The sequence below is a fragment of the Lynx canadensis genome, chromosome X, assembly GCF_007474595.2.
Source record: "Lynx canadensis isolate LIC74 chromosome X, mLynCan4.pri.v2, whole genome shotgun sequence".
Taxonomy (NCBI): Eukaryota; Metazoa; Chordata; class Mammalia; order Carnivora; family Felidae; genus Lynx; species Lynx canadensis.
Window position 1 is genome coordinate 79,358,966 of NC_044321.2, and position 51,549 is coordinate 79,410,514.

General features: G+C 41.8%; 2 protein-coding genes across 19 annotated transcripts; both read left to right on the forward strand.

Annotated features, from left to right (window-relative positions):
- The first annotated feature begins 5,689 nt into the window (after window positions 1–5,689).
- ARMCX4 (armadillo repeat containing X-linked 4) lies at window positions 5,690–32,397 on the forward strand. Of its 7 annotated transcripts, XR_003966617.1 has the most exons (7): window positions 5,690–5,764; window positions 6,290–6,363; window positions 6,817–6,892; window positions 7,111–7,200; window positions 7,540–7,623; window positions 18,978–19,158; window positions 31,606–32,397. XR_003966617.1 is itself a non-coding variant. In XM_030305664.1 (2 exons), exon 2 carries the CDS (start codon window positions 8,494–8,496, stop codon window positions 16,588–16,590), a length of 8,097 nt encoding a protein of 2,698 aa, XP_030161524.1. In that variant the 5' UTR covers window positions 7,935–7,994; window positions 8,350–8,493; the 3' UTR covers window positions 16,591–16,935. The 7 variants fall into 7 exon arrangements, 1 of the variants encoding a protein (XP_030161524.1); XR_004343232.1 differs by lacking the exon at window positions 7,540–7,623; XR_003966616.1 differs by lacking the exons at window positions 18,978–19,158; window positions 31,606–32,397 and adding an exon at window positions 8,350–8,412.
- An 11,031-nt stretch (window positions 32,398–43,428) lies between these two features.
- On the forward strand, window positions 43,429–47,855 carry ARMCX1 (armadillo repeat containing X-linked 1). Of its 12 annotated transcripts, none has more exons than XM_030305668.1 (5): window positions 43,433–43,649; window positions 43,956–44,026; window positions 44,131–44,383; window positions 45,598–45,699; window positions 45,951–47,855. In XM_030305668.1, the coding sequence occupies exon 5, from the start codon at window positions 46,079–46,081 to the stop codon at window positions 47,453–47,455; it is 1,377 nt and encodes a 458-aa protein (XP_030161528.1). In that variant the 5' UTR covers window positions 43,433–43,649; window positions 43,956–44,026; window positions 44,131–44,383; window positions 45,598–45,699; window positions 45,951–46,078; the 3' UTR covers window positions 47,456–47,855. The 12 variants fall into 12 exon arrangements, with proteins under 12 accessions (XP_030161536.1, XP_030161534.1, XP_030161535.1 ...); XM_032592192.1 differs by having other exon boundaries at window positions 44,131–44,326; window positions 45,598–45,708; XM_030305666.1 differs by having other exon boundaries at window positions 44,131–44,326.
- The last annotated feature ends 3,694 nt before the right edge of the window (window positions 47,856–51,549 follow it).

The following is a 51,549-nucleotide window of genomic DNA, read 5'->3' on the forward strand; positions in this document are numbered from 1 at the left end:
TCTCTCTGACCTCAGCCGTAGCAATCTCTTACTCGACACATCCCCAAAGGCAAGGGAATTAAAAGCAAAAGTGAATTACTGGGACCTTATGAAGATAAAAAGCTTCTGCACAGCAAAGGAAACAACCAACAAAACTAAAAGGCAACCAACGGAATGGGAAAAGATATTTGCAAATGACATATCGGACAAAGGGCTAGTATCTAAAATCTATAAAGAGCTCACCAAACTCCACACCCGAAAAACAAATAACCCAGTGAAGAAATGGGCAGAAAACATGAATAGACACTTCTCTAAAGAAGACATCCAGATGGCCAACAGGCACATGAAAAGATGTTCAGGCTTCTCAAAAAGAAAAGGGAGATGACCCAAATAGATAAAATCGTGAATGAAAATGGAATGATTACAACCAATCCCTCAGAGATACAAACAATTATCAGGGAATACTATGAAAAATTATATGCCAACAAATTGGACAACCTGGAAGAAATGGACAAATTCCTGAACACCCACACTCTTCCAAAACTCAATCAGGAGGAAATAGAAAGCTTGAACAGACCCATAACCAGCGAAGAAATTGAATCAGTTATCAAAAATCTCCCAACAAATAAGAGTCCAGGACTCTTCCCAGATGGCTTCCCAGGGGAGTTCTACCAGACGTTTAAAGCAGAGATAATACCTATCCTTCTCAAGCTATTCCAAGAAATAGAAAGGGAAGGAAAACTTCCAGACTCATTCTATGAAGCCAGTATTACTTTGATTCCTAAACCAGACAGAGACCCAGTAAAAAAAGAGAACTACAGGCCAATATCCCTGATGAATATGGATGCAAAAATTCTCAATAAGATACTAGCAAATCGAATTCAACAGCATATAAAAAGAATTATTCACCATGATCAAGTGGGATTCATTCCTGGGATGCAGGGCTGGTTCAACATTCGAAAATCAATCAACGTGATACATCACATTAACAAAAAAAAAAGAGAAGAACCATATGATCCTGTCAATCGATGCAGAAAAGGCCTTTGACAAAATCCAGCACCCTTTCTTAATAAAAACCCTTGAGAAAGTTGGGATAGAAGGAACATACACAAAGATCATAAAAGCCATTTATGAAAAGCCCACAGCTAACATCATCCTCAACGGGGAAAAACTGAGAGCTTTTTCCCTGAGATCAGGAACACGACAGGGATGCCCACTCTCACCGCTGTTGTTTAACATAGTGCTGGAAGTTCTAGCATCAGCAATCAGACAACAAAAGGAAATCAAAGGTATCAAAATTGGCAAAGATGAAGTCAAGCTTTCGCTTTTTGCAGATGACATGATATTATACATGGAAAATCCGATAGACTCCACCAAAAGTCTGCTAGAACTGATACATGAATTCAGCAAAGTTGCAGGATACAAAATCAATGTACAGAAATCAGTTGCATTCTTATACACTAACAATGAAGCAACAGAAAGACAAAGAAAGAAACTGATCCCATTCACAATTGCACCAAGAAGCATAAAATACCTAGGAATAAATCTAACCAAAGATGTAAAGGATCTGTATGCTGAAAACTATAGAAAGCTTATGAAGGTAATTGAAGAAGATTTAAAGAAATGGAAAGACATTCCCTGCTCATGGATTGGAAAAATAAATATTGTCAAAATGTCAATACTACCCAAAGCTATCTACACATTCAATGCAATCCCAATCAAAATTGCACCAGCATTCTTCTCGAAATTAGAACAAGCAATCCTAAAATTCATATGGAACCACAAAAGGCCCCGAATAGCCAAAGGAATTTTGAAGAAGAAGACCAAAGCAGGAGGCATCACAATCCCAGACTTTAGCCTCTACTACAAAGCTGTCATCATCAAGACAGCATGGTATTGGCACAAAAACAGACACATAGACCAATGGAATAGAATAGAAACCCCAGAACTAGACCCACAAACGTACGGCCAACTCATCTTTGACAAAGCAGGAAAGAACATCCAATGGAAAAAAGACAGCCTCTTTAACAAATGGTGCTGGGAGAACTGGACAGCAACATGCAGAAGGTTGAAACTAGACCACTTTCTCACACCATTTACAAAAATAAACTCAAAATGGATAAAGGACCTAAATGTGAGACAGGAAACCATCAAAACCTTAGAGGAGAAAGCAGGAAAAGACCTCTCTGACCTCAGCCATAGCAATCTCTTACTCGACACATCCCCAAAGGCAAGGGAATTAAAAGCAAAAGTGAATTACTGGGACCTTATGAAGATAAAAAGCTTCTGCACAGCAAAGGAAACAACCAACAAAACTAAAAGGCAACCAACGGAATGGGAAAAGATATTTGCAAATGACATATCGGACAAAGGGCTAGTATCTAAAATCTATAAAGAGCTCACCAAACTCCACACCCGAAAAACAAATAACCCAGTGAAGAAATGGGCAGAAAACATGAATAGACACTTCTCTAAAGAAGACATCCAGATGGCCAACAGGCACATGAAAAGATGCTCAGCGTCGCTCCTTATCAGGGAAATACAAATCAAAACCACACTCAGGTATCACCTCACGCCAGTCAGAGTGGCCAAAATGAACAAATCAGGAGACTATAGATGCTGGAGAGGATGTGGAGAAACGGGAACCCTCTTGCACTGTTGGTGGGAATGCAAATTGGTGCAGCCGCTCTGGAAAGCAGTGTGGAGGTTCCTCAGAAAATTAAAAATAGACCTACCCTATGACCCAGCAATAGCACTGCTAGGAATTTACCCAAGGGATACAGGAGTACTGATGCATAGGGGCACTTGTACCCCAATGTTCATAGCAGCACTCTCAACAATAGCCAAATTATGGAAAGAGCCTAAATGTCCATCAACTGATGAATGGATAAAGAAATTGTGGTATATATACACAATGGAGTACTATGTGGCAATGAGAAAAAATGAAATATGGCCTTTTGTAGCAACGTGGATGGAACTGGAGAGTGTAATGCTAAGTGAAATAAGCCATACAGAGAAAGACAGATACCACATGGTTTCACTCTTATGTGGATCCTGAGAAATTTAACAGAAACCCATGGGGGAGGGGAAGGAAAAAAAAAAAAAAGAGGTTAGAGTGGGAGAGAGCCAAAGCATAAGAGACTGTTAAAAACTGAGAAGAAACTGAGGGTTGATGGGGGGTGGGAGGGAGGGGAGGGTGGGTGATGGGTATTGAGGAGGGCACCTTTTGGGATGAGCACTGGGTGTTGTATGGAAACCAATTTGTCAATAAATTTCATAAAAAAAAAAAACCATTTTTAGTTTGTTTTTTAGGTGTCTTTTTTAAAAAAAAAAAAAATCAAGAAATCAGGAGTCAGATGCTTAACTGACTAAGCCACCCAGGCGTCCCCATATCGTATAAATTTAACATGATGTATTTAATTTTTTCCTTATTGATGGACATTGGATGTTTCTTCAGCTTTTTTAACCTTTATAGGTACTGCAATAGATACCCAATAGATATTCTTTACTAGATATACATATATATATATGTGTATATATATATATATACACACAGACACACACATATATATAAATACAATGTATATACAAAACATATATACAATGTATATATAATACATAATACAATGTTTATACATTACATATATAAAATGTATTTATAATACATATATACAATACATATACATTGCTTTGTGAAACTGTGTAGGTATATGGGCTGGTTAAATTCCTAGTAAAAGCATTGCTGGGTCAAAGAATTTATGGGATGTTGTATTTATCATTTAATAGATTTTGTCAAATTGCTCTCTGAAAAAAGTTTGCATCACAATATATGGCCCAACAGTGTGGGAGTGCCCATTTCCCCACAAACCAATCGACATTATCAAATTTCTATATTTTGACAAACTTCTAGCTGAAACACGTAAGACACAGTTGTTTGGATTTGCATTTCTTTCAAATTGAGCATCTTTTCATATATTTATCAGTTATTTGTATTTCTTTTCTGAGAACAAATCTGTTCATGTCTTTGGTTCATTTTTCTATTGAGTTCTCATTTTACTAGTGATTTGTAAGTTTTTAGATTATCACAAATTAGCCATTTGTCATCCTATGCTTGTGGGGTTTGTATTTCACTTTAATAAAATATTAAATGTTTATGTAATCAACTTATGAATCTTTCAAATTGATGGAGAATATAAGTTAGTCATGAGCAATTGAGTTCTGAGAAGTCATATCAAAGTTCTAGAGCACTCTGGGCTCCTTGGCTTGCTTCCTAGAGGGGCCTCCCCCACACAGAGGCCCCTTGTAGGGAGAGCTTCCTGCTAGAGTGTCATATTTCAGCATTCAAAGAAAGAGGCTGCCTAAGGGTCCATATTTAGAGTATGACTCCCTAGCTGGGACAGCTTAATGGGGACTAATTTCTGCATACTTTGTCCCTGAGTTCTGGTATTATTCTGAGGGGCTTGTATGGGTGGTACAGTGAAATTGTTACAGAAGGCAGCGAGTGAAAAGGCCTCTTTCTTCTGGTGACTGCTTGAGATCCTGTAAACTGTGCTTTTTGTGAGGGAAAAATGACAAAGATTTCATTTACAGACCCTCAACACTTTCTACACTGGAAGGTGCTGAACACAAGCTGCTGCTAGGGTGACATATAGTACATGAACAACAGATCCTGGAGATATCTCACCAATGTCGTGATTAAATGAACATTCCACCTGCTAAGCCTCATTTCCATCAGTGGGATAATAGTTGGTCCTGTCCAGGGTGTGAGGAGACTGATTTGATCACATGCTTGTGTAAAATCCAAATAAAGCCCTGAAAATGGAAAACAGGTTAATCTCGGAAGTCACCAGTTTTCAGGCACTGGGAGTTGGGTCTTCATTCAATCATCCAGGAGTCATCTATGAGGAAGTTCCCAGACACCTGACACAAGATCATAGTTCATTTCAGTCAGAACCTCAAAAGGTTGTAAATCACTTGTGGGAAATTGACACTTTTAGAAAACTGAACGTTTTCCCACAGATTATAGATGACATTGAAACCGTGGTTTTGTTTGACATTTGTATATAAAATGTCAGTAATTACTAATATGTTTTGAAAACTGATATAGTTCATAGCAACTAATGTGGCACAGAATAATGTGTTTTGTTATTTTTGCGAGCTAAAATTTAAATGTCAAATGAAAATGGCTTGACTGCATTTCCCGATTACAAAAACGAGTGCAATGTTAAAATTAAAAAAAAAGAACATAAAAAATGTTAAGCGTCCTTTCTAAATGCATTCTCTGCCTCCTTTCCTGACATCCCTTCCCTAGCCCATTTTGGTGCAGCACTGTACCCCATGGGGACTGTTGGTCTTATAGTCTAAGGCAGAAACAGAGGATTCCTCTAAGAATCCAGAGAAAAGACTAGAGCAAAGGCCTGGGGGAGGGTGAGATGCAGACCCTCCCCAGTAACCCTAGAAGGGCAAACCACAACCTCAAGGCAGAGAGGCTACTCAGATTGGAGAGGACAGAGCTGAGTGGGCGGTGCACGCTGAGGCCCATCGCAATGACGGGTGGAAGGAGAGTTGGTGCACCGTGAGGTGGGGGGTAGGGTCCTGCAAAACTCTCGGCTGTCCAGAGGGGGTGGGGTGGGAGGGGAGAGAGCTTGGTGACGCGAGGCCCTCACATGACCTGGAGCTGCAGAGCGACGCAGCTTTCCGTGCAGTCGTCACTCCCTTCTAGGTATCAGCTCCCCGCTGCCTTGCGCCTGGCGGGCTGGCACTGGGTCCGAGGAAAGCGGAGCAGGTAAGGGCTCTGGGGCCCGCGCGCTGAGGCCAGGGGGGCAGCCGCCCACCAACCCCGGTAGCTGGTTCAGGGATACCGGACAAAGCGGGTTCAAGTTCAAGGAGCCTTCGCTGTGATTCTCCCGAGTCCCCTCCCCCTGCCTACGTCTGTGCTGGGCTATGACAAGGCGGATAGTTGGCGGGGGATGGGGGGGGGGTAGGGGGGTGGGGTGGCGGGGAGGAGTGTCTCGAAAGGGAAATGCAGAGATTGAGATGTCCCATCCTCTCTGATTCTAATCGCTGACCGCACACTTCCGTCCAGATTCCTGCTCCTTTCATTGGAAGGGACATGTCGCCGTGGCATTTACACAGAAAATGGTGGGCCTTGGTGACTGGACGGTGGGGTTGGTGGGGATGGCGTTTTGGAATGCGGGAAGGGACATTTGATAACAGGGATCCTGAATCCAGAAAGGTGAGTATTAGGATCTGTGTCCTGGGTGCTGGTCCAAGCACTCAGCGCGTTTCCTCTTTTCTGTCTGATGAACAGTAGATCGGTGTGGCACTGTTTTGTGGCGAGGCAAGGGAAGAAAGAGAGAAGAAAACTGCACGGGATCTGTGGAGGTTAGTGTGAGCACAGGCACTGCCTATGGACAGTTGAAGTTCTGTGTGCATTCTCTATGGCAGGAACTTAGGCACCGCTGTCTGATTGGGATATAGGGTGGGGCTAACTAGGGGACTTTCCCTAAACTGCGTTTACTTACCAAGCTTCAGATTTTTAACTTAAATTGTATGTTGAAGACCAGTAAAGACAGCAAACTTTTCTACGGATGCTTTAATTTGCACTCCAGATAATATTGAGAAAATGCAAATTATATCAAAGAACATTATTATATTTTGAGATAGCCTTTGCCAAGAGGCATAGCAATTTTACAAAAGAAAAAGCCTTGCCTCACTCCTTGTCTGTTCTGCTGGAGACTTCTAGAGATGTATTTAAGGAGAAGTAGGTGGCAGTCTGCTATGTATGATTCTGGAGTAAGGGATCTGAGGGTCTCCATCTCTTTCTCCATTTTCCAGTTTTCCAGATTCCCCTGTCTGAACACCTTGGTGAAAGAAATGATGGACTTTTGGGAGAAACCCTAGAATCTTACAGGTGGTTTTAAAATAATTTCCCTCTGTCTCTTCCCTTTTATTTTTTCTGCCTCCCTTTTACACCCTGCCCATTTCAGTGCTGGGGAAGCTCCAGGCTCTGCTTTTCAGAGAATGGGTTTCTAGATCTAGCACAGAAGGTACAGGGACCCCTGTTTTAGATATTGGGATGTAACAAGCACTCAACAGTTAACCTTCCCCTTCTTCTCTGTTTGTTCCTAGGTCTTCCCATAGGCCCACAGTAGGGCTGTTTACCATTGGAAGCAAGGGAAAGGGGGAGACTGGCTTGGAACCATGAAGGTTGGTGTGAAGGTGAGCAGTGCCTTGCGATAACAAGAGGGTGAGCACAGAAGGTGGCTGAGACTTGAGAGGGTCTTAGTGGAGGGTATTTCTGTCTCTCCCACACTCTGTCAGATTTCCACAGTGTTGCCAATCCCTTGGTGATTTCTGTCCTGGAAACAGGAGTAATATTGGGATAGGGGTGGGCTGGAGTGTGACTGAGAAGACAAGAAGAGGGATCACAAGATGGAACACATTAGCAAACTGGACATGGGCTCTGGCAAGGCAAGTACTGGGGTCAGTGATTAGGGCACTTGTGTGTTCTATGAGGACTTAGTGTCTATTACCTCCTGTTTGTTTACTTGTCCATAGATCTGCCTGCAGGTCTGCTGTAGGGCTTGAGATTACTGGAAGCAAAGAAACAAGGAGGAAATTTCCTCTGATCGGTATAGACTGGTAAGAGGATGGGGAATACCTGTAGATCTCAAGGGTGGGTTGGTGGAGATCAGTGTGCATCTAGTAGGGTCAGTGTGCAGTCTGGAGGATCCTTAGCCCCTCCCTTTCCCAGCCACCTTTCCTACCATCTCTGTCACTTACCCCACACTCTTACCTTTATTTTGGTACAAAAAGTGGGGTAAACTGAGCAAGATAGAAACATAGTTTGATAATGTGCCTGTCACATTAAGAACAAAATCTCCAGTCCCATCTGTCCCTCCGTCTGTCTGTCTGTCTCTAGGTCCACAGATCTCATAAGTTTATAGATCTACTTTAGGGTATATCACCAATCAAAAGAAGGAAAGAGGAGGGAACTGCCTTGATCATTACAGGTTGGTATGAGGGTGGGGACCTCTGGGAGTGGTGACAAGAGTAGGTCCAGTAAAAATCAAGGTCTGAGGGCTTCTCAGTCTCCCCCATTCATAGTCAGCACCACACTCCAATATCTTTTTCATTATTCATTTGGTGTAAGGAAATGTGTATGGATGTACCTTAGGGGAAAGTTGTTGGGCACTGGGGAAAATGGGGAGGGGAGAAAATAAAAGGGATGGAGAGAGAGTTTGCTCATCATCCTCTTCTCCCACCAAGCACACCATTTCTACACTTTTCTGTCCTTCTGTATATCTATCTGTATGATGCACGAAATTAGAAGAGAAATTTTAGTCCATTTCCTTCCTCCACTTCTAGGTCCACCTCCAGTGGCAGCTGTAGTGGCCTCTAAGTGGCTGAAGACCAGCGCCCTCACAGGCCTACACCCAGACCTACTACCCTCTTTCCCCATCCTGATTGAGCTCCCTGTACCTTGTTCGTGCCTTCAGTAGGAGTGATTACATGGGTCGCATTCAGGAAGTGGGTTGGGTGACTGCAGGATTGGTGATCTGGGCTGGTACCTGCTACTGCATTCACAAATTAACCAAAGGAAGAGCCCAGGGAGTGAGGAAACTTTCCAGAAATGGGTCCAGAGTCAAGATGGAGACTGTGGTTGGGGTACAGAACCAGACCTTGGCCATGAGTGAAGCCATGGCTGGAACAGAGACTGAGACTAGACCCATGGCCAAGACTGGAGCAGAAACCGGAGCAGGAGGTAGGATTAGGGTTGAAGTAGAGACTACCACCATTGCTAAGGCAAACTCTCAGGCCAAGACAATGGCTGAGGTAGAGGCAGAGAACCAGTCTGAGGCCAAAACAGTGTCCACAACAGTGGGCATGATAGAGGCAGTGACTCTGAATGTGGCCCAGCTCAAAACTGGGGAAGTAGCCATGAAAGAGGCAGTGACCCAAACTGACTCTGAGGCTGGGAGAGTAGTCAAGAAGGAAGCTGTGACCCAGACCAAGGCTAAAGCTTGGGCACTGGTTGCCAGGGCAGAAACCAAGAAGCAAATAATGACCCAGACAAAAGTGGAAGCTTGTTTACTGGCTGAAAAAGACATGAACAAAGTAATGGTGACACAGAATGAGGCCTTGGGAGTGACCAGGGAAGCAGCCAAGATGGGTGCCATAAATAAGACTGGAATTATGGCTGAAACCAAGGCAAGAGCCCTGGATGAGACTGTGAATGTGGCCAAGACTCAGTCTGAGGCCAGGCCTGGTCACATAGTTGATGCTAAGGGAAATCTTAATACCATGTCCAGGAAAGAAGCTGGAGTGGACATGAAGTCCTGTGCACCATCTCAGGCTGTGGCCAAGATCCAGGTTGACAACATGCCTGGTGCTGGGGTTGAGGCCAAGGGGAATCACAAAACAGTGTCTCAGGCAGAGTCTAGGGCAGACATGAGGGCTTCTGCTCAGCCTCAGATTGTAGCCAAGACCCAGGCTGAGGCTATGCTTGGGGTAAAGTTTGATGCCGGGGGTAATACCAATGCTGTTTGTAAGGCAGGGGCAGGGGAAGATATGAGAGTTTCAACACAACCTCAGACTGTGGCCAAGAAACAGGCTGAAGCAATGTTTGGGGCCAGGGATGATGACGGAGGAAATACCAATGTCACATCTAAGACAATGACTGGAGGTGACATGAGGGCTGCTGCTCAACCTCAGGCTATAGCCAGTGCTCAGGTTGAGCCTATGCCTGATGCCAGAGTTAAAGGTAGAGGCAATTCCAATGCTGTGTCTAAAACAGGGGTCAGGGCAAACTTGAGGACCAATTCCCAGGCTGAGGCCTTGCTTGATGCCAGGGTTAAGATCAGAGACAATCCCAATACCATGTCTAAGATGGGGGCTGGGACAGACATTGAGCTCTATACACAGCCTCATCCTATGGCCAATGTCCAGGTTGATGCCTTGCCTGATGGCAGGATTAAGGCTAAAAGCAATGTCAACACCATGTCTAAGGAAGGGGGTGGGACAGACACAAAGGCACAGTCTCAGGCTTCTAACAAGAGCCAGGTTGAGGTTTTACCTGGTACTAGAGGTAAGGCTAGGGGAAAAGCCAAAAGCAAGTGTAAAGCAGAGGTGGGGATAGAAATGAAAACCTGTGCGCAGCCTCAGGTTGGCGTCAAGATCCAAGCTGATGCTTTGCCTGATGGCAGGGATGATCCTAATGCCATTTCTAGGTCAAGGACTAAGGCAGACCTGAGGGCCTGTGGTCAGCCTCAGACTATGACAAATTCCCCAGGTGAGGCCTTGCCTGGTGCCAAGAATAAGGTCTGGGGCAATTCCAATGCTATATCTATGTCAGGGGCTGGGCCAAATACAATGGGCTCTGCCCAGCTCCATGGTATGGCCAATTTCCAGGATGATGCCTCACCTAGTACTAAGAATAAAGTCAGGGGCAATCCCAGTGTTATGTTTAAAGCAGTGACCGGGCCAGATTCAATATGTTCTGCCAAGCCTGAAACAGATAAAACAGACTCTGCCCAGCCCCAGGCTGTGGCCAATTCCCATGGTGAAGCCTTGTCTGGTACTAAGAATAAGGTCAGGGGCAATCCCAATGCTGTGTCTAAGACAGCAGCTGGGCCAGGTGCAATAGGCTCTGCCCAGCCTGAGGTATCTAATATCCAAGATGAAACCTTGCCCAGCACTAAGAATAAGGTCAAGGGCAAGTCCAATGCTGTGTCTAAGACAGGGGCTGGGCCAGATACAGTGGGTTCTGCCCAGCTCCAGGCCGTGGCCAATTCCCAGGGTGAAGCCTTTCCTGGTATCAAGAATAAGGCTAGGTGCAAGTCCAGTGGTGTGTCTAAGACAGGGGCTGGGCCAGATGCAGTGGACTGTGCCCAATCTCAGGTTGTAACCAATTCCCAAGGTGAAGTCTTGTTTGGTACCAAGAACAAAGCCAAGGGCAATTCCAATGCTGTGTCTAAATCAGGCACTGGGCCAGATACAGTGGGCTCTGCCCAGCTCCAGGCTGTGTCCAATGCCCAGGTTGAAGCCTTGTCTGGTACTAAGAACAAGGTCAGGGTCAATCCCGGTGCTGTGTCTAAGGCAGAGGCTAGGGCAGATGCAATGGGCTGTGCCCAACCTCTAGCAGATACAACAAGCTCTGCCCAGCGCCTCACTGTGGCCAATTCCCAGTGTGAAAACCTAGTGTACCTGCCTGGTACTAAGAACAAGGTCAGGATCAATCCCAATGCTGTGTCTAAAGCAGGGACTGGGCCAGATATAGTGGGTCCTTCCCAATCTCAGATTGTGGCCAATTTCCGGGGTGAAGTCTTGCCTGGTACTAAGAACAAGGTTAGGGGAAATTCCAATGCTGGGTCTAAGACAGGGGCTGGGTCAGATACAGTGGGCTCTGCCCAGCTCCAGGCTGTGGCCAATTCCCAGGGTGAAGGCTTGTCTGGTCCTAAGAATAAGGTCAGGGGAAATCCCAGTGCTGTGTCTAAAGCAGAGAATGGGTCACATATAGTGGGTTCTGCCAAGCCTCAAATTGTGGCCAATTCTCAGGGTGAAGTCTTGCCTGGTACTAAGAACAGGGTCAGAGGAAATTCCAATGCTGGGTCTAAGACAGAGGCTGGGTCAGATACAGTGGGCTCTGCTCAGCTCCATGCTGTGGCCAGTTCCCAGTGTGAGGCCTTGCCTGGTATCAAGCATAAGGTCAAGGGCAATCCCAGTGCTTTGTCTAAAGCTGAGACTGGGCCAGATACAGCGGGCTCTGCCCAGCCCCAGGCTATGGCTGATTCTCAGTGTGAGGCTTTGCCTGGTGTGAAGAATAAAGTCAGCAGCAATCCCAATGCCATGTCTAAGGTAGAGGCCAGAGCAGATATAACAAGCTTTGCCCAGCCCCAGGCTGAGTCTGATTCCCAGGGTGAAGCCTTTTCTGGTGCCAGGAGTAAGGTCCAAGGCAATCTGAGTGCTCTGTCTAAATCAGGCACTGAGCAAGATATAGTGGCCCCTGCCTGGCCCCAAGCTGTGACTAATTCCCAGGATGAAGCCTGGTCTGGTACTAAGAATAAGGACAAGGGCAATCCCAATGCTGTATCTAAGGCAGAGGCCACTGCAGATATAACAGGTTCTGCCTGGCCCCACGTGGTAGCCAATACCCAGGGTGAAGCCTTGTCTGATATTAAGAACAAGGTCAGGGTCAATATCAACACTGTGTGTAAGGCAGAGGTCAGGGCAGATACAACAGGCTCTTCCCAGACCCAAGCCGTGACCAATTCCCAGGGTGAAGCTCCAACTTGCACTAAGAATAAGGTCTGGGGCAATCTTAGTTCTGTGTCTGAAGCAGGGATTAGGCCAGAAACAATGGGCTGTGCTCGGTCCCAGGCTGTGGCCAATTCCCAAGGTGAAGCCTTGCTTAGTGTCAAGAATAAGGTCAGAGGCAATCCCAATGTTGTGTCTAAGGTAGAGGTCAGAGCAGATACAACAAGCTTTACCCAGCCTCAGGCTGTGTCTGATTCCCAAGGTGAAACCTTGCCTGGTGCTAGGAGTAAGATCCAGGGAAATCCCAGTGCTATGTCTAAGGCAGGCACTGGGCCAGATACAATGTGTTCTTCTCAGCCTCAAACAGATATAATAGACACTGCCCAACCCCAAGCCAAGTCTAATTCTCAAGGTGAATCCTTGTCTGGTGCCAAAAATAAGGTCAGGGACAATCCCAATGTGGTATTTAAGGCAGGGGCTGGGCAAGATAAACGAGGCTCTCTTTCACCCCAAGCTGTGGCCAGTTCTCAGGGTGAGGCCTTGCTTGGTGCCAGGAGTAAGGTCAGGGGAAATACCAATGCTGAGTCTAAGGTAGAGGCTGGGGCACATATGATGGGCTCTGGCCAGCCTCAGTCTGTGGCCCATTCCCAGAATAAGATCTTGCCTGGAGCAAAGGACAAGGCTATACCCAAGTCTGAGGCAAAAGTCACAGAAGATGAGGGCTATGTAAAACCTAAGACTGAAGCCATGCTCACTTCTGAGAGTGGCAGTGGGACAGGCACTCAGGCCTACAGAAAAATTCAGCCTAGGGTCCATGACTATTACTGGAATGGGATTGGTATTGAGGATTGGATTGCTTCTGAGCGATGGATAAAATTTAGGTTTCAGGCCAGGGATGGATACTGGGAGAATAGCATGTCCTGGGCTGATGATGAGAATGAAGCCAGTGTTGAATCCTGGAGTGGGGCTAGTGATAAGTCTGATATTAAGTCCTGGGCTGGGGCTAAGGCTGACAATGAAGCTGGTTTTCCTTCCTGGGCTGCAGCTGGGGACCAGGCTTGTGGGGGGCTCTGGGGTGGGAGCCAGGCCAGTGAAGAGTCCTGGGCTGGGAACAAGGCCAGTGGGGGTTCTTTGTCAGAGGTTGGGGACATAGCCATTGGAGGGTCTTGGATTGGGGTTGAGAACCAGGCCAGTGTGGGATCTTGGGCTAGTACTGGGAACCAGGCTATTGGTGAGCCCTGGGCTGGAAGTCAGGCCAGTGGGGTGTCCTGGGCTGGGAAAGATGCCATTGGAGGGTCCTGGACTAGAGCTGAGGAACAGGACAGTGGAAGGTCCCAGGATGGGGCTAGGATTCAGGCTAATGGAGGGTCTTGGGCTGAAGCTAGAGCTGGGAATGTGGCTAGCATTGGGTACTGGGCTGAGGATATAGACCAAGCTAGTGGAGGGTACTGGATTGGGAACAGTGATCTGTCTGCTGGATCCAAGCCTAGATTTGAGGATCAAGCCAGTGGAAATATGTCCTGGTCTGTGGCTGGTGGCCAGTCCAGTGGAGGGTCTAGGCTCAGGCCTGAGGATCAGTCTGGTAGAAAGTCCTGGGCTGACACTGCAGACCAAGCCAGTGGAGGGGCCAAAATGAGGCCTGTGGACCAGTCTGGGGGTGGGTCCTGGGCTAGGGCTGGGGAACAGGCCAACAAAGGGTCTAGGCCAGGGTTTGTGGACCAGTCGAGTAATGGGTCCTGGGCTAGCACTGGCAGTCAGGTCATTGGAGAATTCTTGGTTGGGACTGTGGACCAGGCCAGTGGGAATTCCTGGGCTGGGACTGGTGATCAGTCTGGTGGTGAGTCCAAGCCTAGATTTGAGGATCTGGTAAATGAAGAAGAGTCTTTGGCTAGGGCTGTTGGCCAGGCTGGTGGAGGGCCAAGGTTGGGGCCTGAGGACCAGTCCAGCAGAAGGTCCTGGGCTGACTCTGAGGACCAAGCCAGTGGAGGGTTCTTGGTTGAAGCTGTGGACCAGGGCAATGGAGGGTCCTGGGCTGCACCTGGGGATCAGGCTGGTGGTGGGGCAAAGCCTAGATTTGAAGAGCAGACAAGTGGAAGAGGGTCTTGGGCTGACAATGGGGGCCAGGCTGGTAGAGGGTCTAGGCTAGGTCCCAGGGACCAGTCATTTGGAGATTCCTGGGCTGGCACTGGGGACCAGGCCAGTGAAGAATCCAGGCCAGGGCCTAAAGACCAGTCCAATGGATGGTTCTGTGCTTGCAGTGGGAGTCATGCTAATGCAAGAGGGTCCTGGGGTGGGGCTGGTGGCCAGGCTGTTGCTTCTAGACTAGGGCCTACGAACCCATCCAGTGGTGGGTCCTGGGCTGATACAGGGAGTCGGGTCAGTGGAGGGTCTTGGGTTGTGGCTGGAGATATGGCTAGTAGCTGTCCCAAACCTGGATTTGAGGATGCCAGTGGAGGAGGGTTCTGGTCTGGTGCTAAGGACCAGATTGTTGAAGGGTCTAATACAGGGTCTGCAGACCAATCTAGTGGTGGGCCCTGGGCTGGCACTGAGATTCAGGCCGGTGGAAGGTCCTGGGCTGGGGCTGGGGATCAGGCTGATAGCTGTTCCAAACCTGGATTTGAGGACCTGGCCAGTGGGGAAGTCTCCCAGGCTGGCACTGGGGATCAGGCTAGTGGAAAATCTTGCCCTGGGTTGAGGCATGGTAATGAGGCCAGTAGAGGATCTAGGCTGGGGCCTGAGGACCAGGCAAGTGGAGGGTCCTGGGCTAGGGCTGATGACCAGGCCAGTGGAAGACCACAGGTCAGTGCTGAGATGGAGGCCAATGAAAGATCCTGGTTTGGGACTAGAGGTGAGATTTCTACAGGGTCCTGGTTCAGGAGAGGGCAAGAGGCTGCTGGTATTGCGTCCAAACTTGGAGGTAAAAATGAGGCCAGTATTGAATCCAGATCAAGGGCTGAAGAAGAGGCCAATATTGAGTCCTGGGCCAGATCTGAAGAGGCAGCCCATGTGGATTCCTGTGTGGGAGCTGGGGCTGGGGCAGAGGCCAGGAAGGAATCTTGGCTCTGGGATGGAGATGCAGCCACTACAGGGTCTAGGCTTGGGGGTGAGGAAGAGGCTTGCATGGGGTCTTGGTCTTTGACTGAGGATGTAGATGAGGATGAGCTAAGTAGAGTGTCCAGCCCTGATATTGAGGAAATCAGTTTAAGGTCCTTGTTTTGGGCTGATACTGAGAAGAGTAATGAGTTCAGATCCAAGAGTGAGAGAGATGTCTATAAGGCCAGTGCCAAGGATAACCTTGAGGCTTCTGGTGGAATTGATGTAAGGTCTTGGTTCCGGCATGGTAATGAAAACAGAAGTGAGGACAAATCTGCACCTAAGACTAAAGCCAAAAAGTCAACTGAGTCAAGAGGCACATATCCATCCATGGTCCCTGGGGCAGGAATGGGGTCATGGGCGGGAGCCATGATCTGGACGGAAATGAAATTTCCATACCAAAATGAGTCCTGCTTCCCACCTGAAGATGAAATCAGAAAGATAAGGTGTGAGGAGAAAACTCATCCCTGGACCTGTCGCTGTAAACGCGAAGCTAATATGGATCCACGAGAGCTTGAAAAACTTATTTGCATGATTGAGATGACTGAAGATCCTTCTATCCATGAAATAGCCAATAATGCTCTATATAACAGTCCTGATTATCCATTTTCCCATGAAGTCATTCGTAATGCAGGTAGAATATCAATTATTGAAAGCTTGCTCAATAATCCCTATCCCAGTGTTAGGCAGAAGGCTTTAAATGCACTCAATAACATCTCAGTGGCTGCTGAAAATCATAGGAAGGTGAAAACATACTTAAACCAAGTATGTGAAGACACAGTGACCTATCCCTTGAATTCAAATGTGCAGCTGGCTGGACTAAGATTGATAAAGCATTTGACTGTTATTAGTGAATATCAGCATATGGTTACAAATTATATTTCAGAATTTCTTCGTTTGTTAACTGTGGGAAGTGGAGAAACCAAAGACCATATTTTGGGAATGCTTTTGAATTTCTCTAAAAATCCATCTATGACAAAAGACTTACTCATTGCCAATGCACCAACATCACTGATTAATATCTTTAACAAGAAAGAGACAAAAGAGAATATTCTTAATGCTCTTTCACTATTTGAAAATATAAATTACCATTTTAAAAGAAGAGCAAAAGTATTTACCCAGGACAAGTTCAGTAAAAATTCCCTTTATTTCATATTCCAACGACCTAAAGCATGTGCCAAGAAACTTCGAGTCTTAGCAGCAGAATACAGTGACCCTGAGGTGAAAGAAAGAGTTGAGCTATTATTAAGTAAACTCTGATTAGTTATATGTTTCCAAACAAATCTGAGTAATATTTTGGTTTTGCTGCCTGGAGGTAATGCACATTATAAATTGCATTATAACTTTGAAACTGATGTTACTTATGATGGTCTATAGCTGGATCACTTTATGAACACCAAAAGAATTCAAACTTGTACTGAAAATACATGTGTTGATTATTACCTTGTCTGGATCAAGATATTTTTAGTATGCTTCATGAGCAGAAACTGACCTGATTTTTCATAAGTAAGGTAATTTTTGGTCCTTTGTGTGGACTTATGTTTATACATTTGAGGCTTTATTTTTATGTCATCAATAAAGTTGTGTGTTATAAGCCGAAAAAAAGAGACACATCTTTGTCCTTGGGTTTATGATCTATTTGGAAAGGCAAGATACATGGAAACAAAAATATACTACAAAACCATGAGCCTCTGATCATGGCCAAACAGTGCAGAAACTTCTGCAAGCAACAGTGGTCAGAGAAAATTTTACAGAGGAGGGGGACACTTAATGAAGCTGGGCTTGAAGGATAGGATAAAAATGGGGTGGGAGAGCATTTGGAGGAGGGATGAGTGGTGGGAAGAAATGCATGGAGGTGGAAATCCTGCTCCATAGAGGAGGCTGGCCTACCTGGAGTTCCACGTGTGGGGAGGGGAGTATGGGAAATGTAATCCATCAGTTTGGGTGAGCCCTTTCTTGGAGGATCCCTGACTGCTAAACTGAGTTGTCTTAATGTTACTCCATCCACCCCTGGGTGACCCCACAACCTTTTGTGACCAAAGGAATGAGCAATTAAAGGAAAAGAATGTAGCTGATCTGTGTGCAGGATGGGTCAGAGTTGGGGTGGGGACAAGAGTGGCCACTGGAGATTGGAACACCAGTTAGGAAGTTACTGGCATGGTCCAGGTATGAGATGTTAAAAGTGTGAGACTTCACTACTGGCCATGGGAATAGCAAGGGGAGGAAGGAAGTGATACACTCTTTGAACAAAGAAATGATGGAACTTATCTTGAGGGCATACATAGAGGGACAATTTTATTTTAGGGTCCTGGTGGTATTTAATAGGAAAACATTCTCTTTGTTGACTAACTCTGGTGTCTGTGTAAGGTAAATGCATTAGTTATTATTTTGAAATAATAAAATATAATAGAAGAAAGAACAATGTTTAGTGCTTCTATTAGATTTCTTTTAGAAGTTTGATTGAGGCAGGGCCTTTATGGAAACACTGAGAGTGGTGTTGATATCAATACTGAAGAATATCCACCTTTCTCCCACCCCAGATTGTGGTGAGGGTGTGGTGGGAGGGGCACTCTCAAACTGGGCTGGTGGGAGCATACATTGGTACAAAGATCCATCTGGATACATGTTTCAGAAGTCTTTAAGATACACATGATCTTTGACCCAGTAATTCCACTTGTATAAATTTATCTATAGAAGATGATCAAATAATTGGCTTGTACAAAGCTGTGTATCTTCATACTGTTTTGAAGAGTGAAAAATTGTGAATGACCCAAGTGTCTCAAAATAGGCAATTGGCTAAACAAATTAGGGTGTGCCTACACATAGAAACATCTTGCAGCTACTGAAAATTGTGATGGGCATCCAGACTTATTTACTTGGAAAAAACTCAGCATTAATCTTAAGTGGGAAAAATAGGCTGCAAAAACACATGCTATACTTTTTATGAAGTAAAAGTATATATCTAAATTATCTCCTGTATAAACTTTGGTGTATACTGAGAGTGTTAATAGTGTTCTATGGGTGTTAGATTAATGGGCAATTTTATCTCTTTTTTGCTCATCTGTATTTTCTGATTTTTATATACACAACAAATTTTTGCATAACTTGCCAAGAGGAAATGGATGGATTTGGACTAAGCAGACCTGTCAATAGTATATCAGGGAACTAGGGCAAAATTATAAATAGAGGTTCACATATTGATGTCTAGATATTTGGAAGGTACAAATTAAATTTTTGAATAAATATTTGAATAAAGCTGTAAATGTAAGTGTAAATGTTTGAAAATTTAAATCTTGTTAATCATTTTAAAAGTAAAACTGTTCTCAATTCTATTATTCAATGGCCACTAAGTTTCTAGTGGAAAAAATGATGTCACATTTGTGGTAGATTCTGCAGTCTGTTGCCCTAAATCCTCCTTCAGGAATAAAGAGGTTATTTAGTTGCTAGGAGTGCTGCCAGCAGACAGCCCTCAGCTGTCATCCGTTTTCAGGAATTGCCTCAGCTGGGAAGTCACCTCCCCCAAGGTCATGCCCTCTTCCTGGGGGTACTTTCATCCAATGGCTGGTTGACATGGCCTTCTTGCCCCAAATGGGACAGCTAAACTTCTCCTTCTGTCCAATCCTGCTTCCTTCTTTTCCCTTCTACAGATTTTGATCTCAAGAGCAATTCCTAATAAAAGCCCTTCATGCTGAACTCTGAGTCTGCTCTCCAGGAAGCCAACCTACAACAGTTGATATAAGCAGTAGTTCAGGAAGGCAAACACTGTGATGAAATTTTGGAGATGAATCACCTGCTGCCCATCTGGCAAGGAGGACCCCATCACTGATGGTAGGTGGAGTAGATAGGCATCTGAAACATGTGGCAGAGGAATTGTCAGAGCTTTCAGTGATGGTGAACTGGGATGGCACTGGTGGAAGGAGATGCATTAGCTGGTTCTATGTAGCAGACTTTTGAGAAATATGTGGGAAATATTAGATATAAAGAATGCCAGAAAATTGTGTAACTATTTCTATGCTTGACTTCTAGAAAAAAAATAATGAAGAGCCAAATTAAATTAATCAGCAATTAAATGCTATATGTGAAAGCCAGAAAGTTTCATTCATAACCTATAAAGAGGCCCTCTTCTTTTCTAGGTAGAGGGTAGAGAGATTGTAGGACCAGGCCCAGGACTTATTGAAAGCAAGCTTCAAAGAAAGTTAGAATCCCAACCAAGACAAGTCTGCTATTCTGGTTAGGAAGGAATGGGACCCTGACACGTGGGATGGGGACTTATGGATTGATATTCCTAAAAATCTTGTATTCTCAGATTTCCTTGGACACCTTGAGCATTCAGAAGTATCCCACTCCTTCCTATTTAGGGCTAGTACTTCACTTTGTTTGAAAATGCAGTGTCCTTTCTCCTCTAAGGTAATGTGTGTTTCCTTCAGAACCTGCCCCACTTCTCATCCTGGCCACTGGGCCTATGTATAGGATTAAGTCACAGCATAACCTCCCTGGGGATGTGCTGGGCTTAAGAAGAAGGAAGGAAAGGGAATACCCCAAGAAGAAGCTATAGGACTTAGCCAGCATGTACTAGCAAGTGCTGAGGGGGAATCATGGGACTAAATTCTGAGGGCCTTGATCAGGGGAGATGGAATATAAAATTGAATAAGGGAAAAATTAATTGTATTGAGAGTCATTTCCCAAGATGCAGTATTTAACACCCTGGGAAAGACCCCAGGAGATCTGTGAACTCACTAGTAGAATGGCATCTCAAAGTATGGAAAAAAAGAATTAAGTGAGGTTTAAATGCCAGAGTTGTCATAGCAGATGGCAGGGAAAGGGTTAAAGTCTCAAAGAAGTGGGAATGATAGAATAAATATATCATGTATGTTCTGAAAACCCTCTGGAGGAGTATGTTCTTCAGGAGGATCCAAAGGGCACACTATTTGCTGGAGCTATAAGGAATGCACTGGTGAAAGGAGCAGCAGCATCACTAAGTTCAGGGGCGGCTTGCCTCTGGAGGCCAAGGCTCAGAATAGGAGAGGATGTTACAGGATGAAGAACACTGATAGAAATGGTGATAGTTCAGGGCGCTTGGGTGGCTCAGTTGGTTGAGTGTCCAACTCCTCGTTTTGGTTCAGGTCATGATCTCACAGTTCGTGGGATTGAGTCCCGAGTCAGGCTCTACACTGACAGCGTGGACCCTGCTTGGGATTCTCTGTATCCCTCTCTCTCTCTCTGTCCCCCACCCTGTTCATACATGCATGCTCTCTCTCTCTCAAAATAAATAAAATAAACATTAAAAAAAAAGAAAAAAGAATTGGTGATGCCTCTGAAACAATAGAGGCAGGATGACTGCATATAACCATCAGAAGTCGGGTCAATGCAAATACCATAATGTGCTGCAGAATCAGAGTGATAGGCAGGGAGGCCTGATCTGCAGAGATCTCTGGAGATGATTAATAGAACAACAGTGCCCTGGGGAAAATAAGCAGCCAACAATCTGTACCGAATGTGAGCAATCATCAAAGATGGTTCAGAAGTCTGAGGGACAGTGCCTAGATAAAAAGTCACAGTTCCTTGCTCAGCTTCTGACCCTAACTCAATTTTTGATCCAGAGTGCATTGTTTGAAGGAGAGGCTGGATGCAGAGGAAGAAGAACCCTACAACATTAGTAATTATTTCTCCAGTCCTTCCATTTATGCATGTAGCTGTATGCAGGGAAAAGAGGAATACTCAAACATTTTGAGGACTTTTGGACGGTAGTTATGAGTTGATTTACCCAGAGACCTAAAATGTCAAAATGTTCTCCTTCTTAGAATAAGGGCAGATGGGAGCCTGGTATTAAATGGACTCCTGGCCTATGTTGAATTCGGAGTGGCTCCACTGGGTCCACAAACCTACCTGATGGTTATTTTCCTGGTCTCTGAATATATAATTGGAATAGAAATTTTGGTAGTTGGTATAAACCTTACATTTGTTTCTTGGCCTGTGGAGTCAGACCTGTTTGTAGATGAAAAGTGAAGTTTCTGAGACTGCCCTCACCTTCCTTGGCCAAGATAATAAACAAAAACATATAGCATCTTGGGGAGGATGGCAGAAGTTAGTGCCACTGTTAAAGACCTAAAGAATGCTGGAATGTGGTCCCCATCACATCTACATTTAATGCACCATTTTGGGCCCCTGCAAAATGTGGGCAGAGCCTGGTAGACGATGGTAGACTATTGCAGACTCAACCATGTAGTGGTACAAGTGCAGCTACCATGTCAGATATAATATATTTGCTAGAGCAGAATAACATGAGCTTAGATACTTAGTAATTAGTTATTGATTTGGAAAATGTAGTTTTCTGTCCCGATCAGAATAAAACATCAGAAAAAGTTCACATTCATGTAGAAAAGACAACAGTATACACGTACAGTTTTTCCTCAAAGGCCTACCAACTCTCCTGTCCTCTGTCATATTATAGACTGAAGATAGCTGGACCATCTGAATATAATACTAAACCGCTATGTTGATGACATCATGCTAATGGGACCAAAATGAGTAAGAAATGGTTAGCACATTACAAGCCTTGGTAAGACACATGTACTCCACATGATGGGGGATAAACCCTACAAAGATCCATGGGCTGGCTACGTTAAGTGCAGGTTTTAGAGGTTGAATGATCTGGAGAGCATGCCAGGGGATTGCCTCTAAATTAAAAGACAAATTATTGCATTTTCACCTTCCCCACAAAGAAGGAAACTCAATGCCTGGTAGGCTTCTTTGGGTTCTGGAAATACCATATTTCACACCTGGAATTACTGTTTCTACCCATATACTGGGTGACACAAAAAGCTGCCAGCTTTGAGTGGAGCCTAGAGCAAGAGAAGGTCCTAAGCAGGTCCAAACTTTGGTCCCAAGTAGTCTTGGCACTTGGTCTATACAATAGACAGACCTTATGGCATTCGAGGTATCTGTGTTGGCAAAAGATGCTATCTGGAGTTTTTGATAAGCCCCAATGGGAAAGTCAGAGCTTGGTCCAGAATTTAGGGTCTGGAGCAAACCAATGCCATTTGCAGTGGAGAATTATATATATCTTTTGAAAATAGCTCCTCACATGCTACTGCATCCTGATAGAGATGGAAAGCCTGGCCATAGGACATCAAGTGGCCATGTAGCCAGAACTGCCCATCATGAACTGAATTCTGTTAGATACACCAAGGTATAAGGGTGGGCAGGCCCAGCAACCAGATGGAAGTTTTACACGCGGGATCAATCATAAGCAGGGCTGGACACACATGCACCTGCACAATTAGCTAGAGCAGATCTGCCATGATAGCTACCACTGTTGCATTATCATCATTAATTCACCTTACACCAGTGTCCCCTTGGGAAATCTCTTTTGACAAGCTGACTAGGAAAGAAAAACCCAAGCATTGTTTATAGGTTGGTGGGCTTGGCTTGTAGGTATCAGCAAGTATAGCAACTCCAACCTAAGAAAGCCGTGGTGACCAGGAAGGAGGGTCTGAGTCACACTACCAGGCAAACCACCAAGACCCTAAGACTGATGGGGATCTATAACTGTTAGTTGAAGTGGGAGATGATTATTTGCAGCTTTGAGACCAGCTACAGTACCGAAGGTTGTAGTTTGTCCAATGTTTCTCCTAGGAAGAGAGGTCCACCAGACTCCTGGAAGAGTTGATCCCAGAACTTATATGAAGTGGATCTGGGAGGCACAAGGTGTGGACTGTGGTGGACATTGTAATGCCTTTCCCAGAGCTCCCTTTAGCAATAAAGGCCTTATTACTTCAGTTGTTAGGAATTCTGCCATCAGAGAGCCCTTAGTTGCCTTCAGGGATTACGTTAGCTGAGAGTTATCTTGTTCAAGATTACATCCCATTGTCAGGGTGACCCACATCCAAAGACTCACTGATGCTGTGTATAAAGGCCTGGCCCTCTTGCCCCTAACTGAGATAGTTTTGGAGTTTCATTTTGTCTTCAGAATTCCCTTCAAAGTATGCTGAGTCCTTCCATTGAGAGCGCACTAAAATTTGATTTCTCCCTTTTCCAATTCCTGCTTCTTTATTCCCTTTCCTTCCATAAGTGTTGATGCCAGGAGCACTCCCCAGTAAATCTTCTATTCTCTCATCTTTGTCTCAGAAAATGACTCCTGGAACATCCAATCTGTGACAATGCTTTACATATGTTACATCTATCTATCTATCTATCTATCTATCTATCTATCTATCTATCTATTATCATCATCATCTATTATCTATCTATCTGTCTATCTATCATTTATCTAATCTAGCCATCCTAAAATCAAGAGTAATAGGTGTTGTTTAATGTGAAATGTTCTTTAACCTCTATATGCAACTGTTGCAAATATTGCACTGATTTTTTTATTACTTCTGGAGCCACAGACTGGAAATTAAAGATAAGCAAGAAAATGGACACTATTGGGAAATGATAGTTTGTTAAGCAGAAACCTGTTGTATTCATGTATCTAAGAAGGCTTTGACAAGTTAGCTTGTTTCTTCTCTTCCATAAGTGCTTCCACTGCTTGAATCTTCCCTGCCTTCTGAAATAATGTCTGCCTCTTAGGTCAGCAGTGGCATGGTCTACAAATCTTCATGACATTTGGACACAGTTGCCTTTTGTTTAGAGGATAGAGGGGAACAGGTGTGGAGAAGTACTTTCCTGGAGCCTGAACAGTACTAGCCAAAGTGCATGTGTCTAGGGTTATAAGTTGCACTGTGCCAACAATGAGCACGAGATCCTGTGTCCTTTGTGTTATTCTGTGTGTGTGTATGTGTGTGTGTGTGTGTGTGTGTGTGTGACAGAGAGAGAGAGAGAGAGAGAGAGAGAGAGAGATGCAGGACTCTTCAAAACATGGGATTTAGAGAGGGCCCCTCACGCCCAGTTCTAAGGGCAGTGTTGAGAGTAGGATAGAAGTGGATGACACTCCTAGATATTTGGGGGAGTTAAGTGGTATTATAAGCTAATTCTGGGTTCCAATGTGGCCCAAAGTCCTGATTCTTACTCTAGTGCTGTTTTAGCAGACTCAGGGCTCAGGGGTTGGCTTAAGGTTTTGGGTACAGTGGCCTTGCTGGATCATGCACATATGAGGAATAGTTTAACATCACTTTTTGAAGATGAAATGCAGTTCTTCTTGGAAAAAAGGCCCAGTTCTGATTGACCCTTAAGGCATTGTAGCGTAGGGGAGAGATTGCAATCTGGAGCAGAGGAGGAAGCAGGAAGGGTGTTAATATTTCTCTTCATTTTTATGTTTCAAACCTAAAGGAGCATATTTGAGAGGGGAATGGAATGAATCTGGTTTAAACTATATGAATTTGAGGTGCTTATGGGACTTTCAAGTGGAGATGCTCAGTGTTTATTTGATGAGTATGGATCTAGAGCTCAGAATAAAGGTCTGACCAAAGATAGGTATTTTAGATGATAACTAAAGCCAGAGAGTGAGTCAGGTGGCCCCAGTAAGGGATACAGACTGAAAAACTGAGGACAGAATGCTAAGAAAACTCAACACAAGTGGGACTTTGGCAGAGAAGAGTGCAGAATTGAAACTGAGGATATGGCTTCCCATCAGCATTACAACACATATCAAGGGGCTTCTTGGTGGCTCAGTTGGTTAAGTTTCCGACTTTGGCTCAGGTCATGATCCCCGTGTCAGACTCTGTGCTGACAGCTTATAGCCTGGATCCTGCTTTGGATTCTGTGTCTCCCTTTCTCCCTGCCCCTCCCCTGCTCTTGCTCTCTCTCTGTCTCTCAGAAATAAATAAACTTTAAAAATGTTAAGAAAATATTACAACACATATCTCTATATATTCTTTTTCTTCCCTTGTAAACAATGTGGCAAAGGACACCAAACATTTACCATCTTCACCATTTTTAAGTGTACAATTCATTGACATTAAGTACATTCCCTTTGTTGTGTAACTGTCACCACTATCCATAAGTACATTCCCATTGTTGTGTAACTGCCACCACTATCCATCTCCAGAAGTCTTTCCATCTTCCCAAACTGAAATTCTGTACCTATTAAATAATAATTCCCCATTATTCCCTCCCTCAGCCCCTGGCAACCACCATTTTACTTTCTGTCTCTATGAATTTGACTACTTTATAAGTGGGATCATGCAATGTTTGTCCTTTTGTGACTGGCTTATTTAATTTAGCATAATGTCCTTGTACTAGTCTGCTTGGGCTGCTAGAACAAAATACCACAGACTGGGTGTTTTAAACAACAGAAACTTATTTTCCAACAGTCTTGGAGACTGAGAAGTCCAACATTAGGTGCTGGTAAATTTGGTTTCTGTGACAGATCTCTTCCTGGCTTGTAGACAGTCACCTTCTTGCTATGACTTCACATGACCTTTCCTTGATGTGTGCACCTAGAGAGAGAGTGAGTGAGCTCTCTGGTATTTCTTCTTATAAGGACACTAATCCTATTGGACAAGCCACCAGACAGCGTGACTTCAAATCCTGGTCTTTTCACTTAATAGCTACATGATCTTAGGCAAATCTTTTCATTTCTCCTCCTCGTTTTCCCTATATTTCAAATGGAAATAACAAAACCTATTTTATAGAATTGCTGTGATAATTAAATGATTAAGCTCTCAGAGTAATACTTATAAATTGGCATATATTATATATTATTGTTATTCCTTGTATATATTTTTGTTTCCCTTCAATTCTGTCTGGTTTTGCTTCATGTACTATGGGGCTTTGTCATTAGGTCCACATATTTATATTTATAATTGTCATATCTTCTTGATGGACTGACATTTTCATCATTATAAACGACCCTTCTTAGTTTTTAATAACAATGTGTATCCTAAGGCCTAATTTTTCTTGTATTAATACAACCATTCCAGGTCCCTTCTGGTTACTGTTTACATGTATAACTTTTTCTATCCTTTGATATTCAACCTGTTTGTGTCTTTGAATCTGCATGTCTTTTGTATACAACGTATGGTTGGATCATATTTTTAAAATGTATTCTGCAATCTCCGTTTTCAAATTGGAGTGTTTAATACATTTATATTTAATGCAATCACTGATAAGGTATAATCTGCCATTTTGCTATTTGTTTCTATATGTCTTATGTCTTTTTTGTTCCCCTATTCCCCCATTGTTACCTTCTTTTATGTCAAATAGGCATTTTCTAGTGTGCCATTTTCATTCCCCTGCCATTTCTTTTACTATATTTTAAAATAAATTCTCCTGGGTGGCCCAGTCAGTTAGGCTTCCAACTCGATTTCGGCTCAGGTAATCATCTTGTAGTTTGTGAAATCAAGCCCTATGTCCAGCTCTGCATGTGAAGCCTGATAGGGATTCTCTTTCTCCCTTTCTCTCTGCTCTTCTCTCTCTCTCTCTCAAAATAAATAAGTAAACTTAAAAAAAAAAGATATTCTGTTAGTAGTTGTCCTGGAAATTACAATGAACAACTTAATTTATAAAAATCAAGTTGAGATCAATACCAGCTTAATTTCAAATCTTTTCTCCTAATAGTTCCATTCCTAACCACTCCTTTGCACTGTTATTGTCATACAAATCATATCTCTATACATTGTATGTACATCAACATAGATTTATTCATATTGCTTTATGAAGTTGTCTTTCAAATCAAATAGAAAAAAATAGAGTTACAAAAATACATTTATACTGTCTTTTATGTTTACCTATATAGTTACAACTATATATTTACCTATATAGTTACAACTATATATGTATTTTAATATTTTGTTGAGAGCTGGACATTTTAGGTAATATAGCAACCCTGCATACTGATGCTCTTCTCAGTGGTCATTGTTATTATTTTATCAGTTATTTGTTTATTCGTTGACTTAGTAGGACTAATTCTGTGAAGTTTACTTCCTCCACACTCATAATGTGCATCTCTGATGTCCCAGCTCATATCTTTTTCCTTTGTTTTTATCTTTGAGCTTGGCTACTTAGGTTTTGCCCGTGGGTTAGCATAAGTCACTTATTGGACAAAGGTTGTGCTTAAGTTCCCTTAACCAATTAGATATTTACCCTTTTTTAATGTTTATTTATTTTTGAGACAGATAGAGACAGAGTGCAAGCAGGGGAGAGGCAGAGAGAGAGAGAGAGGGAGACACAGAATCTGAAACAGGCTCCAGGCTCTGAGCTGTCAGCACAGAGCCTGATGCAGGGCTTGAACACATGAACCGCAAGATCATGACCTGAGCTGAAGTTGGACGCTTAACCAACTGAGTGACCCAGGCGCCCCTAGATATTTACCCTTTACCATTATATATCTGTGTAGCTGCTCTCACATTTCAGTGAATTTACATATTTTGCCCCTCTCCCATTCAGCCAGGGAGTAGTAGCTTGGAGGTTTTTTTTCTGATTGCTCCTGAAAGACTATAGACATTCACACATTTTTCCAGACTGCCAAGGATGACTGTGATTTTATTTTTAATCTTGGCTTTCTAGGATTTGTCCCTGGGTCAGAGTAGCTTATGATTTAGTCAGTGTTTGTTCAGAGGTTGTGTTTAAGTTCTTTGTGCCAGTGAGGCTTTATGCCCTGTGTTTATGGGTCTCTATATGGCTTGGGGAATCCGTTCAAGCCTGTTGCATGTCTTTCTCTAATTTTCCCAAGGGGATACAGCCTAGCATATACCACAATCTTCCTGACCACCACAATTTTATATGATCTCAAGAGGGCTCTTAATGATTGTCTCCCTGGTTCTCTCTAGGAAACTTGTGATTATTCTGACATTTTTCTTGTATAAGTGGTATTAGCTTCCTCTTAATTATTTTGCACCAAGATCTCCATTGTTTTTTGACAGTGTCTGTCAAAATGCGTGGAATTTTCTACTACCATTTCCGGATTATTTCAGCCCTTTCATGCAGACAGAGCATTCAGGCAGAGCTTCAGCATTCTTCATCCTTGTGCCCTGCCTTTCTTCTTGGGACAAACTCTTCAACCGATGCACCAGAGCAGAAGGCAGGTACTTTTTTTTTTTCCCCCGAGTGACACTCTTGCTCTGTGAAATGGTGCTGGGAAAGGGTAACATTTCCTGTTCTTTTCAGCCTTCCTTTCCTAGAATAGAAAAATTATTTGAGGATATAATTGTCAAAAACTTCCTAGATGCTTTGAAAGTCATAAATTTACAGATACAAGAAGGTCAATAAATCCCAAGCAGGATAAACTCAAAGAAAACTATGCTTAGATACATCTTATCAAACTGCTGGAAACCAAAAGTAAAGAAAAAAAAACTTGAAAGTTGCTAGAGGAAAATAACACATTACTTATAGGGGAACAATTTGAAAGACTGTGGTTTTCTTATCACAAACAGTGAAGGTCAGAAGATAGTGGAATAACATAGTTGATGTGTTTAAAGGAAAGAATTGTCAATGCATAGTTACAGTTCAGGAATAGAGTGTGGAGATGAAAATAAAGATGTTCCTCGATGAGGGAAAACCAAGAGAATTTGTTACCAGCAGACATGCTCTAAAAAAATGCTAAAGTAAGTTCGACAGCCTAAAGGGAAATGATACCAGAGGGAAATCTGGAATTCAAGAATGAAGAAACAATAGAAAAATGGTAAATATCTGGGTAAATATAAAAAATTTCTATTCTTTGAAAATAATAACGATATTGTATTAGTTTCCTACTGCTGCTGTAACAAATTATTGAAAACTCAATGGCTTAAAATAAGACACTTTTATTATCTTAACAGTTCTGGGGGTCAGAAGTCTAAAATGGGTTGACAGAGCTATGTTCCCCTGGATGCTGTAGCAGAGAATCCATTTCCTTGCTTTTTCCAGCTTCTAGAGGCTACCTGCATTCCTTGGCTCATAGCCCACATCACTCTGATGTCTGATTCTGTCATCATATCTTATGTGGCTCTTCTGCCCCCCCCCCCCTTATCAGGACCCTTGTGATTACATTGGGTCCACTCAGCCAATCTAGTATAATCTCCCTATCTCAATATCCTTAATTTAATCACATCTGCAAAGTCCCTTTTGCCATATAAGGTAACATAGTCACAGGTTCCAATATGTAGACATCTTTGAGGAGACATTCTTCTTCCTACCACAACATCATCAAGGATCCACTATTTTTTTTTTATAATTTAAGGTGTTCTAGAGCATAAGAGAAGGTGGAAATCTACTGAATTAATTATATAAGGCTTCATAAGACTTATACCAACACAAAGAGGAATAGAAGTAAAAATGTAAACCAGAGGTTAATCTAAATCATAAATATAAATGCAAAAATCCAAAGTAAAATATTAGTAAATTCAATATAGCACTGTAGTAAATAGAATTGTAATAATATTCTCTATTTTTTGTGCTATCTGTATTAGATTAGCATCAATGCTATGAAGGCAATGCAAGGGCTTAATAACATGGACTTCCACTCACCAAAGTTGATTTTGTACTAACACTAGCAACAAAAGTGCCCAAACTGGCAACAAAATAAGATGATGATAAAGCATTCAATACAATAAGACAGTATTTCTTGGGGGTACCATTCAGCTCCATGGTGGTAGGATTATTATATGGGACACCTTTCATCGTGGTGAGAACATAAATTTTTCCCTATGGAAATAAATATATATTCCAGATGCACATTCACCTTCATTGCTTACAGTGATTCTGTCAGTGCCACCATCCATGGACTTCCAGAATGCCTTAATCATCATCAGGTTATCCTATACAACATTGTCTCTGACTAAGAAACTCATTTAATGGTAGACAAAGTACAATAATGGAGTCATATCCAAAGATTCACTGGTCTGTATTACTTACTCCATCATGCAGAAGCAGCTTGCCTGATAGAAAAGAAAATGAATTTCTGAAGGCTTAGTTATAGGATCAGATGTTCCAGATTGAGACTGCTATACTACAAGAATACAACAGCTGCTTTAAAACCTGTGACCATGACAATTGTCAAATTATGGAAATAGCCCAGATGTCCATTGACTGACAAATGGATAAAGAAGATATGGAATATTACCTGGTGATCAAAAATAATGAAATCTTGCCATTTGCAGTAATGTGAATGGAACTAGAGTGTATTATGCTAAGTGAAATAAGTCAGTCAGATAAAGACAAAAATCATATGATTTCACTCATATGTGGAATTTAACAAACAAAACAGATGAACATAGAGGAAGGGAAAGAAAAATAAGATAAAAACAGAGATGGAGAAAACCATAAGAGACTCTTAAATGCGGAAAACAAACTGAAGACTGCTGGAGGGGTGTTGGGTGGGGGAATGGGTGATGGGTATTAAGGAGGGCACTTGTTGTTATATGTAAGTGATGAATCACTGGATTCTATTTCTGAAATCATTATTACACTATATGTTAACTAGCTTGGATTTAAAGAAAAAAAAAAAGAAAACCAGTGACCAATAGATGGCGTTATTTCCCTCATTTAGTGAAGATACACAAATCTTGGAATGAAGGGGTGGAGGAGGGAGTGCCCCCCTGCCTCTCTCTCTCTCTCTCTCTCTCTATATATATATATATATATATATATCTCCAAAGCCTTGGGCTCAGCAGATATGAAAGTTCTATTTTATAGGGAATGAATGTTTCCAACAGGGAATAAAGCCATGGTTCCATTAAATTGAAAGCTGAAACTGCATCCTGGCTATTTTGGTCTCCTCATGCTATTGAACTGAGAGGCAGAGAAAAGGGTTACTGCACTGCCTGGAATGATTGAATACCATTACCACGGGAAATAGAGTTGTTTCTATACAATGAGAACAGGAGGAGAAGTATGCTTGGAGTCCAGGTATAGTCATTAGGGCACCTCTTAATACTCATTTGCCCAATAGTCTTGGTCAATGTGAAAATGCAAAAATCCAATAAAGATAGGATTGAAGGTTAGGGTCACTACATCAGGGAAAGAACTGTGGAAAACTAAAGGAGCTACGAAATGGATTATTGACTTTGGCCTCATGACCAGCTACAGAAGGGAACTGTGGCAGCTAGGTGTACCTTTATTGATAATTATTTTTTTCCTTCATTTCTCTTATGTGTGAAAAATACCAGATATTGTTGTTATAATCAGGTTTCAAGTGGAGAGTATGACTTAACATTACTCCATGATAGTACATAGGCTCATGGGTCTTTTTGTCTCTGCCTCCTTGTTGGAGATGAGAGTTTCTTTATTGGAGTGAAGGGCAAGAATGGATGCTGAGTGGCTAAAGGTGGATTGGGTTGGTTATCCTTTATTTTACCTCAACTCCTGATCAATTTTCTCCTTAGTCTGCTTCTGACTCTTATGGATTATAATCCCCAGGCACCATTCTTCTTTGGATTTGGCCAATGGAATACACTTACAGAACTTTGGACGAAGAGAGAAAACAATTTTTTTTTTCTGTTCCATCACTGACTTGGGCTGTGTTTTATTGGCAGTGACTGCCAGTAAGTATACTGGCAGTGATAGGCCAAAACTTCAGCTCCTACAGAAGATCCCTCTTCCATGGCCCTAGCTCTCACCAAGAAGTCCCTCATGCTTGAAGGACAAACACCAAAAGCATTCCCATAAAAATCAGGAAAAAGACAAGGATGTCAATTTTTCCACAATTATTTAACATTGTTCTGGAAGTACTACTTAATGCAATTATCGGAGAAGGGAATACAATATTAATATTGGAAAGGAGGAAACAAGATGATCATTACTGCAAATGAAACAAATCTAAGAGAATCAATCAATGAAAAACTATTTTAAACTAGGAATTCCATAAAGAGGCTGGTTATAAAATTAACTGCAAAATCTAACGACTTTCATATATGAAAAGAATAAATAGAAAATGTAAGATAAAGAAAAGATTCAATTTACAATAGCCATGGTAAAAAGTAAAGTACTTAAGAATACACTTAACAAAGTGTATTTAATTTAAAAAGTATTTATTGATAACCTATAGTGTGCCAAGTAATGTTCTAGGAGTTTTTTTTTTTTTTAATTTGGAAATGCTGCTAAGGAAAATTAATGAAGACAACTAGCAAAACTGGGTTCTTGTGTAGAAAGATATTCTTTTCCTCCTAGCTTTATTGAGATATAATTGACATGTTATCTAAATTTAAGGTGTACAATGTGATGATTTGATACACATATATATTGCAAAATGAATATCACAATATGGTTAGTTAATACATCCATCACACCATATAATTACACCTTTTTTGTTGTAGTTGTGAGAACAGTCTTAGCAACTGCCAAGTATAAATACAATACTGTTAACTATAGTCACCATGCTGTTCATTAGATCCCCAGAACTTACTGACCTTAAAACTGGAAGTTTATGCCAATGTCTCCTCATTTCTCCCTTTCCCCAGCCTCTGGAAACCACCAATCTACTCTCAGTTTCTATGAGTTTGGCTTTTTTAGATTTCACATATGAGTGATATCATACAGCACTTGTATTTCTTTGACTTATTTCACTTAGCACAATGCTCTCCAAGTTTATCCATGTTATTGAAAATGGAAAGATTTCCTTTAAAAAATTTTAAAAATGTTTTATTTATTTTTGAGAGAGACAGAGTATGAGTGGGGGAGGGACAGAGAGAGAGGGAGACACAGAATCTGAAGCAGGCTTCAGGCTCTGAGCTGTCAGCACAAAGCCTGACGCAGGGCTCCAACTCATGAACCGTGAGATCATGACCTGAGCTGAAGTTGGATGCTTACCTGACTGAGCCACCCAGGTGCCCCAGAAGGATTTCCCTTTCTTAATGAATGAATAAAATATACCAATATAAATATATATGTGTATTTTAATCCAGGCATCCATTGATAAATACTTTGGTTGTTTTCATGTCTTGGCTATTGTGAATAATGCTGCAATGCACATGGGGGTGCAGATATCTCTGAGTGATTTCACTTTCTTCAAAGAAATACCCAGACATAGAATTGTTGGATCATATAGTATTTCTATTGTTAATTTTTTGAGTATCCTCTGTGCTGTTTTCCATAGTGGCTGTACCAATTTACATTCCCACAACAGTGCACAAGGGTTCCATTTGTCTCCACATTTTCACCAGCAGTTGTTCTCTCTTGTCTCTTTTCTTTCTTTCTTTCTTTCTTTCTTTCTTTCTTTCTTCTTTCTTTCTTTCTTTCTTTCTGTCTTTTCTTCTTTTTATTTCTTTTCTCTTCCTTCCTTCCTTTTTTACTTTCTTTCTTTTGAGAGAGAGAGAGAGTGAGCGAGAGACATAAGGGGAGAGGGCCAAGAGAGAAAGAGAGAGAGAGAGAATCCCAAACAGGTTTCGCTCTGTCAGCACGAGCCTGATGTGGGGCTCAATCTTATGAAACAGTGATGTAATGAGCTGAGACAAAATCAACAGTAGGGTGTCAGCCACCCAGCATCCTGTGTCTTTTTAATAATAGTCATTCTGCACCACTAAACCAGCCCGACAAGAGATCCTAAGGGGGACCCTGTGAGACAAAGTACCAGAGACATCACTACAAGCATAAAACATACAGACATCACAATGACTCTAAACCCGTATCTTTCTATAATAACACTGAATGTAAACGGATTAAATGCGCCAACCAAAAGACATAGGGTATCAGAATGGATAAAAAAACAAGACCCATCTATTTGCTGTCTACAAGAGACTCATTTTAGACCTGAGGACACCTTTAGATTCAGAGTGAGGGGATGGAGAACTATTTATCATGCTACTGGAAGCCAAAAGAAAGCTGGAGTAGCCATACTTATATCAGACAAACTAGACTTTAAATTAAAGGCTGTAACAAGAGATGAAGAAGGACATTATATAATAGTTACAGGGTCTATCCATCAGGAAGAGCTAACAATTATAAATGTCTATGCGCCGAATACCGGAGCCCCCAAGTATATAAAACAATTACTCATAAACAGAAGCAACCTTATTGATAAGAATGTGGTAATTGCAGGGGACTTTAACACCCCACTTACAGAAATGGATAGATCATCTAGACACACAGTCAATAAAGAAACAAGGGCCCTGAATGAGACATTGGATCAGATGGACTTGACAGATATATTTAGAACTCTGCATCCCAAAGCAACAGAATATACTTTCTTCTCGAGTGCACATGGAACATTCTCCAAGATAGATCATATACTGGGTCACAAAACAGCCCTTCATAAGTTTACAAGAATTGAAATTATACCATGCATACTTTCAGACCACAATGCTATGAAGCTTGAAATCAACCACAGGAAAAAGTCTGGAAAACCTCCAAAAGCGTGGAGGTTAAAGAACACCCTACTAACGAATGAGTGGGTCAACCAGGCAATTAGAGAAGAAATCAAAAAATATATGGAAACAAACGAAAATGAAAATACAACAATCCAAACGCTTTGGGACGCAGCGAAGGCAGTCCTGAGAGGAAAATACATTGCAATCCAGGCCTATCTCAAGAAACAAGAAAAATCCCAAATACAAAATCTAACAGCACACCTAAAGGAAATAGAAGCAGAACAGCAAAGGCAGCCTAAACCCTGCAGAAGAAGAGAAATAATAAAGATCAGAGCAGAAATAAACAATATAGAATCTAAAAAAAACTGTAGAGCAGATCAACGAAACCAAGAGTTGGTTTTTTGAAAAAATAAACAAAATTGACAAACCTCTAGCCAGGCTTCTCAAAAAGAAAAGGGAGATGACCCAAATAGATAAAATCATGAATGAAAATGGAATGATTACAACCAATCCCTCAGAGATACAAACAATTATCAGGGAATACTATGAAAAATTATATGCCAACAAATTGGACAACCTGGAAGAAATGGACACATTCCTGAACACCCACACTCTTCCAAAACTCAATCAGGAGGAAATAGAAAGCTTGAACAGACCCATAACCAGCGAAGAAATTGAATCGGTTATCAAAAATCTCCCAACAAATAAGAGTCCAGGACCAGATGGCTTCCCAGGGGAGTTCTACCAGACATTTAAAGCAGAGATAATACCTATCCTTCTCAAGCTATTCCAAGAAATAGAAAGGGAAGGAAAACTTCCAGACTCATTCTATGAAGCCAGTATTACTTTGATTCCTAAACCAGACAGAGACCCAGTAAAAAAAGAGAACTACAGGCCAATATCCCTGATGAATATGGATGCAAAAATTCTCAATAAGATACTAGCAAATCGAATTCAACAGCATATAAAAAGAATTATTCACCATGATCAAGTGGGATTCATTCCTGGGATGCAGGGCTGGTTCAACATTCGCAAATCAATCAACGTGATACATCACATTAACAAAAAAAAAGAGAAGAACCATATGATCCTGTCAATCGATGCAGAAAAGGCCTTTGACAAAATCCAGCACCCTTTCTTAATAAAAACCCTTGAGAAAGTCGGGATAGAAGGAACATACTTAAAGATCATAAAAGCCATTTATGAAAAGCCCACAGCTAACATCATCCTCAACGGGGAAAAACTGAGAGCTTTTTCCCTGAGATCAGGAACACGACAGGGATGCCCACTCTCACCGCTGTTGTTTAACATAGTGCTGGAAGTTCTAGCATCAGCAATCAGACAACAAAAGGAAATCAAAGGCATCAAAATTGGCAAAGATGAAGTCAAGCTTTCGCTTTTTGCAGATGACATGATATTATCCATGGAAAATCCGATAGACTCCACCAAAAGTCTGCTAGAACTGATACATGAATTCAGCAAAGTTGCAGGATACAAAATCAATGTACAGAAATCAGTTGCATTCTTATACACTAACAATGAAGCAACAGAAAGACAAAGAAAGAAACTGATCCCATTCACAATTGCACCAAGAAGCATAAAATACCTAGGAATAAATCTAACCAAAGATGTAAAGGATCTGTATGCTGAAAACTATAGAAAGCTTATGAAGGTAATTGAAGAAGATTTAAAGAAATGGAAAGACATTCCCTGCTCATGGATTGGAAAAATAAATATTGTCAAAATGTCAATACTACCCAAAGCTATCTACACATTCAATGCAATCCCAATCAAAATTGCACCAGCATTCTTCTCGAAATTAGAACAAGCAATCCTAAAATTCATATGGAACCACAAAAGGCCCCGAATAGCCAAAGGAATTTTGAAGAAGAAGACCAAAGCAGGAGGCATCACAATCCCAGACTTTAGCCTCTACTACAAAGCTGTCATCATCAAGACAGCATGGTATTGGCACAAAAACAGACACACAGACCAATGGAATAGAATAGAAACCCCAGAACTAGACCCACAAACGTATGGCCAACTCATCTTTGACAAAGCAGGAAAGAACATCCAATGGAAAAAAGACAGCCTCTTTAACAAATGGTGCTGGGAGAACTGGACAGCAACATGCAGAAGGTTGAAACTAGACCACTTTCTCACACCATTTACAAAAATAAACTCAAAATGGATAAAGGACCTAAATGTGAGACAGGAAACCATCAAAACCTTAGAGGAGAAAGCAGGAAAAGACCTCTCTGACCTCAGCCATAGCAATCTCTTACTCGACACATCCCCAAAGGCAAGGGAATTAAAAGCAAAAGTGAATTACTGGGACCTTATGAAGATAAAAAGCTTCTGCACAGCAAAGGAAACAACCAACAAAACTAAAAGGCAACCAACGGAATGGGAAAAGATATTTGCAAATGACATATCGGACAAAGGGCTAGTATCTAAAATCTATAAAGAGCTCACCAAACTCCACACCCGAAAAACAAATAACCCAGTGAAGAAATGGGCAGAAAACATGAATAGACACTTCTCTAAAGAAGACATCCAGATGGCCAACAGGCACATGAAAAGATGCTCAGCGTCGCTCCTTATCAGGGAAATACAAATCAAAACCACACTCAGGTATCACCTCACGCCAGTCAGAGTGGCCAAAATGAACAAATCAGGAGACTATAGATGCTGGAGAGGATGTGGAGAAACGGGAACCCTCTTGCACTGTTGGTGGGAATGCAAATTGGTGCAGCCGCTCTGGAAAGCAGTGTGGAGGTTCCTCAGAAAATTAAAAATAGACCTACCCTATGACCCAGCAATAGCACTGCTAGGAATTTATCCAAGGGATACAGGAGTACTGATGCATAGGGGCACTTGTACCCCAATGTTCATAGCAGCACTCTCAACAATAGCCAAATTATGGAAAGAGCCTAAATGTCCATCAACTGATGAATGGATAAAGAAATTGTGGTATATATACACAATGGAGTACTATGTGGCAATGAGAAAAAATGAAATATGGCCCTTTGTAGCAACATGGATGGAACTGGAGAGTGTAATGCTAAGTGAAATAAGCCATACAGAGAAAGACAGATACCACATGGTTTCACTCTTATGTGGATCCTGAGAAACTTAACAGGAACCCATGCGGGAGGGGAAGGAAAAAAAAAAAAAAGAGGTTAGAGTGGGAGAGAGCCAAAGCATAAGAGACTGTTAAAAACTGAGAAGAAACTGAGGGTTGATGGGGGGTGGGAGGGAGGGGAGGGTGGGTGATGGGTATTGAGGAGGGCACCTTTTGGGATGAGCACTGGGTGTTGTATGGAAACCAATTTGTCAATAAATTTCATTAAAAAAAAAAATAATAGTCATTCTGACCTGTGTGGGTGGTAAGATACTCTTTTAAAGATGCCAGTTATCCTTCAATTAACTTATAAATTAAATGTAACCAAATTAAAATAAGGACAGGATTTTAAGGGAATGTAACAAAATAATACATTTTATGTCTAAATAAACACATGTGAATAGGCAGGTAAATTACGAAAAAGAGTGATTAGAGAGGCTTTACCCTCCCAGATATTAAAACATATTATAAAGATACTATAATTAAAAGTTTGGTACATAAAAAGAAAAAAATAACATTCAAGAAACATAATAGAGAATCAAATATATCAAATATATGTGGATGGTTAGCTTATGATAAAGGTGACATTTTACTTATTTATTTATTTATTCATTTATTTATTCTTTCAGGTTTTATTAATTTTCTAGTTAGCATATAGTGTTAATATTAGTTTCAGGAGTAGAATTTAGTGATTCATCACTTACATATAACACCCAGTGCTCATCACAAGTGTGTTCTTCAATACCCGTTATACATTTAGTCCATCTCCCCCACCCCCCGCCCACCTCCCCTCCAGCAACCCACAGTTTGTTCTCTAGAGTTAAGAATCTGTTTGGGGGTGTCTGGGTGGCTCAGGTGGTTTAAACACCTGACTCTTGGTTTCGGCTCAGGTCATAATCTCACTATTACTAGGTTTGAGACCCACATCAAGCTCCATGGTGATGATGCAGAGGCTACTTTGGATTCTCTCTCTCTTTCTCTGCCCCTCCCTGCTCTCTCTCTCTCCCTCTCTCTCTCTCTCAAAAAAAAAATAAATAAACTTAAAATTAAAACAAGAGTGTTTTATGGTCTGCACCTTTCTCTCTCTCCTTTTTTTCCCCCCATAAAGGTGACATTTTAAATCACTGAGCTAGAGAAAGATTATTAGATATTTTGCATTGGACAGTTTACTATTTTGAAAAAATAATTCCATGTGTTCAGTAAAGTTGGAAAAAATATATTTGCGATAACATTGGGATGTTATTTGCTTTATTCACCATGTTAACATTTATACAAATGGTTCAAAAGTAATGGTGGGTAAAATTGCTGGTGCTTTACTGGTAACAAAAGCAATGGCACCAAAAAAAATGCCACGTGGACCAAAAATTTAAGTACTAAAAATACACATAAAAATTAGAAGAAAATACACGACTTCCTAAGCAGGACACACAACCCAGAAAATGTAAAGAAATAATTGATAAATTTTGCATCATAAAGATTTAAAAATTCCATATTGCAGAAGTTCAAAGAAAATTATAAACAGGGAATATATTTATAAAACTTATGATTGTCAAAGAGCTCATTTCCTTGATTTACAGAAAGTTCTTATGTACTAATAAGAAAAAGATGAATAACCTAAATGGAAAAATGGGGAAAGACAATTCATAGAAAGAGAGATACAAATGGTTAACAAACCTATGAGAAGATGCTTAATCTCACTTATAATTAATGAATTTCAAAATTTTTGGAACAGAACGTGGAATATATATATCACAATTTAAAAGGTGAAAGTTGGCAACATGGATATGATTTAAAATGAACATCCACTTTGACCCAATGATTTCACTTCTAGGAATTTATCATAAGGAAATAATGCCACAATTATCAAAATATATGTGTACGAAGGTCTCCACTTCAGCATTTTTATAATAGGCAAATATTGGTAAAAAGCCAAATGTGAATCAGTAATAGATTGGTAAAATTTTGGTAAATCCACACTGCAGAATATTATTGTATCTGATAAAATAATGTACATGATATATTAGGTGAAGAAATAATTTGCATTTTATGACACAAAATTATTTTAAAAAATATATATGTGTACATACACTCACATATAATGTATCTACCTACTTACTATTTACCTATCTTCTATCTATCTATCTATCATCTATCATCTATCATCTATCTATATTGTTGTTATTTGTATATATAAAACAACAACAAAACCTGGAGAGTCAATTGAAAAGTTAACAGTGATTTTCACATGATTTATCCTAGGATTTAGGTATATGGGTTATCACAGTGGTTATCATGAATGTGGAGAATTTGAACATTCTTATTTTCTGCTCCCCTCTTTTCCTAGTTAACACCTGCTTTCTTTCATCTCAGTTCAAAATTTCACTCCCTTTCCCCCCTCAAGGAAGTCATCTTTGATCCCCAGATTCTGCCACTTGTTTTAATATATTAATAATGTTCCTTTCTTTCATGATATTTTTATTTGATTTGTATACATGTATAATTGTTTCATTAAAGTCTTGTTTCCACTATGAGGGCAGAGTGTCTGTTTTTACTCACAATAAGCACAGGACTTGTGTTAACTCTCCTTGGTCCCCTCTCCATCTCAATATTATGACGTGGACAACTGAGTTTTTCTCAGTCTTATTCAAAGGGGTATGAAAGTGTAGCTTTTAGACATCACCCTTCAGTCACACAAAAACAGATAAAGGAGAACACATCAGAAACAAACAGAAAACTCACACTAAATGGTGAAATATTAAGGGCATTTCCATTTACCTAAGGAACAAGGCTGGGAGACCCTCAATCACTGCTATTGTCAACATAGTTCTGGAGGTTCTGGTCAATGCAGTACATCCAGGAAATGAAAGAATAAGAGATATATAGATTGGAAAAGAAAAAATTTAAAAATCATCATTTGCAGATGATTATGTATGCATACCTAGAAAAAAACAAATATAACAATTGAAAAACTATCAGAAATATTATGAAAGGTCATTAAAAATAATAATTATTGTTTCCTTAGGTATTCAATAACCTGCTAGAAAATATAATAATAAAGGAAATTTATTCTTCAAAACAACAAAACAATAAAATACCTAGGAATAAACTTAACAAGTAATGAGTATGACCTACCTAAAGAAACATAAAATTTGTTGAAGATCATAAAAGTAAACATGGATAAAAATCAATTTTTAAAGATGTTGGTTCTCAAATTAAAGTGGAGAATTCATTGCACTTTATGTCACTAAATGTCAACCATTTCGTTCTGTGTATGTTTTTCAACTTGGAACTTGACAAAGGCATACATATACTTTTTGTATTTGCATGAATAAAGGTGGAAATTGTTAAAAGTGGTTGGTGGTGGAACATGAATTTCAGGCCACTTTCACATTCTAATTTATACATTTCTGCATTGTTTGCACATTAAAAAAATAAGTGTATGTAATGAGAGTGAGACAGGAAGAGAGAGAGAGGAAGAGATTGATTTCTGTTCAAGGGATATATCTTTTTTCCTAGGTAAGTACTTAGGCTTTTTTACTTTTTTTTTAAAGTTTATTTATTTGAGAGGAGAGAGAGAGCACAAGCTGTGGAAAGGCAGAGAAAGAGAGAGAGAGAGAGAGAGAGGAGAGAGAGACAGAGAGAGAGAGAGAGGAGAGAGAGAGAGAGAGAGAGAGAGAGAGAGAGAATCCCAAGTAGGCTCTACACCAATAGTGCAGAGCCCCATGTGGGGCTTGAACTCACGAACCACTAGATCATGACCTGAGCTCACTGAGCCACTCAGGTGCCCTATTGTTTTTTAAAGTCATAGATGCCTGTGAGAATCTGCTGAAAGTTATGACTCCTCTAGCCACTAAAATGAACATATGTATATGCATAACTTTGATACAATTTCAGGTACAGCACAGAGGCAGCCAGTTAAGAATGCCTACTCTAGTTAATCAGTATGGTCAGTGAGGAGACTCCCTTGGACCTCAGCATACATTTGGCTGAGGGAGGACTAAAATGGGTGTGGGCTACAGGCAGTGACCCTGTAGAAGAGCTTGGTTCTCCCTGGGTGCCTGCAGCAAGGAGGCCAGAGGCAAGAGGCCCAGCTGGCTCCACCTCTCAAGCCAGGTGGGAGCAGCAGTGTTAGGAGCAATTTTAACTAAGGAACCATGGATGAGGGCAGAGCAGGCAGACCTGAGTGCTTTCCCCAGCCAGCAATCACTTCTTTTTCATGGAAACCTGCAGCTGCAGGGGTATGTGGGAACAGCAGTCCCTTCTGTGTATCCTTGAGTTACATCTGTGAGGATTTGGGGGAGGAGGGGAAAAAAGGAAGAAGCCAAAGGTGGTTACTCAAGTTGGTCACCTGAGTAAAGGTGACATTTACCATCTTGGTCACCTGTCCATGTGTACTTTTTTAAGCTTTTCTGTCCATTCTTTAAAATCAGTGATGCATAACTCTTATATTGAGAAAATAAAATGATGCTATTTTTTTAATTAAAAAAATTTTTTAAGGTTTTATTTATTTTTGAGAGAGAGAATGAGAGAGAGAGACAGCACGAGCAGGGAAGGGGCAGAGAGAGAGGGAGACACAGAATTCAAAGGAGGCTCCAGGCTCTGAGCTGGAGTGACCAACAGAATCAGTGCCTAACTGTAAAGATGAGAGGTTTTGGAACACTGGAGAGGTGAGAGGGCAGCACCTTCATCCCTCCTTCTTTGACAAAGCTGAGAGGATCAGACCATTTCTATACTCCTCACACCCTCGGGTGCCTCTACCTCAGTGGACTGGAATCTAATCCAGGGGCTGGTGTTCAGAACAGCCATCATATCATAAGAGGTTGACATAGCAGTCAGCCAAGACTTTAGGACGTTAAATACATGTCTTTCTTTAATGAAACAAGACAGGATTGTGTTGCTTTTTTAAACCAAATTGTAAGGTGATCCAAAAGTGGAAAAAGTAGATCATTCACATTAAGTGGCCAAAGTTAGACCACTAAAGATTAGATCTCTTTGTGGAATAATTCATAGATTGTATGAAAAATTTGTTTCCAATTTTAAACCCAGTTAGTATGTTTTGAAAGCTGCTATTTGGCTATAACCAGTAGAAACATTTTTCTTATAAATAAATATAATGTAATTAATGAGGCCTTTTGGGTTTTCCCTACCTCTTACATTTTTCTCCACTCCAATAAAAATAGCATCATTTTGGGGTGCCTGGGTGGCTCAGTTGGTTAAGCGTCTGACTTTGGCTCAGGTCATGATATCACGGTTCATGAGTTCAAGCCCCAGGTCGGGTTCTGTGCTGACAGCTCAGAGCCTGGAGCCTGCTTCGGATTCTGTGTCTCCGTCTCTCTCTGCCCCTTCCCTGCTCGTGCTCTCTCTCTCTCTCTCTCAAAAATAAATAAAACCTTAAAAAATTAAAAAAAAATTAAAAAATAGCATCATTTTATTTTCTCAATATAAGAGTAATGCATCACTGATTTTAAATAATGGACAGGAAAGTTTAAGAAAGTAAAATATTCCCACAATGTATGTTCTTTTCTGAAATCTTTCCTTCCATTTCATATAGGGGTGCAGGGAAAATGCTGGTCCTCAATGACTGGAGGTGGGGGAAGGTGAGAGAATGGGAGAAGCAATTGGAGAGGGAGTAGAGAAAGAAAAAGAACTATTCCTCAAAGAGGGAAAAAAAGACCAATGGACAGGGGAACAGATGCAGTTTCTCCCTGTTCACCAGAGAAAGGCAAATTCCAGCCACAAGGAGCAGCTCTCCTCAGTCTCCTGGATTGGCAGAAGAAAATGAATGGCAGGACCTGATGTAGCGGGGAAGGAAAGGGGTGGGCGGGTTCCTGCCGCACTGCCGATGGGATGGGAGAGGTAACTGGGGTCCTGCACTCGCGGGTGACGTGGCCCTCACGTGAGCAGCAGCCGACGTTTGCCCACGTCCTTCTAATCCTGGTCCTGGTTTTGTCCGGCTACCAGCTCCCTATTGCCCTAAGGGCGGGCGGGCCAGTGGCCAGGGAAGGAGGAGGAAGTAACCGCCCGGATCCCAGCAGGTCTGTGTGTGGATGGGAGCCGCCTGGGGTGGGGGGGATCCCTACGGTGTGGGTAGCGGAGGGTGGAGACACAGCGGACTTTCTCAACACCCTTCCACTATCCCTGGCCCTTCCAAGAACAAAAATGGTGGACTTGGGGGCCGGATTCCTGGGGACATCCCGGACCAAGAGGGAGGAAATTCGAAAACTTTGGCATCCAGGGCCTTGAATCGGGAAGGGCAGATATTAAGATTCTAGTCCTGTGTGCATCCATCTACCAAGCCAGAATCTTGGGGCTGTGCATCTGTCATTCCCCATGTCTTTCAGTAGGGCGCTGTATACCACCCAGAGGAAAAGAGTAAAGAGTCTGCTCCGAATCCTTGGAGGTCGGTGTAAAGGTGGGATCGCCCCGCGGCCCCTGGAAGGGTGGGGGATGGTTGAGGTCCTTGCCTTAACTTGGGCCCATTTCTGACTCCAGCTACCTTCCTGTTATTTTATGTAGGAAGAAGGATGTGACGGCGCCTACAGGGAAAATGGCTGTCATTGGGGGTTGGAATGCATCGGGGAGGAGGCTCTTCTTTTGCTTCTCTACTTTTCCATACTCCCTCGTCGGCCTCCTCCTTTTCTACTTGTTCGAAAGGGGTGTGGTTTTTGCTGGGAAAATGGCCGACCTCTGAGGGTGGGTGCTGCAGGAATGGGTGAGTGGACGCTGGGCTTGAAGAGGGCTGATGTCAGCGGAGTCCTGAGAAGTAGGGGTAAGGATTAGAGACCAAAACATGAAATCCGTTTGACAACCAGAGTCCTGAATTTGGAAAAGCTGGTATTGAGACCTTCCGAAGTGCTGTTCTGTCCGCGAGCCGTTTGCCTCCGCCGTGTGGCATGTGTGTCTATGGACACACTTTAGGGCCAATTCAACCGTAGAAGCGGGAAGAAGACGACAATTGTCCAGAAAAAGTAGGCCAAAGTGAGGGTGGTGGCAATATATGGGACTCCTGGGGTGGAGAAAAGTGGAGACTGCAAACCCCAGTGGCCTCATGAACCTCCTCTGCACCTCCCCCCTCCTTTCCTCCTCTTTTTTTTTTTTAATTTTTTTTTCAATGTTTATTTATTTTTGGGACAGAGAGAGACAGAGCATGAACGGGGGAGGGGCAGAGTGAGAGGGAGACACAGAATCGGAAACAGGCTCCAGGCTCCGAGCCATCAGCCCGGAGCCTGACGCGGGGCTGGAACTCACGGACCGCGAGATCGTGACCTGGCTGAAGTCGGACGCTTAACCGACTGCGCCACCCAGGCGCCCCCTTTCCTCCTCTTTATACCATTTTGGAGCGTTCAAAACAAAGTGCTCTGCAGGTATTAGACAAAGAAGGAAGTGGCTGGGGGGCGGGGCACGGGAATCCTGAAACGGGGGTGGGGAGATCTTGCTTCAAATTGCTGTTTGGAGTACTGTATCCTGGGTTTGTCTCCTTCCTGCAAGCACTAAGTCCCAGAGTTCTAAGTCCTTAGGTTTAATGGGGGAGACAGAAACTGAGATGAGAGAGGAAGGAAATTGCTCCAGAGCAGTGGAAGTTGGTATAATGGGTGAAGGGAGGAGTGTCCTGGAACCTCCCTGATGCTGGAGGTGGTGGAGGGAAGGGTGAGTTCCAAAACTTTGTGCATTTTATGTCTGTCCGTCTTCCAGACAATCTCTCCACCACCATCTGACTTGTTACAGGGAAAGGGCTGTAGCATCACTTTTGAAGGAAACAACTGACCTGGGTTGGGTGAGGATAGGGTGGAGACTTGAAAGAGATGAAGGAGATGGGGAAGGGAGATAATTTTCAAAGCCACAGCTCTGTGAGGAGGGGAGGGTGATGTTGGGGTACACAGAGCGAGGGCCAGAGATGCAGGAAAGGGATGTGTATCTATCCAGGATGAGGTCCTTCTGTCCCTTGATCATTCAGCATCCTCCTCCCCACCCATTTGTATGCAGGTTTGCAGTACCCAGTGGACTTCCAGGCAAGGAAGAGAAGGAAGAAAGTGCCTGAACCTGTATGGGTGTATGTGGGGCGCCACTACCCCCAGGACATCTGGGGTAAGGGAGGTAGGGAAATGATTAGGTACCTTAAATTTAACATACTGGGGTGGGATGGTTGAACATAAGGTTGGAGAATCTGGACGTGGGGAAATTTTTCAAAATTACCTCCCCAATAGAGGAGAGGAATCAATGATCCAGCCCTGATTCCCTGTCATGTTCTCTACATTTGTCGGTCTGTAGTTCAGTCTGTCTGCATGCAAAGGCACAAAAAGGGAGACTGACGCCTTAAATCTTTCTTTCATTCCTAGGTTCCGCTGTATCTGTAGCTGCAGCAGGGCCTGCTGAAAACTCTGTCCCCAACATAGGAGCACCCCTCCGGGCCAGAGCAATCTCATTCTGCCCCGGTTAAGAATTCGGCTCAGACATTGTCCCCAGCATGGGCCGTACTCGGGAAGCTGGCTGCGTGGCCGCTGGTGTGGTGATTGGGGCTGGCGCCTGCTACTGTGTATATAGACTGACCTGGGGAAGAGATGAGAATGAGAAAATCTGGGACGACGATGATGAAGATGATGAGGAGGAATCTAGTGATATTGTAGAGACTTGGATTGAGAATGGGAAAGGAGCTAAAGCTAATGCTGGGATGGGGTCTGAAGCTAGACTTCAGGGTGATTCAAAGGTGAAGGCTGAGGTGGGCATGGTACTTGAGAGTGGTTCAGATGTAAAGGCAGAGGTCCACTTGGGGCCCCAGAGTGGAGGAGGCCTAGAGGCCAAGGCCAAAGCCCTTTTCAGCACCCTGAAGGAACAGGCAAGTGCAAAGGCGGGCAGGGGAGCCAGGTTGGGTACCATCTCTGGGAACAGGACCCTTGCACCCAGTTTACCCTGCCCAGGGGGCAGGGGTGGAGGCTGTCACCCCACCAGGAGTGGCGCTAGGGCTGGGAGTAGGGCAAGTGGAAAAAACAAGGGAAGAACCCGAGGTAAGAGCACCAGGACTCCAGCTACAGCATGGCCTGTTCGTAGGGGCAAGTTCAACTTTCCCTATAAAATTGATGATATTCTGGGTGCTCCTGACCTTCAAAAGGTTCTTAACATCCTGGAAAGATCAAATGATCCTTTTATTCAAGAAATAGCCTTGGTCACTCTGGGTAACAATGCAGCATATTCTTTTAACCAAAATGCCATTCGTGAATTGGGTGGTCTTCCAATTATTGCAAAACTGATAAAAACCAAAGATCTTATTATTAGGGAAAAAGCTTACAATGCCCTTAATAACTTGAGTGTGAATGCTGAAAATCAGGGAAAGATTAAGACCTATATCAGTCAAGTGTGTGATGATACCATGATCTGCCGCTTGGACTCAGCTGTGCAGATGGCCGGACTAAGACTGTTAACTAACATGACTGTGACTAATCATTACCAACATTTGCTTTCCTATTCTTTTCCAGACTTTTTTGCATTGTTATTCCTGGGAAATTACTTCACCAAGATTCAGATTATGAAACTAATTATAAACTTTACTGAGAATCCAGCCATGACAAGAGAGCTGGTCAGTTGTAAAGTACCATCAGAATTGATTTCCCTCTTTAATAAAGAGTGGGACAGAGAGATTCTTCTTAATATCCTTACTCTATTTGAAAATATAAATGACAACATAAAAAGTGAAGGACTTGCATCATCTAAGAAAGAATTCAGCAGAAGTTCACTTTTTTTCTTATTCAAAGAATCTGGAGTGTGTATTAAGAAAATCAAGGCATTAGCAAATCACAATGATCTGGTAGTGAAAGTAAAAGTCCTAAAAGTATTGACCAAACTTTAATTGGGTGTATGTCCCAAACAATATCGAGATAATTGTTTAGTTTGCGCTTGGGAACAATGCATTTTGTAAATTCTTTGCCATTGTGCTTAAATGGCAAAGAGATCCTTTCAGCTGCCATTTTGGAATAATGAATATCAAGGATCATCAAGAGTGATGATGGTTGTGGTGGTTGGTTTTAGGCTGTACCATTTTAAGGATGCCAAATGAATACTAGAGCTTGTATAAAGAAAGCACTTATTGATTCCATCTTGCTACCTAGACTGAGGTATTTTTTGCTCTTTCCTTTACCTAATTTGACAGCAAACTAATTATAAATAAGCTACACTTTTGTATTGGTTTACATTTGTTAATCTTAGACTTGTGTTTCATCAATAAAGTTGTGTGTTTTAACCAGAAAAAAGTATTGTGTCCCTTGAGTTTATGATTTAGAAAGGCAAAATGTATCGAGACAAAATTATCCTAACAAAACCACGAACCTCTGATCATGGCCACACCCCTCCCATCAGTGCAAAAACTTCTGTAGGCAGCAGTGCTCGGGGAAAATTTTATAGAGAAGGGAGGCACTTAAGTAAGCTGAGCTTGAAGGATAGGATAAAAATGGGGATGTTTTGAGAATGACTGGTGACTTGGGAGACAACTTTTGTGTTCTGTTAAATATTGTCATAGCACAAAGTAGCACTACTGTATTCACTGATCATAAATAAGATAACTTCTTTCCCCCATAGTTTGGGATCTCCAAAGTTATGATGCATCTTACAGTTGATGGCATCTTAGCATTGTGCCATACTTTAATTAGAAGTATTTTTTTCCTTTTGTAGTGGTACATAAAATAATGATGCATCTAATAATCAAAGGCATCTTAGATCAATGAAATTCCAGTCAATGAGAAAAATGTAAAAATGTATTTAATACATAAAGGATGTATTTGCTCCATAATAAGTACATCATTTTGTACTGATAGAGGTTTTGCAGTAGTTTGAGTTAGGAAACTGGCAGAGGGTTGAGGGGGAGTCATCAGATTCCCCTTACTGAAGGAATGTTTTTATTTACTTATTTATTTATTTATTTATTTAGACCGTTCATATCATCTTTATTCACAATAGCCTCAAACAGGAAACAAATGACCATCAACGGTATAATAGATAAATAAAGTGTGCTATATTTACATGCTACACAGCAAGAAGGAAGAACGCATGCTGCTATATGTGGCAATATGGATGACTCACACAAATATAATGTTGAATAAGCCAGATTCAAAAGAACATTTATCATGTGATTCCATTATATGAAATTCAAGAATAAACAAAACTAATCTATGGTGATAGGAATAAGACCAGTGGTTACTTTGGGGAATGATTGGGAGGGGCATGAGGGAACCTTCTGGACAGTTGGAAATGACCTATATCTCAATTTAATTGGTGCTTACACAGGTGTCAACATCAAGGGAATGGGTGCTGTTGTATGACTACCGTATTCATATTGCAGATTGTGATTTGGAGCCAACAAAGCAACATTATCAATCTCAGTAATGTTAATTTAAATTTTCTTAATTTTGTGGCTTGGTTTATTTTTATTTTGTGAAGTTTTTTTTGTTTTGAACTTTATGTAAGAGTTAGGGTTGGTAGAATATGCCACTTTGGCATAAGGATTATTTTGAGCTAAAAACATTTGAAAAAATAGGCACAGGAAGGCAGGAGATAAAAAACTTAAGTAATCTGTTTTGTCTCTTAAAGTCCTCATATGAGTAAGGGAAGGGAAACAGAAATAATATAAAAACAGGGAGGGGGACAAAACAGAAGAGACATTATAAATATGGAGAACAAACTGGGGGTTACGGGAGGGGTTGTGGGAGGGGGGATGGGCTAAATGGGTAAGGGGCACTAAGGAATCTACTCCTGAAATCATTGTTACACTATATGCTAACTAATTTGGATGTAAATTAAAAAAAGTAAAAAATAAAACAAGTTAAAACAAAAGAAAACAAAAACCAAAAAAAAAATCTTATGTGAAAATTGTATTCCCTAAACCAGGAGGAAAGACAGACACATTCTTATCACCAGAGAGGGAGTTAAGGTTGAGATATTTCTGTACAAAAAGATCTTGCTAAAATAAATTTTATCTTCCTTTAATCTCCCCATATTTTAGCTACTTTTACACAATTGCATCTTTTCCTTCAACCTACTATATAAACACTTGGATTTTGCCACTTGTTTGGATCTTCATTTTCTTATGAGGGTTCCTATGTCATGTAGAACTTATGCTGAATAAATTTGTTTGCTTTTCTCCTGATTACAATAATAATTTCAGACAAAACTAGAAGCCCTTGAGTTTTCTTTCTTTTTAAGAATAATATTACTCAAATTTGATAAGCAAATATACATTTGATAAGATGTATATTAAAGAAGAAAAAAGTTGGTAGTACCTAATATTTGTCAGACACTGATTGGCATTTATAGAGTTCCTACCCCCTCCACTTAATCTCCTCAACAATCCTGTCAAGTAAATATTATTATATTTTTATTGCAGAAGAAATGACACTTGGAGGATATAGGTAAGTTTCCCAAGATCACTTCATCAGTAAGAGGTAGAGTCAGAGGCCTTCCAAACTTGAGCAATTGGTTGTTTTAATTTTTTTAATGTTTATTTATTTTTGAGAGAGAGACAGAGAAAGAGACAGAGGAAGAGCGGGTGAGGGCAGAGAGAGAGAGAGAGAGAGAGACAGAATCTGAAGCAGGCTCCAAGCTCTGAGTTGTCAGCACAGAGGCTGATGAAGGGCTTGAACCCACAAACTGCGAGATCATGACCTGAGCCAAAGTTGGACACTCAACCACCTGAGCCACCCAGGTGCCCCAGCAATTGGTTGTTTTAAATCGCTTTCTTTGGAACCAAATGTCTGTATAATGCCTCCATAGATATTTTATACAAAACTCCCTTTGATGAAGACAGAAATGGAGATGATATTCTTTATGTCGAGTCCATAACTTTATAGATAACCACACAGCAAAGTGTAGAAGAAAGAGTAAAGTCTAAGGAATTGCCAATAGTTGAGGTTCAGATGAAAGAAAATATTTATCTTGGTGCTCTTATGTGTCAGGTAGGATGAGCAGTTTGGCTATTGAGCAAATAATAATGACTTTTGTATTGATTTGTTCAAGTTGGGGTACTGAGTGACTTTTATAAAATTAGATGATACTGTATATAAATTTTCAGAGCCTGATTTAAAATCTTTCTAATTTGCTCCTAAAAAATATTCATTGAAGATACTTGAGAAAACAGAGGCAATGAGAACACACTTGTTTTCTGACCCAGATGTGTAGCTTGAACATCTAAAAAAGAAATTTACATCAAGCCATGTTGAATTTGGGGTGCTGAGTGATTTTTTTTTTTACTTAACCTCATTTGAAATGTGGGTGAAAATGAGGTTAAGTAATAAAAAGCCACCATGTGGCAGGGGCACAGGCCTGACTAGCATCCATCTGCTCTGGCAGATTTCTCCTCCTTCCCTCTCATTCTTTCCCCCTCTCCTTCCCTCCCACTTATATCTTTATTTCCTCCTTCTGGAAGATAACTGGCTGTATAGTCTCTTTGTGCTTCTGTGACCATTTAATTTCCATGACACCAGGTCACGCAACAGTGGGCATTTAATACAGAATTGTCATTGCTGTGGTAATGTGGCGACCTAGGGTGTGAGTGGATGCCAAAATTTTTCTGGAACTCTGGTTGAACAGAGACTGAGGAGGAACTAGTCTTAGCGTGGCACAGCCCTATGTGCATGGCATGTACTTTTGATGTCCCACACCTGGTATTATTTGGAACCAAATTGCCCAGACTTTGGGAAGTGCTGTGTGAGACAGATGTGTGACAGCCTGGTCCAGGCAGGCCACATGGCCAGCCAAGCCACATGCCAGTGTCCTGATGCTTTCACACTGGAGGTTGCCACTCTCAATCATTTTGGGAAGGGTATAGTTCTAGGATTGTGGCCGTGATAGTGGCAGATCATGGGGGCATGGAGGAGGCAGTGTCCTGTCTTTAGAGATGATGGCAGCTCCTGGGAAACTGAGGAAATTAGGAACTTGGAGGATATTTTGGTTTTG

What these genes read in the sequence shown, in the direction of transcription:
- ARMCX4 (XM_030305664.1), top strand. Translation starts at nt 8,494, where the DNA reads ATGGGTCGCATTCAGGAAGTGGGTTGGGTGACTGCAGGATTGGTGATC.
- ARMCX1 (XM_030305668.1), top strand. Translation starts at nt 46,079, where the DNA reads ATGGGCCGTACTCGGGAAGCTGGCTGCGTGGCCGCTGGTGTGGTGATT.